The 72,089-nt window shown below is 34.4% G+C and overlaps 2 protein-coding genes and 2 long non-coding RNA genes across 5 annotated transcripts; 2 read left to right on the top strand and 2 right to left on the bottom strand.

The window, feature by feature from the left end:
- Positions 1-10,095: 10,095 nt before the first annotated feature.
- On the top strand, positions 10,096-11,426 carry LOC120086905 (uncharacterized). Its single transcript, XR_016531684.1, has 2 exons — positions 10,096-10,409; positions 10,685-11,426. It is a non-coding gene; the product is annotated as an uncharacterized LOC120086905 (long non-coding RNA).
- A 2,594-nt stretch (positions 11,427-14,020) lies between these two features.
- TAF5 (TBP-associated factor 5) lies at positions 14,021-25,001 on the top strand. The gene is made up of 19 exons (XM_039041420.2): positions 14,021-14,344; positions 16,056-16,137; positions 16,228-16,306; positions 16,394-16,491; positions 16,586-16,642; positions 16,800-16,887; positions 16,991-17,100; positions 17,458-17,565; positions 17,718-17,869; positions 18,202-18,312; positions 18,397-18,466; positions 18,547-18,586; positions 19,125-19,289; positions 19,375-19,451; positions 23,428-23,544; positions 24,019-24,284; positions 24,384-24,479; positions 24,563-24,638; positions 24,725-25,001. The coding sequence occupies exons 1-19, from the start codon at positions 14,175-14,177 to the stop codon at positions 24,785-24,787; spliced, it is 2,025 nt and encodes a 674-aa protein (XP_038897348.1). The 5' UTR covers positions 14,021-14,174; the 3' UTR covers positions 24,788-25,001.
- A 797-nt stretch (positions 25,002-25,798) lies between these two features.
- Positions 25,799-28,982, bottom strand: LOC120085456 (uncharacterized). Of its 2 annotated transcripts, XR_016532246.1 has the most exons (3): positions 28,842-28,982; positions 28,346-28,463; positions 25,799-26,334 (listed from the first exon to the last, which is right to left on the bottom strand). It is a non-coding gene; the product is annotated as an uncharacterized LOC120085456 (long non-coding RNA). The 2 variants fall into 2 exon arrangements; XR_005483944.2 differs by lacking the exon at positions 28,842-28,982 and having other exon boundaries at positions 28,346-28,698.
- A 14,100-nt stretch (positions 28,983-43,082) lies between these two features.
- Positions 43,083-46,540, bottom strand: LOC120085454 (DOMON domain-containing protein / dopamine beta-monooxygenase N-terminal domain-containing protein). The gene has a single exon (XM_039041417.2). The coding sequence runs from the start codon at positions 46,223-46,225 to the stop codon at positions 43,526-43,528; it is 2,700 nt and encodes an 899-aa protein (XP_038897345.1). The 5' UTR covers positions 46,226-46,540; the 3' UTR covers positions 43,083-43,525.
- Between the last annotated feature and the right edge of the window lie 25,549 nt (positions 46,541-72,089).

Here is a 72,089-nt window from a genome sequence, read left to right as displayed (position 1 = left end):
TCATGATAAATTTAATTATAATATATCAATATACCTTGATAAATTATGTTACTTTCCATTGTTTATTGTAAATAACTTCTAGTTTTAACATAGAAGGTTAATTGAGTTAACTAAATTGAACATAACTTGATGTTAATTGACACTGTTTATTCTCGTGAGATCATAAACTCAAATCTTCATTGATTATACTAAAAAAGAAAAGTTAGTTGAACCGTACAACTACTTGAAAACAAAGTTGCTTACCTAATTGCATAGGTCATCTATATTGTAAATCCCAAACACTTTTCCATCATCTTTGTGAGTTAGGTAGAGATTCGCCTTTTTGTATCTACTCTAAAAATTTCCTTAACATACACCGTATTAATTAGGATTTTATCAAACAACTTGATATCAATAAAACTTCCTAAAATATAAGAATATGGACAATATGTTTGTAATATAAATTTAAAAAAGAAATCATTTTAAATGGTAAAATTATTGAAAATATTTACAAGATATAGTAAAATTTTAGAGCTATCAATGATAGATACTGATAAACACGAATAGAAAATATGATTATTATTATTTAGAGTATAAAAAATGACTTAATCAAGAGGATAAAAATAAAAATGATGGAGTTCTGAAAAGGTTTCCAACTCAACTACTTTAATTAACCACATAAAGACTAAGGAAATTGATAAAACCATATTTTCTATCATATGAATCTCAATAATTAGGGTTTTGAAGTTAATTAGAATATGGTCCCATAAAAACGGATATTTTTTTGGTTGGCCATAAGAACCTAGCCACGCAACCTATAAAGGGCAAATGCAATTGACCTTTTAACCAATACTTTTACACCACAACTCTTTTTTGCTTTGTAATGGTTGGTGATTAAGCCTCCATTTGTTTCAAGCCACGTAGCACAACCCTAATTTTACTTTTAAAAAAATATTTTAACAAATAATAATAAATAAATGTGATCCTCGGAGAATAATGTACTTTCGAATATATCCCTAATTAATGGGGTTCCATCCAAGAAAATAAATCTCCATCTCCAATTCCCTATCCCCTCACTTTCTGATGATTTTTATTAGGGTTTTGTATGTTTATATAAAATAAAAATATATGAAAAAAATATATAGCAAAATGTCAACATACAGTGACATTTTATTATATTTGTAAAGATTTCGATTCATTTTACTATATCTAAAAAAAAAAATTTATACCATTGAGTTTTTGAGATATTATATCCATTCAAATTCTAGACTCTCAAAATTGAATCGATTTACACTCATCATGATTTATGACTATTTACTTGATGTTATTTAAATCAATTCAAAATGACTTAAATAAAATTCTATTTCTCCCAAGATTCTAACAATTTAATAAGAAAAACTTATTAAATTTAATTTTTCTAAATAATTATTGGAAGAAAAAAAGAAAAAAAAATGAAAAATCGTTTATATTGACTAAGCCAATAAATATAATTGAATATTAATAATTGAAGTTTTATGTTAATTGAATATGTTCATGTTGTTATTAAATAACAGTTTCATTTTCTATTTTTGAATGAGTTAATTTGTTGACTATTTATTTAATTGTTGAAGATTTTGCGATCATAATCAAATAATTAAAAATAAAAACGAAAACTACTCCTTGTAATTTTCAAAATTTTGTTAAACTTTCAAAAGTGAAAATTTATTTATTTATTTTTTAAAAAAACAGTACTCCGCACATAAATCCTTGCTTTTATTTGTTATTACTATTTTATTTAAGAAAATCGTTACTATTATTTATTTAGTCTGAGTGCTAAAGCACGTATGTGCGTGGCTCCACGAATAGCATGGAAGAACTATATGACAGCGCTATTCTTTGGATTTTGTTCCCCGTTGAGATGCAGAAAATAATTAGGTTAAATTAATAAAATTTACTAATTTAGTTAGATTCTAATTATAAATGTGATGTTTTATCGAATTACAAAAATTAAAATTGAACTTTTCTTTTTAGTTATAGGGACTAAATTTGTAATTTAATCTGATAATTAATGCACATACACATAAATCTAGGACAAACTGTAAAAACCAATCTTAAAATATGATAAAAGTTGAAATTACACCCTCGGATCTTCAATTATAAGAATCAATCTCTCAAACTTACAATACTTAGTAGAAATTAGACCCTCAAATAAAAAAAAAACAAAACATTCAAACTTATATACTGATTACAGTTTCTACAAGTCCAATGATCTAATTTAACATTTACAAAAGTTGTTTTAAAATATAATTATAACTATCCCATATTATAGAAGCATTTTTTTGTAATTTTTGAATACAATGATTACGAAGATATGAGAGATCAACTTGAACAAAACTTATTTTTACGAGTGGTTTTTGCAACTTGCTCTGGAAATCACGTATGGGCTTAAGAAAATTTTATTTTGGTAGAACGTGTCAACGTGGCATCCAATTAAAATTCGATTGGCCAAGGTTGTTGATTTTCATGGGCAAAGGTATTGACTTGAGTGCCACGTCACTGTCACCATTACCAATAATTCATTTAAGTTACAATGACATCTTTTTCAATTGCTTTCGACCCATATAGCACCCCACGTTGCCTTTCCAATTGTAGATAGAAATATTTTGTTGGTATATATTTAGATTGTGGATTATGTTGAAGTCCGAGTTTTTGTTTGATATATATTGCTTGCTTATTTTAAATTTATAAATAGGTTAACTTCTAAGAGTTAAGTAATCAATGTTACGTAAGACTCACACCTATAATATATGGATAAAGGAGAATTGATCCACATATAGCTTCTCGAATTTATGAAAGGATGTTTTTTTCTTCTTTCTTACTATCAAGAAATGGAAGAAATTGTCCAAAAAAAAATGAGCGTAGTTGATATAGTAGCTGTACAATCAACTTCGAAGTTAAAAGTTCGATTACCTCCACCCTATATAGTGTTAAAGAAAGGAATAATAATAATAATAATATATTAAGTTTGACAGCAAGTGAACATATGAAGATTCAAACATTTTGTGGCCAAATAACCTAAATAAGTTAAGCTATGCTAAAGTTGACTAAAACATACAGTTACGACAGCAGTGAAGAGATAAGAAAGGTAGAGAGGAGATTGACCACCGGATAACGAAAAAAGGGAGATGAATTTTTCTTCCCTTTTCTTTTCTATTTCAATAATGGTTTTCCTTTTTCTATCTGTCTTTTGTACAGTGAATGTTTTCTATATATATGCAATTGTGTATATAGTAAAAGACAAAAGAATGAAATCGAATTACAAATCAAATCTGTCCTTTTTGCAGGTGCAGGAGACCGTTGTACCAAAATTTGTTATGGAGAGAGATGATCCACGGTGGCAATGACATCAGCTCCCATGTGGCACTTTGTCACCTGCTGATGAGGTTGATTTTTCATCCTCGTCATCCCCCCCCCCCCCCCCCAAAGCGAGAGGGTAATTCTGTTAGTCCGAGCTTGCTTCGAAGGTATGAAAAGGGAGAGCCTTGGTTAGGTAGTCAGCGAGCTGCTCTGTAGAAGGAACATAGCAGACATGAAGTTAGTCATGAAGAACAAGGTCCCAAATGAAGTGCACATCGATCTCGATGTGCTTAGTCCGTGCGTGGGAGACTGGATTTGCGGCTAAGGCACTTGCACCCATGTTGTCACACCAAAGAACAGGAATGCCAATTGGAGGGAAGCCAATTTCAGTTAGTAGGTTTCACACCCATATGATCCCTGTGGTAGCGTGGGCGAGAGCTCTGTACTCAAACTCGGTGCTGGATCGGGTCACAGTTATTTATTTCTTAGAGGACAAGGAAATGAGAGTGGAACAAAGATAAATGCAGTAGGCAACGGTTGATTTTCAATCATCAAGGCTTGAAGCCCAGTCGACATTAGAATAGGCTGTAATATTGAGGTGTGGATCAAAGTTGATGGTGAGGCCAAAATGAAGAGTCCCAGCTAGGTACCTAAGGACACGTTTAACAGCTGACCAGTGAACATCAGTGGGATCTTTGAGAAACTGACTTAGTTTATTGACAATAAAGGCTATGTCGAGTCGAGTGTTGGTGAGGTACTGAAGAGCACCAACTGTGTTTCGGTGGAGAAATGGGTCACTTAGAGGTGTGCCTATTCTCAATGACAGTAAGGTACCAGGGACAGTAAGAATCGAGCAGGGTTTCATGTGTTGAAGGTTGAGCTTGGTTAGAAGATCAGTGATCTATTGGGCCTGATGTAGATGAAGACCAGAGGATGTGTAGTTTATTTGAACACCAAGGAAGTGACTGAGCTTGTCGAGGTCTTTAAGAGAGAATTGTTTGTTGAATTATGAAATAAGGTGATCAATGTAGGCTGGATCACTTCTAGTAAGTATCAGATCGTCCACATATACAAAACAGCATGGTAATGGTGGATGAGGTGCACATATAGTAGAGAGAAGTGTCAAAAGAACTTACTGTGAACTCGGATCGATAGAGGAAAGCTTTGAGTTCATCATTCCAAGCTCGAGAAGCCTACTTAAGGTTGTAGATAGCTCTGTTGAGCTTGCAGATGTAGTGAAGGTAATACTTGCTTTCAAATCTGGGGGGTTGAGACATGTACACTGTTTCCTTCAGCGTGCAGTTAAGAAAGGCATTATTGAAATTTATTTGGCGAAGTGGCCAGTGCTTGGATATCGCCAATGTGAGGACAATTCTGATGGTGGACGCCTTAACAACATGGTTGAATGTATCGAAATGATCAAAGTCAGGGTGTTTGTGAAAGCCCTTGGCGACAAGGCGTGCTTTGTATCTCTGAACAGTTCCTTGAGCATCTCGCTTTAAGCGGTAAACCCACTTGCATCCGACAACAATGTGATCAGGGGTAGGCGGTACTAGTGTCCAAGTGTTGGTACGTTGCAGGGCATCAAGTTCTTCAACCATTTCTGCCCTCCATTGTGGAATTGGAAGAGCTTGAGTGATAGAACTAGGTTCAATCCGAGTGAGGTCAGTATTTAGCTCAACAACCCAAGCTTTTGGCTTGAAGACACCAGCCTTCCCTCTGGTGATCATTGGAGTGCTTATTAAAGGTTGGACAGTAGGTTGTAAGGGTTGTTGTGGGGAAGGTAGTGGGGAGTTAATCTAAGGTGAGGATATAGTGGGACCGGGAGGTGAATGTGAGAGCTGAGGTGATGATATTGGAGGAGGGTCTAAGAGAGGTAGGTGAGAACTGAAGTGTGGAGTTGATGGACTCGACATTGGATCAGGTAAGGTTTGGAGGGACTGAGGCTGGTCAGGAGGGTTGGTTCTTGGTAAGTGGTGGTTTGAGGGCAGGTGAACAGGAGGTTAGGGAAACCAGATGGTGATTGGTGGAGCTGAATTGGAGGAGATTGAAGGCTGAATGTTGGCAAAGCCGGTTTGAAAAAGGAATTCTTCTTCATTAAATATTACATGGCGGGATATGATTATTTTCCCATCATTAGTGAGGCAGCGGTAACCTTTGTGTATTGGTGAGGGACCAAGGTAGACACATTTTTTTGCTATGAAAGGCAAATTTGTGAGTCTGATACAGTCAAGATGAGGATAACACACATAGCCAAAGACCCTGATAGAGGACAAATCCAATTTGCTGCCAAGTAAGGCTTCCAGTGGGCTGATGTCTTGAAGAATACGAGAAGGAAATGAGTTAATAAGTAGAACGGAAGTTTGAAAGGCATACCACCACAGATGTAGGGGCATCTTAGCTTGGGCTAAAAGTGTTAGACCCGTTTCAACAATGTGACGATGTTTACGCTCAGACGACCATTCTGAGCTGATGTATACGGGCAGGAAACTCTTATTTGAATTCCCAACCGATTACACATGTGAGTAATGGCTTTGTACTCACCCCCTCCATTCATTTGTAATGTGCGAAGTGTTTTGTTAAACTGAGTACAAACGAAAGCCTGAAAGCTTTGGAAGGCAGCAATAGTATCACTTTTCTGTTTTAAGGGATATAACCAAGTGAATCTGCTGAAGTCATCTACGAATAATACATAATATCCATAACCATCAGCTGATGGCATTGGGGTAGGCCCCTGGAGGTCAGTGTGAACCAAATCGAAAGATGTTTTTGAATGAGATAAAGAGTCAGAGAAGGGTAAGTTATGGGACTTTCCAAATTGACAAGCTTCACAAAAACACTTCTCATTATCAGTGATTTTCAAATTACATCCACTAATTAGTTTTGACAAAATTCTAGGGGATGGGTGGCCAAGCCGCCTGTGGAGAAGTAACTTGGAGATAGTCGTGCTGGTTATGAATGCAGATAGAGGAGAAGACATATTGGACCGAGTAGTCAAGCTAGCACCTGATGAACTTGAGGCAGGGAGTGCATTATTTATCGACTGGTTGGCAGTGTCCAATTGGTAGAGTCCATCTTTAAGTCGGCCTTTCAGAAGTGCTACCCTCGATTCATTGTCCTTAACCATATAGAAATCAGTATGAAATTCAACCACAATGTTATTATCCTTGGCTAGTTTGGACGCACTGACTAAATTTTTAGCGATATCAGGTACATAGAGTATATTGAGGAGGGACATATTTGAATGTCCATAACGAGATATAGTGAGGGGAGTACCATTACCAACCATGACTTTATCAGTACCTGTGTAAGTGGAAGAGAAGTGGGGGAAGGTAGGGTTTCTAGTTACATGAGTGGAAGCACCGCTGTCGACATACCAGTTGGGGTCAGCGGCTGTTTCAAGGGAGGCAACAGCCGAGTGCGTGAGTAAGGCAGAGGTGTTATGTTCTTAGTTTCTGCTTGATAGGAGTTGGGTAGATTCAGCACGGGTGTGTGTTTGTCGAGGGTTGTTAAACTCCTTGTTGTACCTGAAGTAGCAAATATCAGTGGTATGACCAAGTTTTCTGCAGATTTGACAAGTAGGCCTGGTTGTTGAAGCACTATTCCGGCAGCCACGTCCCCTGTTACGACCTCCTCCGCCCCTAAAGTTTGAAGGCTGAGTGTTTCCATATGAGTTGCGATAAGCATTCGCTGAAATGTTGGGATTATTTTGCACAACATTAATTGAAGGTCAGCTGGGCAAGAGAGAAACATTTTCCATTCCAGTGATCCCGGTTTTGATTGCAAGCTGATACTCAAGCCTTTTCTCATATGATAGTAAATCAGACTGAAGATCAGACCATCGAGTTGTCCCTTTTCTTTGTACTGCTACTACCACCGGGTTATATTCCTTATCAAGCCCAGACAATACTTGTGATATAAGATCAAGTGAGGAGACTGGTGAACCTGAAAGAGCAAGACCATCAACATATTGTTTCATTATGGTTAGGTATTCACTCATTTTCAGTGCGCCTTTGCGGGTCTGTTGGAACATCCTTTTGAAATAATCCATCTCAGCCCTTAATTGAACCCCAACTAATTCTTGAATAACTTCCCGTAGATCTTTAGCAGTTTGGTAACCCATTACTTGTGTAGCAATTTCCTGATTCATTGAGTTGTAGAGCCATCCTAAAAGGAGCTGATCGACGGCTATCCAAGCATTATAGGTTGGATTCGGTTGCAGCTCAACATCTGACATCGTAGCATTAGTTGGATCGACACTCGAGCTTTCACCGGAGTGCTTACTGGTATGTTTGATGATGAAGCGATTAGGACAGGGGTTTCAGTTAGATAGCCTTCCAATCGGTAGCTTCTGAGTATCGGCCAAGCAAGGTTTTGTCAGAGTAGGAAGTTTGACCTATCCATTTTTAATGGATGTCACATGATTAAGTAGTTAGTTTAATGGTGGTCCTGTGATGTTGCCATTGTTGACAGCTCCAGGGAAGATGGCAGATGAGGTAGCTGATGTATTCACCATTGTAGGCTATTTTTACCGTAGGCTCTGATACCAAGTTACGATAGAAGTGAAGAGATAAGAAAGGCAGAAAGAAGATTGACCACCGGATGACGAAAAGAGGGAGATGAATTTTTCTTCCCTTTTCTTTTCTATTTCAATAATGGTTTTCCTTTTTCTATCTGTCTTTTATACAGTGAATGTTTTCTATATATATGCAATTGTGTATATAGTAAAAGACAAAAGAATGAAATCGAATTACAAATCAAATCTTTCCTTTTTGCATATGCGTTGTACCGGAATTTGTTAGGGAGAGAGAAGATCCACGGTGACAATGCCATCAACTCCCATGTAGCGCTTTGTCACCGCTGATGAGGCTGATTTTTCATCCTTGTCATATACCCTCTACTTTTTTTTTAGCCTACAAGATTGAGAACTTCTAAATTTTTATCTAATAAGTTTTGAAACTTTAAAATGTGCTTAACTTTTTAAACTTTCGATTTTATTATATATAATAGGATTTTGAATTTAAGGAAATGTATAACGAGCCATAATTATATTAGTCTTTTAATTTCAATTACGTGTGCAATAGATCTTGTGATACATTAGACTTCTTTTTTTTTTTTTTTTTTTTTGTGTACAAACCATCTAGATGCAAAATTGAAATGTCCCTCATATTATTTAATAGGTTCATAAGTTTAAAACTGCCAACATGCTAGAGATAAAATTAAAATTTCTAAGCATATTAATTTTTAAAATTTAGGAACCTACTAGACGTGAAATTGAAAGATTAGGAACCTATAACTGTTAGTTTTTTTTTTAATATTCAATAATTGATTAAACAAATTCCTTAAAAGTCTAAAGACTTAGCTTATAATTTTAATCTTCATTTTGTTGTTGTTGTTGTTTTTTTTTAATCTTCATTTAGTGTGAAGAGAGCTCGAAAATGACTAATTTACCTTTTATTTGGATAAATTCAAACATTACCCTCGTACTATATACTAGGTTTTATAAACACTCATATTAATTCAAAAGTTATAATATTATCATTGATCTTTTATAAACATTTCAAAGTTACTATTGGAATAGAAATTCACTAAAGTGTTGAATGAAAATGAGAACTTGAAACGTAAGTCGTATTTGAGTCTCAATTTTGGTAAGTTACTACCACACATTTCCAAGTCCCAAAGCTTGTGGGGTACTTTTTGTAGATCAACCATTTTATGCCAATTTGGTAAAAATGTTGGTCCTGTTAGATAATTATTTTGTTTTTTTGTTTTAGTTTTTGTTTTGTTTTTTAAAATTAAGCCTATTTCATCAACATTTCTTACAACGATTTGTATTTTTCTTAAGTATAATAGTTGAATTCTTAGCCAAATTCCAAAAACAAAAACAACATTTTGAAAACTACTTTTTTTAGTTATCAAAATTTGACCTGATTTTTTCTTCTTCTAAATAGTAGATAATAAATGAAGAAATTTGGAGGTGGAAGTAGTATCCATAAACTTAATTTTCAAAAACAAAAATAACAACAACAACAAAATGGTCACCAAACGAGACCTTAATTTTAAGTTTTTGGTTTTTAAAAAATTAAGCCTATAAATATTATTTTATAGCCAAATTTTTACTAGTAGTTTAAAAAATCAAGCCAAATTTTGAAAGCTATAAAAATAACTTTTAAAATATTGTTTTTGTTTTTGGAATTTGGCTAAGATTTCAACAGTTGTGTTTAAGAAAGATACAAATTATTGTAATAAATGGAGAGAAAATAGGTTTAATTTTTCAAAAACAAAAAATAATTATCAAACGGAGTCTTAATTTTTATTATTTGCAATATTTTCCTAGGGATTTCTACATAAAAGACCTTAAGATTTGGTACATATTACGTTAATGTCTTGAACATTTCATTTTTACTAAAAAAAAACTATTGGCTTCCCTATCTTCACTAATATCATTGGCTATTTATAATTCAGCCCCCACCTATATTATATTATATATATATATACTTATCTATGTATTTCTCCCTCCTCTATGCATATTTCTCTCCCTCATGCATATACTCCCTTCCCCATAATTCACACTCATTTCTAGGGGTGAGCATATTAGACCGAAAAACCGACAAGACCGACCTAAACCGACCGAAATATGGTCGGCTGGAAATCTGAACATAACAGTCGAAGGTCGGTTTCGGTTTTCGAATCGAGTAAACAGTTGGTCAAGCGTAACCCGACCCGACCAAAATATTAAAAAAATGTATATAAAATATATATTATTCTTCAATCTTCCGCACGGCGCACCCGCACAAGGAGTTAGGGTTTTGACTGAGACTCGATTTTTCTTCCGCACCCCAAGCCGCCGTTCCTTCCGATTTTCTTCCACTGTTCCACACCTCGCTCCATCGTGATTCGCCTTCGTTCCACTTCGTAGTTCCAGGCTTCCAGCCGGCAGCCGGCAGTCGTAGTTCGTCTTCGTTCCACATCATTCCACTTCCAGCCGACAATCGTAGTTCGTATATTCCAGCCGCAGTTCGTCTTCGTTCTTTCTTCGTAGTTTCAGCCGCATATCTAGAGCCTCCATTCTTTCTTCGTAGTTCCAGCCGTAGGTCAGTATATTCGTAGCTTGATATCTTCCATTCCAGCTGTTTTAATGCATTGTAGAGTGTAGATTCTAGCCGTTTCAATGGAAATTAGTTTGATTTATGGATGTGGTGGGTAATGATTGACTGATTGTAATGTATTGTAAATGAAAATTAGTTTGAAAATAACGGATATGGAGTTTGAAAACAATGGAAATTAGTTTGACTTTGATTTATAGATATGTGGGTAGTGATTGACTTAACAATCTTGCTGAGTTTTTGTAAAGCTGAAATCCTTTAAGTTTTTTTGAATTGTGTGATACTGACGACGCCTGTCATGTTGTGGTTCAACTACATGGATTCAATGGATATGGAGTTTGATGGAACTGCAACTGATGCTTCAAAAAATGAACGAGATGTAGAAGAAACGGTTACCAATACAAATATCGTTGATGTTGATTCAACAAATAAGACATCAGATGTTCCAAATCCACCAAAAAGAAGGAAGGTGGTGAAAAAATCCATAGTTTGGGATCATTTTGAGAGGCTAAAAAGTGATCCTAAAGACCCTCATGCTCAATGTAAGTACAAAGAATCTATGCATGTCATTCCAAACGTAATGGTACTGGGACTATGAAGAATCATTTGGAAAATTGTAAAAAATACCCTTACCAGAAAAAGAGAGATCCAACCCAAATGACATTATCTTTCAAAACTAAAGCCAAAAACAATGTTGGGGATAATAAGTCACAACTTGTATGTGAGTCATATAGTTTAGAGAGTTTTCGGGAAGTGTTGGTTTGAAATGGTAATTGTTGGCGAATTGCCATTCAAATTTGTGGAGGGTAAAGGATTTAAGAAATTTGTCATGTACATTCAACATAGATTTGTTGTTCCATTTGAGTCGGCTTTTAGTACAAGAGGACATGTTGTTGATTCATCACGTTGTTCATTGGCTCCAAAATAGTGGAGGCTCTCATTTGTACTCAAAATTGGCTAAATTCTGGTCCAATAGATCTTGAAGTTCAACATTACATGGAAAAAGCTTCATTATTTCAAGAAGGTATTTATTCATCATTTATATTTTGTAGTTGTAACTTGTTAGATTAAAATCTTAATGAGGTTGTCTTTCTTTTCTTAATCTTAATTATATAGAATTCAAAGCGGTTATGGACAATGAAAAAGACATTCAAGACCTTCTAGATTTTGTAAAATTGTCCGTTAACGATTAAGCATTTATCATTTGATTTTATTATAATTTGGTTGTATTTGGCAATTGACTTTATGTTTTATTGTAATTGGATTGTATTCGATAATTGACTTTATGTTGTAATTTCTAGTTTGATTGTATTGTATGTGAGTGTGACTATGTGTCATGTGACATTTCTATTTCTGACGTACACTCTCGACTCTCATATTAATTTTGTTTTCAATTATATATGTAATATGTATTAAAGGTTCTTTAAGCAATTAAGTGAAGCGAGTAGTAACACAATCCCAAACAATGGACATGTTAATTGTTAAATATTAAAGGTTGTCAAATCAAATCATATCAATATCTTATTTTTATACCTCTAGGCTAGCTTTATTCCATAAGTATTAAAATAATAAAATGTGAAATAGTATCCTGAATTTTAACTCATAATCACAAATTAAAAGAGAAAACTAAACATGATTGATAAGGAAGTTAATAAATAGTTGATTATTTTTAATTAAAAAATTGCTATTTATAACGATAATGATTTATAATTAAATATAACTTCTACCTAATAGCAATTTTTCTTAGAATTTTAATAAATAAATATAATTTCTTTTAAAGGAAGAAAAAAAAGCTAAAAAAAAAGTCAATAAAAAAAAAATCAAAAAAAAAAAAACCCTAACCCGAAAAAACTGACCGACCAGTCGGCCGTGTTTTCGTTTAGTCGCCGGTTGGGACCGGTTTGGAAGGTCAGTTCGGGGTCGGTCTGATCGGAAAACCAACCCCTACCGACTGATGATCACCCCTACTAATTTATTCCTTTTCTCTCTCTTTTTTCCTTCCTCCTCTCCCTATTTTCTCCTTTCAGTGATGTGAGTTGTAGGCGGTAGACGATAGCGTAGGGTGAATTGATGGCTCGACACAAGGTGACACGAAAAATTTGGGACGAATGATGGTGCGAACAGCGTGGGGCGAATCGACGATGACAGGTTGAGCATATTCGATCGACGACATGACGGGGTGAGCAAATCCGATTGACGATGATGGGGTGAGCAAATCCGATTGACGATGATGGGGAGAGAGATCCGTGGCGGCCATGGTTGAAGAAGAAGAGATGAAGATTGAGGGTTATGTATTATAAACCCACATATGAAGATGAACTTTATTTTTTTTTATATTTTTTATATATACTGTGATATATATGTACTTTTTTTTTAGCTGTTGTAGGAAATTTGAGATATACTGTGGTGTATGTATTCGTTTATTTGATATGAAAAAGTTTTTTTTATTTTTTTATTTAGATTTATTGTATTATGATATATATATATATATTGTGGTGTAATGAAATTTATGAAAACTTCATATACTGTAGTATATTTCATATATTGTTTTTATATTGTGATTTATGTCAAGCATTGAGTCAATCTCTAATTTATAAACAGTAGTATATTTCATATATTGGTTATAATATTTTCAAATACCTAACAAAATGTTATAAGATATATTTAAAATAATCATGAATCCGTCAAAATATTCTAAGGTATATTTAAAATAACCATTAATCCGTAAAAAAAAAACCAATAAATTGATATGTACACATAAACAACGAAATATATTATATGTACAGGTGAACAAACAATGAAATGTTTCACATAATAACAAAATTCAACATGAAAAACAAAATAGAAAGTAAATCATATTAAATATCATTTTCTCTCTCCAAATGTAAATGGAAAAAAAATATATCAAATGCATTTTATTTCTACAATCGAAAAAGGGGAAAAAATTATAATAAATACATTTCTCTTTCCATAATAAATGCATTATATGATCATTTATGTAGACATTAAATTTATATACTATGGTATATTTCATATATTGGTTAGAATATTTTCAAATTCATATCAAAATGTTCTGAGGTATATTTTAAATAACCATGAATATGCAGAAAAAAGCGTGAAACCAATGAAAATAGAAATTTTTTTTCATTAAATGTATTTTCTCTCTCCAGTTAAATTAAATAAAAGAAAAAATCTCAACAAATAAATACATTTTCTCTCTCTATTTGAAAATATGAAAAAAAAATCATATTAAATGAATATTTTCTCTACACAATAAATACAGTTTCTTTCTCCATCATTAAAAAAGTTTTGAAAATAAAGAAATATATATAAAAATCGAAATAAAAATAATAAAAAGGATAAATTTGTCCAAAAATAATATTAAAAGCATTTCTTGAAAAAACATTTTTGAAATATAGGTCTAAACATAGTTTTTTATATAAAAATTGCTATTTCCATAAGGTCCTTACGGACCACTCATCGGGGGCTTAATTGGGCCCAAAGAAAATTCAACAATCACTACATGGCGGTAGAATGGGTCACTCACGGCATAAGTCTATTGGGCTAATAGTTATTTGGAGGCCCATAATTAAACACCTGGCTCAGGCCAGTCCAGTTACAGTTCTCTTCTCTCCCTGTTTCGACTGAGAGAGAGAGAGAGAGTTCGAGCTGTGGAAAAGTGCGGGAAGGGGAAAATTGAGAGAGAGTTGGCAATTTTGTGGAGCGAGAAGGTGAATTGCCGAAGGTTGCAGAATGGATGAAGAACAGATAGCGAATTTTGTGTCAGCGTACTTGAAGAAGAAGGGTTTCAAGGAAACGGAACAAGCTTTTCAGGAAGAGCTACGTCAGAACAAGACTAATTCCTCCTCTTCGTCTTCTTCCATTGACATCGACTTCGCTAAGCACTTACTTGCCTTTTCCGAGTACTTTCTTTACCCTTATAATTCACATCGATTCCCGACTTTAATTTGCATTCAGTCATCACATAAACCTTAGTTTCCTATTTTTTACGTTGAGAAATTAAAGAGTTTTAATTGTTTTTTTGGGACATATGGTGGTAAACTAGAAATTCAGCGAGTGGGTTTGTTGTAGGAGGAATTGAATTTAAATTCTTTTGATTATAACGACTAGATTTGTACCCTAGCTGATGTAAATCCCTTGAGAGCTACTTGCTTGAATATGCTGATCGTATATTGTGGCAGCGTATTCTCATTTGACATTTACTTTTCCGGAGGATTAGGTGCTTATCAGAAACCACTTCATTTACAAGCGAATTTTCAAATAATTTACCAGTCTCTAACATCTTACATTTGGATTCTTTCCTGCCAAAAGCTATTATGGCATTAGTACACGACACTTTCTTCTTTCCTATGGAACGATAACCCCGCTAGAAATTGTTCCATACAACTTACTGAGGAATTGTGAAAATCCCATTCCAACTTACAACATTGTTAAAAAGAAAGTTCCAGAAAATATTGCTGAAGTAATAATGAAATAATAGATAGGCCTAATTCTCTTCTCCAGTCTTATAGAAGATACACTATATTGGGAGAGAGCTCCATTAGGGATACCCTTTTTGAGTTCTTTCTGCTATATTCGAATCTCTCTGTTGCATAGGCCTAACATTTTTTTCTTTTTTGTTTATTTTTGATTTTATTTATGAGAAACAGTGAATCCCTCCTTTTATAGAAAATATGAAATACAAAAGGGCAACAAACCATGCCAAAGAATTAGAGTAAAGATTGTTCGTATGTGGACCCTTAGGATGTACTAACTACTAAATCTTCCATTAAGGAACAAACTGTCGGGGATTTTGAAGGATCAAGTGCCAAAGCCAAGAATTGCTATTACTCAATAAAACAGAAGAGATTAAATGAGTAAGACTTTCCCATTCTAGAATTTCTTCATCATTTAAATTCCGACTAAGACCCAAAACCAGGCTCCATATTCGGAATTTCCATACTTGAGCATCCATTGAACGAGTAGATAAGTGATAGAGCCGCAGATTGGTTAAAACAAGAGAGCCACCTGCAAGCCAAGAATCACGCCAAAAGATGTCTTCAACCCACTACTCTAATCATTCTCTGCATAGTTTGCCAACAAGGTCAATGGTACCATGAATAAAGTTTCATTTCAAAGAGACTTTGAAGAGCTCCTATCAAAAAAAAAAAAAAAAAAAGAGAGAGAGAGAGAGAGAGACTTTGTAGAGCCACTCAAAATGGGGTCATATTGCACTTCTAAGAACTTCTAAGAGCTTATTCATTTCTTCCTTCTTAAAGGGACTTTGAAGAGCCACTCAAAATGGGATCAAATTGCACTTCAAAGAACTTATTCATTTCTTCCTTCTTTGAGGGATCATTCTCTTTGTTTGAATTTCATCCGGCAATTACAATTCAGCCACCTTATTTTAAAATAGAACCTTTCTACACACACACTCATTATGCACGCACTCGTATATGTAACAAGTAGAAATTCTCTTCATGATCTCTCTTTCCTTTTGGCTTTGGGAGGATAGCACAGTGTCATGGTTGCCACCCTCATTCTTGTCTATTTATTTCTTTTATTAACATATTGTACTTTACTAAGCAGAAGTAGTTATATATTTTTTTTGCTCTTTGATGTTTTCTTTTCCAGAGTAGAGAATATTCCAGCCAGATACCTCGAAGGATATAGCAAGCTTAGGTCCTGGGCTTACAACTCCCTAGATTTGTACAAGGTAAGTAGTCGTTTAATTTCTTCCTTGAAATTACGATTTATTTTAACTTTTTTCTTCCTGTAATGAGAACTTTAATCCTTGCATTTTCAGCATGAGTTGCTTCGTGTGCTTTATCCTGTGTTTATCCATTGTTTCATGGATCTTGTGGCTAAAGGACATATTCAAGAAGGTTTGCAAAATAATCTCTCTCATGAAAGTCTCATGTGATGGGGGTAAATATAATTAAATTTGTATTATTTTGCTTGATATCTGCCAGCTCGAACCTTTTTCAATAGGTTCCGTGAAGACCATGAAATGATGCACCTACGAGATCTACAAAAATTAGAAGGTGTACTATCTCCCTCTCATTTGGAGGTTTGTTGTTAACCAATAATGACTTTTTTATGTTCCTGTCATTGCTTGATGAAGCCGGTACTGGTTCTGACATTATGATTATAATATATTCTAGGAGATGGAATTTGCTCATTCTCTTAGGCAGAGCAAAGTCAACATAAAAATATGCCAGGTAATTCCTTGGCTATCAATCATTATTTTGTAACATGTCCATGATTATCATGCGTTGGCATGAGTTATCTTTGGTCATTTTAGATCTCTCATGAATGGATCTGAACTAATCAATCTATATTTTCTAAAAGGTTTTATTTTTCAATTATGTTGTTTAGTACTCCTATGAGATGCTACTTCAATATCTTCATAAGACCCAAACCACAGTGATACTTGGGATTATCAATGAACGCATCAACTTCCAAGGTCTTTTGCCTTTTCATACTTGCTTCACATTGTTAAGTTCTTATGCAAGCTCCAGGTGCTTTTTACCTTCTGACTTTAGTACAAGCTTTGTCTGGTTTTGCAGTTTTCCCTGGTCAACCTAGCTCAATATCTGACGATGCTGAACTTGTGACACTCACGGGAAGCACCCAGGACACTGCCAATCAGATAAATAAAAAAGAAGTTCAATGGGGGGTGCGTTGGCAGAAGTACCAACTTAGCCTATACATTCTGATTTTCATGATGATTATTATTTTGCTTGGTTGTCGCTTTTATTATTATTATTATTTTGTTGATAGGCTTTGACATCTTTGCTCTTTTTTTTTTTTATTATTATTATTATTTTTTTGGATTTGAAATATAGAAAGTTATTCTTCAATTTTCTCTAAAACAAGAAAAAATTATTTCAAAATTTAAATAACGGTAACATTCTGTTTGTTCTGTTTATGGGTTTCTCCCTTCTTCCTTTCTATCATTCGAATTTTTACTGTTTTGACATCTTTTTAATTTCAAATTCCTTAATTGTTATATTTAAATTTATGCTGGCAATAGTTACTTGAAGATTCCTTAGAAGAACGCTTGGAGAAAGCTGCTGGTTTGCTTTCAGATTCTGAAAAGGCTGAGGGAGAAATCAAGGATGGTGATGTAGATGAGAATAAGGTACCTGTGGTGATCCTGCATTTCTTATCTTTAGTTGATATACTCTCTTTTATCTGTAGTTATCATTAAATTGTTACTATTTTCTAAATCTGCATTGCATTATTGTTTATTGTCCACTCTCATGAGTTACATGTCCTCATTTGCTTGTTTAGAAAAGAAGTACTGAGGGAGGAAAGCAAGGTGCTTCAATTAAAAAGGTCAAGAAGGACAAGACTGCCGGTGCAACTGGGAAACCTCTGAGGGCTGAAGCTAATTCTGCATCTATGGCACCACGAGTGAAGCCCGAGCTTGCTTTACCCATAATGTACTTTCTTGAATCCTGTATTTTGTTTTCTGCTGCAGTTATACTCTTAGCTAGGTGATTTTTGTCCTACTACAGCCACCCTGCTCCTCCTTGTATGGCTCAGTGATGCAATCATCCAGGAGAATGATGTACTGAATTTTATCTTTTTATATGCCAGCTTGTGTTAGATGTTATGAGTTTTGTTCATGATCTATTTTTGCATTAATACTCACAAAGAGAGGGGGGGTGGGGAGGAGAGGGGAAGATGTAAGACCAGTTCTTTGATGAAAATGAGTAATCAGTACCAGTATTAGTTTGTCTTGCTGTTGATTTGTTGTGTTGATTACTTTCAGTTCAACAGAGGTGGAACAATCTATTCTCGAAGACTTGAGGAACCGCGTGCAGTTGAGTTCTGTAGCTCTGCCATCAGTCAGCTTTTATACCTTCATTAATACACGCAACGGGTATCCATCAATTTTTTTCTGTTTCTGTTAACAGTTTCTTCAGTCTCAATGCGCTTGCACTTGATATCATTGATTCTGATGTAGTTTGAACTGTTCATCAATATCACATGATGGAGCTTTAGTTGCCGGTGGATTTTCAGACTCCTCTTTGAAGGTAAGTCTTCTTTCTTAGTAACTTAGGATGGCCTAATTATTGTTTGCTCACCTAAAAAATCTTGGTGGGTTTTTCTGCAGGTATGGGACATGGCAAAGCTGGGACAACAAGCTGGCAATAGTAAGTCTGTTGAATAAGTTGAGCTATCATGGGATGCTTTTTCTATTTCTGGCTTTTAGTTTGTAATATACTACTGTTAGTATGGTAGGTTTCCATGTGTACTCTTTATATAGAGGAATATCAGTTTAACATACTGTTACATATAATTCGTGTGTCCTCTGTAAAGGAATACCAGTAGAGATTTTCTGGTTCTTGATAATATGATAAACTGAAGCTGTATAAAATTCTATAGTGCTTCTGGTGTATGGTTTATCCTCCACCCGTTCCTTAATTCTTGAAGAATTTCTTATATCCTACTTCAGGAGAATTGATTAATCGTTTCAATGTACCAAGTTGAGTTAAGTTCACCAGCTATTTATCATTCCTCTTTTCCAGATTTCATTATCAATTAGAAAAGCTTGTTTTCTCTTGCTATCACACTAATCTTGATTTTTTTTTTTTTTTTTTTTTTTTTTTTTTTTTTTTTAAATAAATAAAGTTTCTTTTACTCAGATATTTTGGGAAGGAAATTTGACTTTCATTATCACGTCTATATCAGCTGTTTTACAGGATGAAAATGATATGTCTACTAGTGATCCAGTGACAGGGCATACAAGTGGGAAGAGGTCTTATACATTATTTCAAGGTCATTCTGGGCCTGTTCACGCTGCCACTTTCAGTCCCATCGGGGACTTTGTTCTTTCATCCTCTGCTGACACAACTAGTATGATCATACTGGGCCTTCTGTTTTCTTTTAAGCTTGGTTATATTCTTTCGTGAGATCATGAATATTTCTCTTATCGCCGCAGTTCGATTATGGAGCACAAAACTAAATGCCAATCTAGTTTGCTACAAAGGCCACAATTACCCAGTATGGGATGTTCAGGTAAATATTTTATATCAGATATCTATGGTTACGGTGTAGGTTAACTGGTATGTAGGTTACCTGTATTAGTTAGAATTTGTTAAAGTGCCAACTATGGGGTGAGGAGGTTGTTAGCTGCGAGCTAGAGTGTTAAAAATTGAGGGGAGCGATGGTGAGGTTGGCTGACAATTTTCTGGTGCTCTTTCATTATATGGTCCCATCACTGTTGGTCTTCACTCATAACTTTGTTATGCAACAACCTTTGTGGTAGCGTGTTAGGATCCCTCCTAACAAGAACAAACTCAAGAATACAACGAACAAACAAGAAAATTGAAAGATAGAATTATATTGCAATATCTTGAAGAAATTACTATATACCTCAACACATTTTAGAGGGCTGAGAAATCCTCTCCCAAATTTCCAATTAGGAAATCCTCACATAAAATTCTTCATACCTTATTCCAATCACTCTCCTTCTATTTATAGTAAAAATACCTAACCAACTTCTTATCTAATTACTCATATGCCCCTTCTAATCAACCTACTAATATTCTACTAACAACCCCATACATCTCTAACTAGATCTCTTATACTACTCGCCCCTTGAAAACACACCTTGTCCTCAAGGTGTGGGTTACAAAAGCGCAATCACAAAAACATGCAGCAGCTTTCTCCAGCCTTCAATTTCCATTTAGATTCGGCCCATTAAGTAGCCTATCCCCCCACATTCTCCCGTTGGCCCAATCCTTAGCTCAACCCCACAAAATCCTAAGGGGGCGTTTGGGGCAAGGACTATTCTAAAGACTATAATAACCACCTATTGCTATAGTAAATACTATTTTGTATTCCCCAATTAGCTACAATCTAACAATATTTCAAAACTTCCATTTGCTATAGTATTTACTATTTGCTACAGTTTTTACTATTTTATATTCATCATTTTTTTTATTTTTCGCTATAGTGTTTATTATTTCTTTCTAAAACTAAGATAGTCTACACCTCAAACACATATTATTATAACCTAAACTAAAATAATCTAACCCCAAACACAAACTATTATAATCCAACCTAATAACCTAAGACTATAATAACCAACTCCTTGTCCCAAATGCCCCCTAATAGTCTGTCCTCCTTCCTTCCTAGCTTCTTGCATGTGTCTGCCCCTCCTCCTGATGAATATTGTTCCTCTGTAATAGAAGGAAATAAATGGGCCTGTAATCCCAACCCAAAAACCCTCACGAAGATTAGGGTGGTATGTTTTCCAACAACCGATCCCACAATCTAACACTTCACGTGGGTGGATTTTTTTCCCCTCCTCTTTACGAAATTGACATCTTCTCCACACCCTCTTCTCTTTCCATGGACGTTCGTCTCCCTCTGCAATTTCCGTCACATCCTTCGTGAAGACTCCTCACCTTCTTTGCGTCTTCACTGTCACCTGCATTCCGATGTCCTCCATTGGCTTAACTGATTTCTCTTTATGAAACTTGCATCCGCGCCTTTCCGGAAACTTCATCACCAACCCAACTAGTGTTCTTGTTTCTTCTTTCATCTGAACTCCCGTTTGTTCGTTGAATAATACTCCCTCCATCGTTTCTTCGACCATCTTAGCTCTTTGTCTTCTCCTCAGTAATGTTTTTCTCCTACTCTCTGATGCTTCTACCTTTCTTGATTGGCGTTTCCACTTCCCTCAAGTCCTTGTCTCCGACCATCTCACACTTTGCTGTCAGCTAGACACAAATGATCAGGTTTTTCTTCTTTGCCGGTTGCTCCATCTTCGAGTCAACATTCTTTTTCTCGTTTTCTCCTCTTATGTGAAGCCCACCATTACATCCCTTCTTTTCTTTTGCTTCCATCAATGACATCTTCTTGCCCTTCCTAAGGGTTTCATTGGATTTGCCTTCTTGGTGTAGATTTCCTCTCAATGGAGCATGTTGGAACAGACACCCTACCTTCTTCATTGATGCCTTTCAACATTTGAGAAGATCCTTCCATAGACAAGCCTTCAATTGTAAGCTCACTATAGGTTTCAAATTCGGCTCCCGTTACCAGCTTTTCCTGTTTTTCTTCACTTGAAGGTTTGATTCTCTGAATTTCAACATTCAATAGCTTCAAACGTTGAAGAATGGACTATATCATTTCTTTGGTCTCAGCCTTGCCTCTGTCGATATCATCCAACCTTTCTTGCATTGTTTTTTGAACCATTTTCTTTTCTTCTCCTTGGTTTTCTTGCAACTTTTCCTGAATTTCTCTTTCAAATCTTTCACATTTGTATTCTCCCATCCATTTCTGCATTTGCTCCCATGTCCATGGAGTTCCTCCTCTCTCTGCTGCCTCATGTTTGCGATGTTCAGTCCATTTACGCAACCGCTCTCATGTCCATGGTTATTCTTCTCCCATTGCCAAACAAAATAAAACAATATTTAAGAAAGAACAACTATGATACTAATTTGTTAAGATCCCTCCTAACAAGATCAAACTCAAGAATACAACGAAGAAACAAGAAAACTCAAAAATAGAATTATATTGCAATATCATGAAGAAATTATAATATACCTCAGCACATTCTAGAGAGTTGAGAAATCCTCTCCCAAATTCGCAATTAGGAAATCCTCACATAAAATTCTTCATACCTTTCGTCAACCCCTCTCCTATTTATGGTAAAAATACCTAACCAACTTTATATCTAATTACTCATATGCCCCTTCTAATCACCCTACTAATATTCTACTAACAACCCATATATCTCTAACGAGGTCTCTTACATAGCGTCATATACCGGAGACGCAGTGTGAGATGCTGTTCATTATCCTACACAAAATTGTAATTATTTAATCCTCACCATCCTTTGATGTAGAACATTTCAAGTGGTTAGTTGATGATCTGGAACAAAGTTTCTTTGCCCTTAGAGGGGAAAAAAATTAAGCAATTCGTAATAGAGGGAAAATCACGAGGATTGGATAAAATCTGACTAATTAAAGGCTCATGCAGATGATAATACAGTGCAAGGGGTTCTCACCCTCACTACACCTATTTCCTTGGGAAAGAATAGTAGAAGGTATGTCTAGCAATAATATGTTTAGCGTTCTTGAGTTTGAGCTCATGTCCTAAAACAATGCTTCTACACATACTTACTGTTAAATAATGTGAAATTTATTTGCCTTCATCCATAAGCTTAGGCTTTTGGGTCATTCGTGATCTAAGATGGTATCAAAGCAGGTTGGTTTAGAAGGTCCTATGTTCAAACCCCTGTAGTGTTATTTTCTCCCTGATTAATATTGATATCCACTTGTCGGGTCTTCTTCATATTTTAAGTCCACAAGTGAGGGGGTGTTAGATGATATGAAATTTATTTTGCCTTCACGCATAAGCTTAAGTGTTTGGGTGAATCGGTGGTTTAAGACCTACAACTTTCGATGATACTTGCATTTCGACTTCTTTTTCAAGTATTTAAAGGGGAAAAAAACCCCAAAAGACTAGGTGAAAGGTCACGAGCAAAGAAACACAGATGCAGGCAAGACACTATGGCACATAATTTTTCTAGATGATTAAGACATGGACAAAGCAAGGATATTTTCATTAAATATACATGAGATGAAGGGAGACTAAGAGATTGATTATCTTGGTTCGATATTGTGATCTTGAATGTCATTTACTTTGGTTGGGTTAGTACATAGTTTATTACTGGGGTGAAAACCGTACCTAAAAAGAGTTATATCTTGTTACCTATTCCTTCACACGTTGTTCCTGTTTGTTCATGGTGTTGTACCTGTACTTCTAATGTCATCACTTCTCGTTTTTGTTATTTGTTTTCCAATTCTTGTTTCTTAATTTCTTATAGGTAGAGAGGTTGCTTAGTTTCTCTTTTTCTCAAGCTTCAATAGACTTCTCTGTTCATACTTGATTTAATCTTTATGTGGCAGTTGGACTTTTCTACTTTTAGATGTATTGTGCAATGTGAAAAGATTTCATCGTTACACTTGATTTCCTGGTGCAGTTTAGTCCAGTTGGACATTATTTTGCTAGTTGCTCACACGATCGAACTGCAAGGATCTGGTCTATGGACAGAATTCAACCGTTAAGGATCATGGCAGGACATCTATCTGATGTGGATGTGAGCAGTTTATTGTTTATTCCTTCTCTGATCTTTTATTGCTTTGACTCTTTCATGGTTTAATCTATTTGGAGCTCCTCTTTTATTGGCTGGACGACGCTTTATGCGATTGGTACCTTTGGTGGTATTCTTGTTTTATGGCGTGCTTTTGACTTTATTGTTACTGTTGTTATCCAGGGACATTTTACTGTTTCTATTCAGGTTACTATGGCTGATGGTTTTTCATTTTGGCTTTCTACTGTTTATGGTCCCCCCCCCCCCACCCACCTCCCCAACTGGAGCTATCTGCATTATCGTTCCCTTTCCCTTCAACAATGGAAGTTACACTGATTTCCGTAGTTTAAAACCTTATCTTCAACAAATTAATATATAAGTGTTTGCTTGAAGCCTTGATTATTATTTTTTTTATTTTGTCGCTTGATCTTAGCGTTTCTGGTACAATATAATTCATAATAAATTTCACGACATCTTCAGTGTGTTCAATGGCATGCCAACTGCAACTACATCGCAACTGGTTCGAGTGACAAAACTGTTAGATTGTGGGATGTCCAGAATGGGGAATGTGTTCGAATTTTCATTGGTCACAGGAGCATGATTCTGTCGTTGGCAATGTCACCTGATGGTCGGTTTATGGCATCTGGTGATGAAGACGGTACAATTATGATGTGGGACCTATCAACGGGTCGTTGTGTTACACCTTTGATTGGGCACACATCATGTGTTTGGACTCTTGCTTTCAGGTGCATAAAAGAGAATTTCGACCCCACCCCCACATCGCTTCCTTCTTTTGGGTTTAGATGACGTAAATAATCCTCCAATATTGATGTTCTCCATTTCAGTTGTGAGGGCTCTCTCCTTGCCTCTGGCTCTGCCGATTGCACAGTGAAGTTATGGGACGTAACTTCGAGCACGAAACCACCGAGAACAGATGAAAAGTGAGTTCTCCCTAAAATAGTTTAAGATGTTTCAGTTCAAGATTTGACGTTTTCATATTAAATGTTTCTGTTCTCATTATCAGCAAAAGTGGAACTGCCAATAGACTTAGATCTTTGAAGACTCTACCAACCAAGTCGACTCCAGTTTACAGTTTGCGGGTACAGATGGACTGAACTTTTTTATTTTTGAACTTATTCTATACATAACATTACTCTATATGATTTTATTTCTTTTTCTTATTCAGTTCTCTCGGAGGAATCTCTTATTTGCAGCTGGGGCTCTCTCAAAAAGTGCATCAACTGCTTAACACTCCTGTAATATTTTGTAATCCTTGTTTAATACAATTGTCTTGATAAAATTTTCTTGTAGTTTTCCATTTATAGGCTATTTATTAGTGTATTATTTCCAGCCAAACTTCTTGTGCAAAAGAAAGTGTTGACATTATCTTATCCATGCAAGAATCATTCTGTTCATTTGGAATTTTGAAGTGAAATGACTCGGTACTTGCAGGGCTTACCTCACCTCAAATGATTGTAATTGTAGATGAGAATAAAGATTAGAAAATTTGCAGCAAAAAAGAAGTTTGAGATTAGGAATAGTGTAAAAGGATATGGAACTGTTTGTTCAATTGGCTATTTGAAAGGGGGAAAAAGGACAAGAAAAATAAGTACAGATAAGAAAGTGTCAAACTTTCACTGTTACTCAGGGCAGTGTGAACAGGCTGATAAAGGTATTACACTATTATACCTGAATCAAAGTCATCTTTGTTTACTTTCTGCCATTTCAGTTTCAAACTGTACTATATTTTTTCATGTCTTATTCTTCATTTACAATTCATGAAAAGAAAGGAAAATGTACATGGAAGCTCATCAAGAACAGTAGATTCTGACTTGGTAGAGGCAGACTAAGAAATGACTCATGTTAACTGTTTATCAGATTATTTGATGCAGCTTTCTACTTTTTTTGCACAGTTTTTTCCCTTTAGTGTTAGGATGCCATTCTATTTATGACCATTTTCATTCATTATATCATATGTTTACACAACTTATTCTCAGCTTCAAACTTTGCTCCCATTGATTGTGTATACAGCATTAGCATTTCATTCATGCTTTTAATATCTGAATAGTTTAGCAAGAATCTATATGAGATTACATGTTCTTCCATTGTTTTCTCGGTTCTTGGGTTCCCTCCTTGGCAGGCCGCAGCATATCATTCATTCAACCAACAGTCAGCCAGTTACACATTGTGTTACTACACATGAAGAAAATCCTTTGTACCAATATATATATCCAACCTAAATTCTCAAAATGAAGCACTGTTGACTGGAAATTGTTGTTTTTGGATTGATAACTGATGTACCATGGGTTGTTACAATCACTTTGACATTATCTAAGTCAGATGCTAATATGTTTCATTTTATGATCATTACAGAATCCATAAAAGTTGGCAAGTGGCCAAGGAAGTTGGCTTACATTTTATGATCTATTTCTGCTTCCTTGTATCTCAAAGTAGAGAACTTCTATTCCTTTCAAAGTATATGCCAATAAGCCTAAATAAAGTACGTGAAAGACGCTCAATGTACAAATTGCATTACCCATTGGCAGCATCAGCCAACTCTTTCTTTCTTTCTTTCTTTTTTTTATTACCTGAAGCCAAGCTTTTTGTACATGAATGCTCTCAACCCAATGCCCTGCATTAGAAGAGACATCAGATCATTGCCCCTTCGGAATATTTATTCGTTGGATGTGTTTTCGTCATATGATTCCACCGTCGTCGACACAGGGAGGGGCTTCGAGCTCCATCCATTACTCAGAGATGGAAACCTTTTTATCCTTTTGCTCATCTAGTATAAGTCTGGATCAAGAAAAGGTAATCAGAGATGTGATGTTAGATCAATATTTTGTAAATTTGGCAGCTCTCAACCTCTTTGCAAGCTGCAGCTAGCCAAATAATCCAAGTGTATTAATATATATTTTTATTTGCATACAACATGTACAGGTGGGAGAATCGAACCTCCGATCTCTTTGCCAAGAGTTTATATATCTTAATCAATTGAACAAGACTCAGGTTAACGAATTACAAGATGCTTAACCACAAAAAATTAAAATTTATATTTGGATAAGTTATGCAATCTATAGTTGAACGAACTAGTATTTATCTTTAAATGGGGATAAAACACACTCAAGGGTGATTTTAGCTCTTCAATCACTTCCTTTGAAGATCAACGAATAATCATCCGTCATTTTGAAAATTTTCCAATCTCTCTCTCTCGTTTTTTGGACTTTGTTCACGAGCTATCTCTAGCATTTTTGTATTTTGTTTTTATCAATGGAATCTTTTGGTTCTAGGGTGGGATGAGGATGCTAAGAGTGTGTCAACCTAATTAAGATACTCAGGTGCGTCTATTGATCCCTCCCTCTTGTTTACGGTTAAAAAAAAAATCCCCAATCTCTCCACTTGTCACATAAACATACAACACAAGAATGCATGCAAAAGGAAAGGAGGATAATAAAATAATAAATAAAGAATTATCTTTTTTCATTGACATATATAGCGACTAATTATCTAATATGCATTCATAATTCGAGAAGCATGCTTCAACAATATATGAATTAACTGCCAATCATTCGGTAAAATATAGTTGAAACATTAAGAAACAAAATTTAGTTGAAAAGGAACTCAAACAGGTGCAATATAATACATAAACAGAAGTTTAGTATCATATGTCAATTTACATATACATTAGAAAAATTAGCATCTTCTAATAAACAACATAGTTACAAAATCACCAACCATTGAAGAAATTCACAAAAGATCTTTCTATAATTGATTTTTCTAGTGATAAAAATTATGAAATAAACATTTTGATAAATCTCAATAGCTCAAGAAATGTTATTAAATACTCAAAGAAGTATCTCTTAAGGAACTTTCCCATCCAAAGATTAACTGCTCAAAAAAGCTAAGAGTGAAGTTTTGAGAATCATTTAAACCAAATATATAAGATCACAAAAAAGTACTGGAAGCTTAGTAAAATTAAAAACATCTTGAAATTGATATCACCAATCAAATATATTGATACTAATATATGAATTCAATGTAAAAGCTGCAACAAATTAATGTCTTGCAAATTACTTGACATTTTATCTTAAACATTGTTAAAATGAAAAACCACCTAATTTATATTAAAAAAAACATTCATCAATATGAATAAGATGGATATTGCACATTTGATAAAGTTGATAGTTCATTATTTTCCATTGAGAGAGTAGACTTATCACATACCCCGGACTCACACAAGCTGCTTGGAGAGACGATAATTAAGTATAGTCTATACCGCAAATGCCAATCTCTCGTAGCTACATACCTAATTATGTTTCCTAGCTAAGTGACTATCATGATTATAATGACTAATATAGAGTCTATTTGGATTGATTTTTAAACGCAAATATCCAAATATGTCTAGATTTATTAGATAATTGATGGTTATTCGAGTTCGACGTGTATGAAAGTCGATCTCCAAGCGTGATTTACATATGAAATTAATTAAAACGAGAATGATAAACAAGGAAATGAAGTTAAGTGATCCAACGAAACAACTATAAACAATTAAACAAAGAAAGATGGACATTATTATTATTACATCAAATTTTAAAGTATGAGAATACCAAAACCAGGAGATATACATGTATATAAACAAGTCAATGAAGTAATAATTGAACTTCAAAATTATTAAGTAAATAGAAAAAAAAAGATCCAATAATATATTAACTTTTGTCACTGCATTTGACGTACGACTGTTCTTAAAACGAAGGACACCATATCTTCAAACAAAATTAAATAAATATATATTTTTTTAAAAAATTACCTGTTTCCTTGTTGATAAAAAATCTGAATAATCTTGTGCTTTTCTTTTGTAGATCTTCCTCCATTGATTTCTGTTTTGGAGCTCAAAAACAAAGGAAGAAGAAAGAAGGCAAACAAATCTACAAATTTATGAGTCAAATCTACAAATGAATCACTCAATTTATTTAACAATGACAATTAATGGCAATAACAAAAAAAATTTAAAAATACCCCTTTAATAAAATAAGAAGAAAAAAGGGGGATTTGTTTTTTCTTTTCCTTTTCTAGAGAATTCCAATGAGCAAAAAAGACCTGGATTTAGGTTTCCACTTTGAGGCAAAATATATATATATATATATATATATATATATATATATTGCTTAAAAATTGAAAGAAGTGAAAACCCATCTCAATTTTTTCTCCAATGAACCATAATATTTGAAGAAAAAATTAAGAAAATAATTAAAAAATTAAAAAAAAAAAAAACAGTGAGAGGGAGAAGGGGAGAGAGAGAGAACCTGGAAGAGAGAAGAGGTGAAAATTGAAGTATAACTGGAGAGATGAACAATAAGAATGTGAAATTACACAATAAAATCATCAAAATTAAGCAGAAACTTCATTATAAAACAAAGAACAAAATATAGACCAAAGAAAAAAAAAGATTGAGAATTTAGGGAGAAAAGAGAAAAAAAAAAAAAAAAAAGGAAAGGAATTAGCAATGGAAGCTGACAGAAAGAGAAGTGAGCACACAAGAGCAATGGCATATTATTATACCAAAAGCCTCTGTGTGCTCACTCTCTTCTGTCAACTTCTAATTTTACAAACACCATTCCCCATTATTATTATTCAACAACAAAACAAGCAAAAAAAAATTAACTATGGAAAAATAAAGGAGGGATTTTGGCAAAATGGGTCAAATCAAATCAGAAATTTCTGGTAACCCAGATAAGGAAAAATGCCAAAAAAGCAAAAATTCTCATAATTCTAACATACCCTTATGGAAGTTTTTAATTAATTAGGGTTTAGGGTAAAGAGAAAAAAAAAACAAAAAAAAGCAAACTTTTTTTTTCCTTTTGGGGGGTTGGGTTTTCTCTGTCTTCATTAATCACTTACTTTTGCTTGTTCGTCTGATGAAGCAGATAAAACAGTAGTGGCTATAAAAAAAATGGTCATTGGAAAAACAGAAACAGAAGAAGAAGAAGAAGAAGAAGAATATAGAGAAAAACACCCAAAAATGGAAAGTTTTTGAGATGAGAGAAAAAAAGTACAGTGGGGGAGAGGGAAAAAATTTAAAAAGGAAAAAAAAATTGTGATTTTTAAGATGATGATGATGATGAAAGCTTCTTCATTTTGAGAAAAGCTTTGAGCTTTGGCCATCTTATCAATCACACTGTGTGTTTTGATGTGTTGGGTTTTTTTCTTTTTCTTTTTTTTTTTTTTCTTCTTAGAGAAGAAGAAGAAGACAGATACTAAGCCTCTTTCCTTCTATCTTCCTTCCCATGTTGTTTTTTCAAACCATTAAATCAACAAATTACAAGAGAGAGAAAAGTTGAAAGCTTTCTAAAAGATGTGGTTGGATCATGCATTTAACGGTGTGTTTTTTTTTTTTTTTTTTTTTTTTAAAAAAAAACCATTTGTCATGAATCTCCGACTAACCACCATTAAAAATTTTAGGACAAATTCTAAAAATCGCCCCTAGAGTATGGTGGTTGATGTAATTACGCATTCAAATTTTCAACTGTAAAATTTTAAGTGTTAAAATTGGACCATCGAACTTATAATAATTGTTGAAGTTGAAACTACAAATGATAAAAATTGAGCCTTTAAATTTTACAAATATGTAATTTTCGAGGTCCAATTTGGCAAATTTTAATACTTATATAAGTTTGAGGACACAATTTTTAAATCAAGAGTTTTAAGAATATAATTGCAACTACCACTATAGTTTACGGGTGGTTTTTACGATTTGCCCAAAATTTTACCATTGTTTATCTTTTGGAAAAAATATACTTTTTAAAATATATATATATATATAAGCATAACTTAACAATAATTAGCACGTCAGAAATACAAACCTCCACTTGTGATTGTGTGAAGTATTTAGAAGGCATTTGACACACTAAGTTGGTTAGTGTTAACTATTTTAATCTAGGTTATAATAGTCTATGTTTTAGTTTGAATAGGAAATAATTACACCGTAATAAAATGAATTTAAAATATTAATCATGTAGTTAATTGCATGTAATGATGGTTAGAAACACTAATTATAACCAAATAGTTACTAAATGAGATTTTATTGATTGAAATATTCGATCTTTCTTACTCATCGAGTCAATAAAACTATGTTTTTTTTATTGAAAGGTCATGGGAAGAAATTGTGGTAGTTTCGTTGAATAATTTTGGTATGATATGAAGAGAGGCACGTGTGGGAGAGATTGAGATGAATATGGACCGTTGATGGGAGAGGGGGAAGTGGAGGAGGAATCCCTACCGTTGGATGGCTGTACCATAATGAGTTTTTATGTCTTGTTGGAAATTGGGCTTGATGGGACTGCGTCAAGAGAGGAGACATTTTTTTTTTTTTAATTATTTTTTAAAAAATCCATTTGTTTTGGTTGTATTTTGTTGGTGCTTTGTGTGTGTGTGGATGAAATGGATTGGCTTAACTTTCATTTTCCTGACAAGAAATTGTGATGCTCATTGCCTCCTTCCATTAAAATAGAGAGAGAGAAAAGCAAGTGTGGGAATTTAGTGATGGAGGAGAGAGAGACCACAAAAATTTCAAGTATTACATTAGTGATATACCATCTTTTCATTCCATTTTTGACACATCGTTCTTTTATGAGAGTTGCAATCGACGTAACGTTCTTAGGGTTAATAGCTATAGTAAAATCTCTTGAAAGAGAGCTAAGTCTAAATTTTACTATATCTACAATTTTCTTTATATATGTGCCATATCTGTTAATATTTTAAGCATAATTTGTTATATTTGCAATTACCTCTTATTTTATCTGATAGGTCTTACATCATTCTTAAATACTTTCTATAACAATAAAGAATAATGAATATAGACAATATAGATAATATCTCTCGGATTAAAGGAAAAATAAAAAAGAAATAATAGGGATGGGGACCAATCTTTGTTTTGGTAATGTTAAAAGCAAGGCCACTTTTGTTGTGATGAATAAAGAAATGAAAGAGAGAAGAGAGGAGAGGAGAGAAAAAAAGAGAGAGGTTTAATTGAATGTGTTTGTAATGGCTATATCTATGGCTAAGGGTTCCTCTCTCCCACCTTCTCTTACCCTTTCCAACCTTTAAAGGTTACACCTTTGCCTTTGCCTTTGCCTTTGCCTTTGCCTTTGCCTTGTTATAATTAATAAAAAGGAAAAATTTCTAGGAAACAAATTAGAACATCATATTATGTTGAATGAGAGTGAAAGAGGGAGGGGAGGGGGAGACCCACCCTTATTAATTCCCATTGTGTCCCACTTTTATTTTATTATTGTTATTATTATTATTATTTTTTGGCTAAGGGGGACTCTAGTCTAGTTTTGGTTGCTCATGCATGGACCACTTCTTTAATACTCAATTCAATTTATACACCTTCAAATTAAATTTCTATCTCTCCCTCTAAAATCCTCTCTCTCTCATGTGTCGAGTGTGGGTTTGCCTGATAAAAAAAAACATCGTAATCAGAATCACGTGATAATGAAGAAAAGTTACAGTATTATTATATAATGTACAATAGTTTTCTTACTAATCTCGTTTATATTTAGTCTTATTGTCGTCTATCACTATGGACATTTCTAAACTTTTTTCTTATCAAATTCCTTTTAATTCAAAATAGTATTAAAACGTTTTAGTAGTATTGAAAATACACGTTCAAATTAATAGTGTATTTAAAGTGAAAAGATAGAAAGGATATGATAAAAGATTGGTTTCCCCTTTTCTTAAGGAGTTAGCTTTATAATTATTATTGAGTTTGTTTGGAGATGGTTCTTCTAAGTTCCCCATCAAATCCAATATAATAACCGATCGCACAAGGAAAAGAACTATAATATTTATGTGCTTTGGAGGTGACAATTTTTTAATTTATATTTAACATGATGCTTCAAAAATCACTAGGGAAAAGAGTGGGGTTTATTACGTATATCTTTTTTCATGTAAACGATGTTGATCGACCAAATGTATATAAGAGGTAAAACGAGAGATAGATAAGGTCTAAGTGCAAGCATACACTATCAGTGAAATAATAAATTTGAGAGTATTCCATGAATTGAATCTCATGAGACTAGAATCAATTCTAAAGTTATTAAGACTATGAACCAATGTGACCGAGGGTAACCAAGTTGTGATTTAGATAATAAGTAGGCAAATGTTTATTTAGTCGAAAATAGTAAGTAAGAATGGATGAACATAGGTGTAACAATGTTTTAACCATGAGGTGTTATGCCTTGACAATGTGGCTGCAACATACCAGAACAGTGAACTACTCATGGACAAAAATCATTTTCTATTTGGTCTTGTGTCAAGTTCCTTTAAGAATTCTAAGCAATTAATGCCAATATTTCTATAGTTAGTTGGATTTTAGATTAATTTACATTCAAGTTCGTTTTCCTATATAAATAAGTATGTATATTAATTCAACCCAAAGAAATCATAGATTTGATCAAATATCCCAACCTTATAACGCACACCATAAAAAAGCTAGGTTCATTGTGAAAGATATTTATCTTAAAAGAGAGAAGTATTTTGATCGACATGAGTGAGTTAAATTAAAATGAAAAAACATGAGAAATTGATTTTGAGTAATAATATTTTTGTTGCTACATTTTATGTCAACCTGAGCATAACTTAGACTATGTTTGGTAATCATTTTGGTTTATGAAAATTAATCCTCTCAATTTTTTATAATGTTTGCATTTTTCTTTAGTAAAAAAGTTGAATTCTTAACCCAATTTAAAAAACAAAAACAAAAAATTTTAAAACTACTTTTTCCAGTTTTCAAAACTTGGCTTGACTTTTTGAAAACATTAGTAAAAAGTAGATAACAAATAAAAAAATTCAGAGTTGCAGAACTAACATTTATAGGCATAATTTAAAAAAACCAAAAACAAAATCCAAATGAATACCAAAGAGACCTAGTAATTACGATATCCATACATCTTAAGCCATAGATTTGAATTTCTACCCAAGTATTTATGTTGTAATATTCTTTTTAAAAACCCTAAAGTTGTTCCAAATTATTACTAAACATAGACATGAAGCTCCCAAAAATGGAGGAAAACATATTATTGTTAGGAAAACATAGTAATGGTGATCAAAATTTGTGTTTGTACCATTGCTAGACAAGCCAAACAAATTAGAAAAGAGAGATATTTTTTTTTTTTTTTTTTTTTCATTTTTTCAATTTTCTTTTTCTTGGGGTAATATAAAAAATGATTTAAGATTTTAATTATATTTTGTGGCCTCCATGGCCATGGGATCCTTTGTCTAGGAATCTTCACAAGTGGGAAGAGAAATCAATTGGATGGGCAAACCCCATGTGAAAATGTGTCGGATATCATATTGATGCCTCCAAAACCATAAACCTTAACATTTTATTTATTTTTTAATTTTTTAATTTTAATTTTTCTTTGGAATCTTTAAGGATGTTCCTTAATTTGCACCAATCCATTAGGGAATGATCCTTTAATTCGATCTCTAAGAATACGAAATTTTGTTACTAATTATAACCAAATCTAAACAATTAATGAAATCTATACTAAATTTCATTAAAAGTTAATTAGGAAAAGGAGAAGAAATCAATGTTGTCGTGTTAGTTTTATGTTCATTGCACTCAATCTCCACTTCTCAACAAAAACCCTTTTCTAAGCTTTATAATGCTCTCCTTCTCCTTCGATTAAATCGAAACAAGATAATTGTTCCTCTCGTAAATTAATATGAACTGTCTACGACATTATATTTTATTTAACCATTTTGATGTAAATTTCATGTTTTTCAATTAAGGGTGTTTTGGTCATTTTACTATGTTCTAAGATGGCACATTAAGGTTTTCATCGGAAGACTATTAAAATCTTGTCGTTGTTTTGATCTGATTACAAATGAATTGAATTTTGGCTTTTGTGCTTCTTTCAAGTTTAGCTAGAAGAATTTCTTGAATTTTGCAATTTATACGAGGGAACGATTCATTAATTACATAGAAAGAGGTACATTAACAAGTTAATCTGAACATAACTAAGTGGATAAAGACAATAGTTACAACTATCTCAAATATCGATGATTGGATTCTCCACCATGAAATTGTTGTATTAAAAAAAGTCGAAATAGATCCAAATATTTTTCTTTCATGGGACAATATATTTGAACATATGGATTTTTAGTGAATCATTGAGTTGATAGATCTTAAATGTATAATGTTATTTAGTTGGGGTATTTAATTTGAAAAAAAAAAAAGACATATACTTATACATAAAAAAGGTCAGAGTGTTATCATATATGATACGTAGTCAATGTCAAGAATCAATAAACTTGACATACCACCAATGTGAAGTGTATTATCTTTCTTGACACAAAAATTGTATCAAGAAACATTTGTCTTGACGTTTTTTCGGAGTCAAGGTATTATACTATACTTGACATTCGAATACTCAATTTTTTATAAGTGTCAAGTATATCCTTTACTTGACATTGAAAAAAAGTCAAGTAATCCAATTTATGTAATAATGATAAAATGTAGTGTTAAATAGCTTGTTTCACAACAGACCTATCTTTTCTTAATATAGAATATGTGAAAATTAAACGAGTTGCTGCTGCATAGAAAATATATTCATTAAAAATGTTTGGCCGGCTAACATGGTGACCTACCTTCATCCCAATATAAATATAATCTAATGTTTGTTAATAAGAAGAACTTTATTGTAAATTTTTAGAAAGAAAATTTGGTACAAAAATAAATATTAAACTATTGTTTTTTCAGAATAATTTAAGGAGTACCCAATAAATATATGTGGAAGAAAGCACATACAATCATTATATTAAACAAACTTTTATGCAAATCATATTGACTTTTGAAAAATAAATAAATAAATAAATAATCAACAAACTGAATTTAGACCATATACAAGACCATATACCCTCCTTTCATGATCCTTGTAATGGTTGTATTAAATTATAAATAAAGTACATTTTTTCTTTAAAAAAAAAAGGATCAATATAAAAGTCATTTCTACATTAAAATAATGAGATGAATTAGCAAGGATTAATCTCTCAACTGAGAGTTTATCACTTCAAAACAAAAGTGTTTTAGAGTGATTTCACGACACTCTTAAAACTAATTTTGACGAAATAAAAATTATAGAAAGGTGAAATCACATATTAAATTAAGGTTTGAGTAACTAAAAGTATATTTCGGAGTGATTTTGAACTTGATAAAAATGATTTTAACCATTTCAAAATTCCTCTCAGACTTGCATTAAGAAATAAAAAATCATTTCTTCTTTGACAAATCATATATTTATCCACTAAAGGATACGTTATAAATTTGGAGTGTTTTTAGATATGACCAATAACACATTTCCATCAAAGTTGTCATATTTGAAAGAAAATGTAAAAGTACTCTTAGAAGTCAAAAGAACATAAAATAAAAAGTGCTTTTTAATCCAAGTACTTGATCAGCAAAAACTTCAAATACACTTAAAAAAAAGATTAAACTCCAAAATAATTTGTTAGAATGCTTGTAATTAAAAGATTTTTGCTGGGAATACTGACCCTAAATATACCCTAAGTTGAATACACACTGCCACATCTAAGTTTTCAATTAAAAGTTTCAGATTTTTTATGTATTAAAATATTTAGATTATATATATGTTTAGTCCATAATATTTGAGTATTTTTTTCCCCAATTCAATTCTTACGGTTAAAAGACAACCAGTTTAGTCTAGGAAGATTTTTCTGTTTAGCTTATTACTAAATGTTAAAATCCATTGATAATACTCACAATACTTAAAATCTATTTGGGAGGTTGGAACGTAATGAGATGTAATTCCAAACTCACATTTGGACTAAGGGCTTTGGGTCCGGTTCGTAATCCCTATTACATTCCTTCTACCGTTTATATCCCAACTCTCTTTTCAATCATTTTCATGCTTCACGATCTCATTCCAACATCAATTTTAGCATTTCATTTTAGTAATTTTGATTACATTAGAATCTCTTAAACATACCCTTAATTAATTAGTAAAAATTTAGGGGGGAAATGTCATCTAAAAGAAGAAAACTCAAATTTCTTAGCCCTCTTTTTGTAGACTAGACTTGGTAAGCCTAAGTGAATTAAGTAGGCTCATAATTCTTTTAAATGACTTTTTTCCTTTCTAAATTTGTGTAATTCATAAAGTATTATGCTACATCTATAATAAAAAGATGAAAAATATCAGTATCAAATATCAATATTGAGATTTCAAATTTACAAATATATCGATAAAATACGGACAAAAGTGATAGAACGAAAATAAATGGTACTAATGAACAAAAACAAGCATGTATATGAATCAAGATTGATTCAGATGATATAGGAATGGTCAATGTTATGCCCTGATGGAGATGGAAAAACAAAAATGTACAATGTATAGTAGATTGTACATGGCATGATGGTGTGGTGATATATATATATATAAATATATATATATATCTCATTTCACAGCCCAAAAAAGTACAGTGTCAAACTCCAAAAAAGGGGTTTTAATCAATCAATCATAGCAACCACTTTTTTACCTTCTTCCCAAACCCTATCTTTCACCTCCTTTCTCTCTCTTAATGCTATGTGACATCAACTTGCACCAAGCAGCAACCTTTGACCAAACCTGTCAACTCCTACAATATTAACTTTTTATAAAAGTTTTAATTATAACAAATACCAAATCAACTTTGTCATTTCTTTCTATATATTTTTTCAAATGTAGAAAAAATCTTATGTTATTTTCAAAAAGGGTCAATAATATTACTAGTCACCTTTCATAAATGTTTTCAAGGTTGACATTGGACACTAGAAATATAATTACAATATTAGATAAAAGATTCGAACGTGTCTTAGTTACTATCACGCTGTTTCACGGCATAGTCATCACGTCAAATTTTTGTCTAACATTTTTAAGAATCATTTCTACTAGAAAGACAATTTTAAAGCGTTTATGAAAGATCAAGATATGCTACTTTTGGAAGAATATAAGCATTTTTTAAACAATGTGCAAACTTAAAGGGTTTTTTTTTTTTTTTTTTTGTAATGATCTAGTCTAGGAACATTTAGGACAACGGGTGAAGTTGTTTGGTCGTATGATCGACAGTGTAATGAATTAACAAATTATGGAATTAATGTTTAATATATCATAGGACCCATATAGCGAGTTTTATTCCACCTCTAATCTCTTTGTATGGTTTGTTATTCATATATTCTAACCATATGAAGATATCAATCATTTTAGTTTAATAGTGATAAAGAAACTGAAAAAGACCATAATTTTTTGATATTTACACTGTCATGTCAACCATAGTTACCATTTAATTAATCAAGTTAATACATTTATAAAAGCATATAGAAAAGAGATGAATGGAAGTATATAAAACCAAAGTGTATTCATGAAAAGTTGGGTTCTATTTATTATTATTGTTGTTATTTATTTTTTCTGAGTGATGCAAAAGGAAAATAAGGAAGTAGTGATGAGAGTGATGTGGGAATCTTAAATTGAAAGGCACAAAGACAACCACATGGTCTCCAAACAAGTACTTTGAACTTTGAATTCAAGTGGGGAGCAAAGAATTTGTAGCACTAAGGATTGTGGGGTGTCCTATTTTAAGTATTAAAGCTGCTCTCCACATCTTATTTATAACCCTTTTGGTAGAGGCAAAATGGATTATTGCATCTTCATTGAATGGTGGTTGCTTTTTATTATTAAACTAACTTAATCTTCATTCACCCTTTCCAAGCCATGATCTCACTTTAATTACAAAATTATATGTACTATAGACATTTTTGTTGTTGGATTTGATACATTTTTTACCACTTGATTTATTACAGGGTTGAATAACCTAATTTTGAGTGTTTTTAAGGATGAATTTGGTAGGGTTTGTTCTACCTTTTTACTTTTATTACTTCTTCAAGCTGTTTAGAATTTATCCAAACATATTTGAAAGTTAGATCTAAAATTAACTTACTAAAAACACTTCAATAGTGTTCTTAAACACTTAAAAAACTATTCCAAACAAGTTGTAAGCTAATCCCTCCCTAACAAAATAATGATAATAATAATAATAATAATAAATAACAAAAATGTGTGCTTTTACATTATCTTATTATCTATTTTTTTTTCTTATATCGATGGGTATTCGGGGTCACACACCACGACTAATTTCACAGGACAATCCATCTGATCCTACTGCATTTTGGTGTTAAGGAAATTCGTAGTAGGTGATCACCATGGATTGAATTTAGAATGAGTTTTATTATCTTATTTTTCAAAATTGTAAAATCAAAGTTGGACCACCAAAAAATTTAGGGGGCCATACGTCTGAAAAAGGTGTAGAACAAAGGATTCCTAGTCACTCGATCTTTCACAACAAAAACAAAAAATAAGGAAAATAATGATGAAATAAGCTTACACTAACCATCCAACTAAAACCTTTTTAATACCAAAGAAATAAATGGCCATATTGGTTTAGTGGAGCAACAAGGACACCAAATTCTAAAGAAACCACCACAATAAAAAGCAATAGTTGTTGTGCCATTTATTTAGCCAAATCGTGGGGCATTTCAATTGTCAATTTAGTACAAACATTCAAAGTCAACGACAAAATATTTATTAAAGAAATACTAATCAATAATCATTTATTATTAATTTATGGAAGTGTTGCGAGCACATAGAGATATAGGCAGAGGAAGCCTAAAAAAGTTGATACAGTGACCAAGATCTGTTAGCTGCAATTGACAAAATGACTCGTATGGAATTTTTTTGAGTTTGGCCACAGAAACAAATGTCTCGAGATAATCGATATCGTAGGTTTCTGTGAAACATTTTGCCACAAGACGTTTTGATAGAGCCATCAACTTTGTGATTAAGAAGACCGACCTTCTTTCCTTCCTTTTCCTATAACACAACCATTTCTTCACTCTCCTTTGGACATTATTTTCATGGGCTAAGCCCAAATAATGTCCCTTCATCCAAGCTAGTCCTTTCCCTTTCAAAAATTGTTCAAATTATTTATTTATTTTAGACGGAAGATGAAAAGATTTGAATCTTTGATCTTCGAAGAAGGAATATATTTACATTTTGACAAATGTTGTTCTATTTGCTATTATATTTTAATTCTAAACACCTTTTAGATTATAAAATAATTAAATGTTTCATACTTCTAGAAGTCATTGTAAATATGTTAATGCTCTACTCTATATAATATCTACTTGACCCAGGCAAATACTCTAAATCCTTAAGCACTTTAAAGTGCTCATGACTACTTCAAAAGACACTTTCATTGTGTACTCACAACATACATCATACCTAAGAGTGAGCATGATAAAATTACCTTTATGTAGTTTCTTTAGGGGGAGAGCTTCTTAATTAAGTCAAACCACTTGGGCTTTAAATATCTTCTGAAATTCTCATAATTACTTTTGATTACATAACCAAACTCTGAAATTTCTCAAGTGCTAAAGAAAAGTACTCTTTATTGTACCAAAAGTCAACCCTAATTCACCAAGGTCCATTTACTAACAATTACTCATATGATAATTTCCATCAAAAGCAGAAAAGCCAGCCAGGTTACTTAATCAAGATTCTAACTTTAGATTTTTTTTAATCATCTCAGCTTGTCTTCTTTAGTCCACAATTGAAAATGTTTCGTGTAATTGTCTATTTACATTCGGGGTTTCCCCTATTTCATTAGAGATTTAAATTTTGAACCTTTGACCTTTTAGTCGATGAAATATCAGTTAAGTTAGGTCTAAATTGACTATAGAGAAATAAAAAGAAAGAAAAAGAAAAAAAGAAAAAAGAACAATGAAGGTAGCAAACACGGCACTTCTTTCTGTAAAATTTTCTCCCCCAAAAAATTAGAGGCCAAATCATTTCAAGAGAAAATACAACCATGTTCATAAACCATACCCACGAATTAATTTGAGTAATTCAGTTCTGAAGCCTTTCTCTACGAAATCTAAAGAAAGCCAACAATAACATAAACATTGTCTTAAGTCTGAGTGCAATCTCTTCCTCTTTTTCTTTTTTTATCCTCGCTAAATTATAACCAATATCCTTGAACTTTGTCATTTGTTTAAAGAATATTCCTAATACTTTTAAAAGTTGTAATATTATTCCCAATTTTCATAAATGTTACAAACTTCCCTTGGAATAAAAATCCTTTGGAATTTCACATAGAAATTGAGAGTTAATACTGTGGCGATGACCTAAAACAATGCTAGTGATCCAAATTTTCGTTCTAGGCCACTGTCACACCATTTCACGTCTCAATATCTACCCAAAATTTTGAAAAATTTATACTCGAAGTATTAGGAGTAATATTGCAAATTTTAAAAGTACAACAACTATTTGATAAGACAATCTATAGCCTGGGTACATCTCTTGTGAATTAGCTCTCTTACACTAAATGCCACTGCCAATAAGTTGTAGAGACAGTTGATGAACCTTTATGAGTGAAATGATCTCTCATTCGAAGTTCTAAATTATGTATTTATGTTTGAAGTTCTAAATTGCAAAATGACGGGATATTCTAGTATTAATTGGGAGCAAAAAAATTGCTCTCAAAACCAAGGTCGTCATTGATGATTGGGTGATAGTAATTACAGCCATAAACAAAAATAATGGTTTTAAACGAAGGACCAACATTTATGGTATCCTGCGTCATAAAGAAAGAAAAGACCTCTGAGGGGAAATGAAAGATCTCTATGGCTATTGATGAGATGGGTCTTGCTTTCTTGGTGTATTGGAGAAGATTTTTCATGCAACAAGGTGGCTTTTTGAAAAATCTAATGGGAAGAGAAGGAAGGGACCATGAAGAATTTATGAATTGATGAATTAATCGAAGTTTCCCTCGAGCCAGGTACAACATAAGGGTGTGGTTTCTCAGAAAGGAAACATGACTTTTTATTGAGTAAATGAAAAGAGGCTAATGCTCAAAATACAAGGAAATAATATAAAACAAGAACTTGCCAAATACACTTAGAACAATAACATAGGACAATACGAGATAATTAAACTGGAGAAATAAATACATTTTCGACCGAGACCTGTTGTCTAGAGAGTAAAGAGATAAAAGACACGAGGGTTCTCAAAAAACTAAGAATAGAGCTCAACTACTCCCCTGTTGTGCTTGAAACAGGTAATAATATCAACTTGGGGATGCCTATTTCTAGAAATTGAGAACTTCTGGCTGGACAGTAAGGCAAGGAAATCCGATCCCAAAAACTAGCCTACTGTTGTTAATACAGAAATGATAATTCGGAATTTAGAGAAAAGGATTGTGCATGTATTTAAGAAATCAAAACAAAAACCATGCATAACCATAATATTTTGTGTTGCTTTTCTAAAGCCAAAAGAGAAACACTTGGATCTCACTTACCATCTACTTTGCACACCAGTTAGACAAAGGTTTTGACTTTTCCATTGCCAAATTTCACTTTTCCGCGCAGATAAGATCATCCTTCAGCAAGAATACAACACGTTTCACAGTCCGATATCTTATCAGTAATCAATATCATTTAGGAGGCTAACCTATAGAAGGATGGAAAAGAAATTCAACAGTTATCATTACAAAATCTACACGAACAAATTCAAAGTTGAAAAGGAACTATACATCACACGAGAGAACGCTTGCACTTTTTCGACAAGCTTGACTTGCACCTTCTTCAACAGACAAATAAATGGCCTAAAAAATCATATAAAAATATAACAATGGGCCAATGGCCATATATGACAGAATAATATCACCTCTTCCACCAAATGTGACACTGTCAAGTGTCAAAAGAAAACATGAGAACCATTTCAAACAAAGATTCTATTAGGTCAAGTTTCCACTAGATACCTGTCAATTTGAAGTTCAAAAGTCCCGGGAATAACACTTGGAGAAGTATTGCAGCCACAGTCATCAAATGTGCCTGACAATTTTATCGTTCCAATAAAAATTATTTTGCTCACTTAAAAGTTCTCTAATTCAATCATTCAAACAAACATAGAACTTGCTAGTTAGAGTAAACTTGAGAGGTTTAGGACGTGATGCACTATTTCTTTTCTTTTGAATAAGAAACAATTTCAATGAGGAATGAAATATCCAACAGATGCACAAAAATTCCTATGATAGGGAATACAAAAGATGTGTCCAATTAGCAACAAGAAAATCTATGCTAGTTAGAATAACCTTGAGAGGTTTAGGACGTGATGCACTATAGAGTGCAGTTAGAAGAGAATCAATCATCTATTGTTTCAGCTTGAGTGCACTCACATCATTAAGAATAAACAATGAACCACATCCATCGAAACATACTTCAACACTAAAGATTATCACTTGAGAGTTTTTAAATGAACATTTTTCTTACCAAATATGATTTGAAATTGAAGAATTAAGGTGGTGTTTTCTGTTAGCCAAAAATAGTTCTAAAATCTTTTGGGGAAAAAAAACCAAAATCGTTAATTGCAAATATACCTTGCGTATGGGGGAATTAAACATAAAGATAAGGAAGAACTAGGAGCTGCACTGGATTTGACAAACGTTAATTGCAAATATCTTCACTGCAAGTGTATCGGTGATAGTCTCATATATACAACCAATATCGCTTTCATTTCGTTTAATGAAACTTTCTGCTTCTCAAGCCCATAGTGGACACACCTATAAACCTCCTAACTGTGTAGCTGAAACATGACAAAATTTGCCAGCGTTATTATCATTTCTGACAAAAAACAAACAGTAGAAATTATCATTTTCAAATGTGTAGAGGTGTCCTGTTGTACTCCAAAATAAGTAAGGAGACAATGATCTTAGGCAGAGTAAATGGGGCAATGTCTGGGCAAGTAACAAACCCCTTCATGTTCTCAGTGAACGCTTCAAGAACAAAACCCAAAGCAGCTATCTCCGTTTTGCAAAAATCAAAGCTGGTTAATGGACCAACTCCATATAAAAAAGAATAGGTTTAAAGAAGAAATTTTTATCTTCTTAAAGGTTCTAACTGAACTTCCATAGTTCCTGAAGGATGAGATTCTTTTCCTTCAATTGAAATAGTCGGACCCAAAAGATCAACAGAATCGTCATCGTTACCAAGCACCCAATTGCTTCTTCCAATTGTTCTGTCCCTCCTCCGCTGCCTCTCCCGGTATTCCAAATAAATAGCCATCAATGCCATGATCATAAACCAACTAATTAGAGCCCAAATAAGGCCATGGACGTTTTCACTGTCGTATCGATCACCTAGATGCTTCATTCCAGTGAACTGTGCTGCAATACCAACAACAATCGCACATCTGCCTACAATGACATGTGAATACTCCCATAAAATCCTTTTGGGGGAAACCACTTCCCCATTGGCTGGTTTGGCCGGTCTGAAGTATGCATTTACTGACTGCATACATCCCAAAAGAATAGCAGCAATCCCGAACTTAACATGTACTGAGCTGACATAAAAACCCCGAAGCTCGGCAACAGCAAAAAGAAGGCCAAGTAGGACAATTGACAAACCTGAATACTGCAAGTAAACGTGAATCTGAAACCAACCATCACCCTTCACATGTTTCAAGTATCTAGCAGCCAATATCCCACCAGGTAACAAAATACCCCAAGCAAGGAACATCATGAAACCATGAACAGCTAATACTGGTTGTAAATCCTGTTCGGCCTCTGCAGAACCACGCATAAGCAGCACCCGCATAGGCCTACTGCTTCGAGAAGAATGCATATTTCTGTCGCTTAAATGTTCATCCACCCATGTAGCACCCATTGCCCATACAACCTTAAGTGGAGTGGTGGGATCAATTATATTTTTACACTCTGGTCCTTGACCTTGAGTACATGATGGTTTCAAGGGACGGGTAAACTCCAGAGTAATGATACCATTTTCTGATTTGCACCTCACAAAAGTCAAATTCTCTTTTGTTGGATGTACATTTAAAGCTTCCCTTCCATCGATCCAATAGGTACTCACCCTACCTTTGCCAGTTTCATCCATCCAACCCACATAAGCATAGCTATTAATCATTCCACTTCCAAATCCAATAGCAAGATAACCACTCTTTTTCTCACCACGAGCTGCAATAGTTATCGAATCCTCTGACAGCGTCCAAAAAAATGTAACTTGCTGATCATCCAAAAGAACACTGTTGTTATACATGTCTGACAAACCACCATCAACAACCTGCACTTTCCAACCCATTTTTGGTTGGTAAATTGAGTGGTAAAAAACTTGGTCAGGAGTATTCCTATCAGGTTGCCAAGTTAATTCCATGGGGCTGGCTTGTACTCCTTCAGCTTCGGGTCCTCCTGCATAAATAGTCTCAGACATGTTCCTCAATGTTGCATTTCCACCAAGCAGGTCAGAAGTAATGTAGAGTGCAACATCATGTCCAGCTTGTATTGAGAACTTCACTGGCACTCCCCTCTCAACTCTCAGTAAAGGAGCCTCCTTCTTATTGATGTAGAGAACTTTTGCAGGGTTGGGTGGATTTGGATAATACAAAGCCGGACCACTAGTTACAACAAGAGGAGCATTTGCATCTGCTATTACAACATCTTGATCCTCATTGTCTTCTGCATCAAGCGGACCCAAGCAATCATTCACATGCTCTGAAACATTAAGAACCAGATGCCCATAAGTCCCACCATGATTTTGAGGAAGATAAAATGGCCTAATTGCATCAGGTGGTTTCATTGGCCCCACGGCCCAAATAACAGTCATATTTTCAGTGTGATTAATTGGCATATCATACTTCTTATCAATTGTAACCAGTGGCCTTCGATACCGAAGGAACGACACCCCATCTCTCCTGTGCCCATAAATCAACTTAGTATTGTTCACCAAACCAACAGGGTCTGAACCTTCAAAAATTGTATCTGGACAAACACCATGCACTGTACCATCCTTATTCATCATACACTCGCTGAGCTTTGTGATGTAGAAATCATCCACAAGCGGCACTCCATCCTCCTTGAACCCCATCACAGCAACATCCGCCCCAATCATGAGATTCGAACTCTCGTTCTGATTTGACCACCCAAATGCCATGTAGTTTGTCATCGGTATCGCTGCCTCCAGCCCAATGTCAATCAACTTATCCTTGGTATTCAATGTCCATCTAAGCCTGTAGTTATCAGCCAAAACTTTGCAATTCTCAAACGTGGTGGGCTCAACAGAAATCGGACCCATCTCTTCCCCTGAATTCCCACCTTCCGACGGAGATGGAGCCATGTTGGGACTACCCGCGGATCCATTATCCGGTCTCTGTAGTATAACATGTCCAAAATCCGACGCAGCAGGAAGGTCCCAGGCGGCGATAACATGGATCTGATCCCATTTAACATTCTTCTTCAAACGCACAACGAAGGAAGCGTTTTTGTAGGTCTCATTAAGCTTTTGATCAGACACAACAAACCCGGACGTTAAATTAGTAAAATCAAGAGCGATCGCACCCCACCAGTGCACATCGGTACCAGAAAGCATATCAAAATTCGAAACCCTAAAAGAGCAATCATCAATTATCCTAAAGGAACCTCTAAGTTGGTGCTGTACCATTTTAAATTCAGACTCGAAATCGACGAGAGGACTGGTTTTGGAACAACCAGATCCAGCATCCGCATAGTTACAAAGAACCGAACATAATAAGATAAAACACCCAACGAAAATGGGTGTGTGATGCATTAGGACGAGATTGGGATCCAAATCACCGCTCTCTCTATCTCGCTAGGATCAGAAACACCACCGGAATCTAGACTCTAAAATGTTTATCGAAGTTGTAAAATGAAATGAACCGAAATTGTACTATTACCAGAGATCTTGGCCGGTGGTTATTGGAGTCCCGATCGGAAATCGAATTGACAAATTGGAAGAACTCAACAACGGAATCGACGGTTTCAGGACTGGGCCTGGGACGGCTTTTTGCTGGACAGGTTGATTTGGTTAGTGCGTGAAGCAATAGGACTGGGCCTGGGACGGCTTTTTGCTGGACAGGTTGATTTGGTTAGTGCGTGAAGCAATGGCGAGATCGTGGACATGTCAAAGATTTGATATTTGTTGGTTAATTTTCAAATTTGGCATGTTCTATCGATTTTAACTCAAATTTGCACTTTTGATTAAGGTTCATTATATTAAAATGGATACAATTGGTCATCTTTAAAATTTAAATAGTTTAATTAAGAATTATTTTGGTTCTATACTTTTAACATTTTTTACTTTCAAAATATTAATTTCAAACCTTGTTATTTTGGTTCTTTAATTTTTTAAAAAAGTGAAAATTTTGATCTCTTAAAAATTGAAGTAAAAATGACAATATGAATACATGGACCAAAATAAATTAAACTAAAACAACAATGACCAAAATAGTATTTAAACTAATTTAAGTTGATGAAATTAAAAGTTTAGAATTATAACCGATATAAGTCTAAGTTTATTGTAAAAAAAATGAAATTTCCCTTGTTAATTACTACAATTACTATTATTATTACATTTTCTATGAAGAGATATTGATATTTTTTAATGAACTATTAATTTAACTTCAGTCAAACCGAACACAGCTCAATTGGTATGTGAGTTTATTGATAACCACGAAGTTTGTGGTAAGAATTTACTACCCCTAATTGTACTCTAAAAAAACTTAAATGCCTCAATTTTATATAACAAGTATAATACGTGGGAGTATGGATATGAACCTTCAATCTCATATGAATGCCATTTGTCTTGTTTTGATTTTTTTTACAATATGTGGGGTGGGGATTTAACCTTATATCGTGAAGGATGACTTCTCGCTCCTCATTTCATTATCATCCATGTGAAATTTCTCATTTAATTTTATAGGGAAAGTAAACTTAAATAACTATCCTATAAAAATTTTAATTAAATAGTTAAATTTGTCACTTCTTTTTCTATACGGTGATTCCACATGAACAATTTGAATTTAAAAAATTATTCAAAGTTTCTCTTAGATGAAAATAGTTACATATCAAATTACTCATATATATAATCTAAATTTAAATATTCAATTCAAACATATTCATTATTTAACCATTAAAAAATAAAATTGAAAATTTAAATATAATATTTATATAATAATAACAAGAACAACAACATACCAATAAATTAGGAATGTTTTTAAATATAGAAAATTGTAGGAAATATTTCTAAACATAGCAAAATATCATTGTCTATGGGTGATATAATGTGATAGATAGGGATGGCAATGAGGCCGGGACAGGGCAGGGATGCACTCCCCATCCTTGTCCTTGTGGAGATTTTTAATCCTCTTCCATTCTCCATTTTGAGGGATTGGGGTCGGAGTCGAGAATCCCGTTCTGAGACTCGAATCCTTCCGCTTTTTATTTTATTATTTTTATTAATTATTTTTATTATCTAAAATTAATGAAATTTATTCTTTACATTGAAATTGTAAATTTTAGGTAATAAATTAGTATTATTGTTACATATATTTGTTTAAATTAATAACTAAAATATATTTTAATACTTTTATTATAAATTTAATTAAAATAAAATTTATTTTATATATATATATATCGGGGACCCAATTTAAATCCCCAATTTGACCTCGTACCCGATCTGGTCAGAGAATTTTGTTATCCCTAATGATAGACACTGATAGACATTAATCTGTGTGTCGATAGACATTGATAAGTAGACAGTGATAAACACTTATCAATGTCTATAACTGATAGACAGTGACATTTTGCTAAATTTGAAAATATTTCTAGCAATTTTGTCATTTAAAACAATTACACAAAAAAAAATTATTATAAAAAATTTAGAAAAATACTTAGGTGCATCGACATTCTGGGTAGCACCTATCTTTATGCATTTCACCAAATTGCTCAATCATAATTAGACATATGAATTTTTCTTATTTACTTTATTTATTATTATTATTATTATTTTATAAATGATAAGAGTGGGATGCATAAACATAGGTGCATATTGAGATACACCCAATTATTATCCATAAATTTAAAAAGAGATAAACAGGTTGGGGGCAGGAACTAAAAAATGTTTTCATCGCTATTTAGCTTATGAAAATTTTCCCCACTCCCTCATTCATGTTAGTGACAGGTCCCTGCAAGGCCCAGTTCCTAAAAAAGAAATATATATATATATATATATATCTATCTAAGCGCATACATGAAGAAAAAAAAACAGAAATAAAATCTTGAGAAACTACTTTGCCCATTTCTTATAAATGTTTCTTAAAATTTCAAAATAAGAAACTAACATTGTTATTAAAAAGTATGATTATGAAAAAATGAAATACATATTGCTGATTAATAAACTATTGAACTCTTATTATGGTATTAGAGCAGGATTTTTGACTTAGCCCAATCGGCCCAGTCAACGCCTTCTACTGCCACCATCGATGGTCGTTGATCAGGCAACACCATCTTGCCCTTGCCGAACTGTGGGTAGATTTGATTGTGGTGCACTGTCTTACCTGTTTCATCTTCAGCCTTGCACTGTCGTGGAGACCTGACTCAATTCGTCCAAAGTCATCTAGATCCGAACGTTAACCTGCCCCCATCCATCGAATTGGTTTTCAGAGCTGCCAACGGACGTCGATCCGTCTAGAGTTTCCTGCTTGTCGACTTGCCCTGTCACATTTGCGGACCAACCGTCAACAATCTCTTACTTGTCCTAAAGCTAGGGTGTGAATGTACAATACAAATAAAGTATAAACATACAATAAACTAGGGCATACACTATACCCTAGTTATATCTCCCACTTGCCTTAGACAACATGTCGCATATCTCGTAGATCCAGACTTTCTAGATGATCCTTGAACACTTGAGCCGTGAGAACCTTTGTAAACAGATCAGCAACTTTGTGCTCTGAAGCAATCTTCATGACTATAATGTCACCTTGTTGCACAATCTCTTGAATCAAGTGATATTTTTGCTCAATGTGTTTGCCTCTTTTATGATTCCTAGATTCCTTAGAATTTGCCACAACATTACTGTTATCACAATAAAGTGTGATGGATAATGACATATTTGGAACAACCTCCAAATCAGTAAGGAAATTCTTTAGCTCCTTTTTAGCTGCTTCACAAGCAACTATGTATTCAGCTTCCATAGTGGAGTTCGAAATGCATCATTGCTTGATGTTTCGCCAAACTATAGCTCCTCCGTTCAGAATAAATACTGACCCTGATGTGGATTTTCTAGAATTCCTATCAGTCTGAAATTCAGAGTCCGTGTATCCTGTAAGGATTAAATCCTTAGCTCCATACACAGGCATATAGTCACCCGTTCTCTATAGATACTTGAGAATTGTTTTTATCGCTGTCTAGTGATCTAATCTTGGATTGAATTGATATCTATTGACAATCCCTGTTGCATAGCAAATGTCAAGTTTGATACATAACATTGCATACATAAGGCTGCCAATAGTCAATGCATAGGGAACTCGACTCATTTCCTCAACCTCTCGAGGAGCCTTAGGACACCATTCCTTAGACAAAATAATTCTATGCCTGAAAGTCATTCTTGGAACTGTGCATCGAATATCTGACAAGCATCTTGTCAATATATGATGTCTGAGATAAGGCTAGCATTTTGTTCTTACGATCCTTGATGATCTGGATCCCTAAAACAAACTGCGCCACTCCCAAATCTTTCGTTTGAAACTGGGCGACTAGCCATTTCTTTACATCTATTAGAAAACCTACATAATTCTCAATGAGTAGGATATCATCCACAAACAGTACGAAGAAAACTACCGAGCTATTGATGATTTTCTTATAAACACAAGGCTCATCAACATTCTGATCAAGGCCATAAGATTTGATCACATTATCAAATTTTATATTCCAAGATTGAAATGCTTGTTTAAGTCCATAAATGGACTGATTAAGCTTGCAAAATTTTTACTCTTGATCTTGTTTAATGAATCTCTCTAGTTGATTCATGTAGATGGTTTCTTCAAGATTACCATTAAAAAAGACAGTTTTGATATCCATTTTCCATATCTTATAGTCATAATATGTGGCTATGGACAAGAGAATTTGAATAGACTTTAACGTCGCAATAAATAAGAAATTTTCTTCATAGTTCACTCCCTCAACATGGGTATAACACTCTGCCACTAGTCTAGCTTTAAAGGTTTGTTCCTTTCCATCTATACCTCCTTTTCTCTTGTAGATCAAAACCTATAGGTTTTACTCTGTCAAGTTGATCTACAAGTTTCCAGACAGAATTGAAGTACATGGACTCCATTTTTTTATTCATGGTTTTAATCCATTCATCTTTGTCAACATCTTCTATTGTTTGCTCTTAAGACAATGGATCCTCAACACCATCATCAGATATGATGTTTTGGGCTTTTATTAAACTCATATAGTGTATAGGTGGGTTCATAACCCTCCCATTGCATCGAGGTAACCTCAACTCTTGAGATGGATGTGTTTGACTAGATGAACCAACATCAACAACCCTTGTTGATATACTTGCCTCTTCGACAACCCTTATTGAAATATCAGTAGTTTCATTAGAAATTTCACTTATAACTATTTTACTTCGTGGTTTTTGATCCCTCATGTGGTATTCTTTCAAATAAAAAGTGTTTGCCGATACAAACACTTTATTCTCGCTTGGATCAAAGAAGTATCCACCTCTTGTTTCCTTAGAATAGCCTACAAATAAGCATACTCTTGAACGAGGTTCCAACTCATAAAAGTAGTTTACGCCACTTCAGGATTTGGGGATGTCCAACTCTTTGGGATTTATCATTAACACATGAGTTGGACATCCCCAAATCCTGAAGTGGCGTAAACTACTTTTATGACCTCTCCATAACTCATAAGGTGTTTCAAAAACACTTTTTGAGGGAAGTTGTTCAAGATGTAGACAGTAGTCTCAACTACATATCCCCAAAACGAATCAGGAAGTTGAACATAGCTCATCATAGACCAAACCATGTCCAACAAGGGTCTATTTCTCTTTTTCGACACACAATTTTGCTAAGATGTACCAAGGGTTGAGAGTTGGGATGTAATTCTATGTTCTATCATATAGTTATGGAATCTTAAGTCCATATACTCTCCATCACGATCAGATCGTAGTGTTTATCTTTTTACCTAACAAGTTTTGAACCTCAATCTTGTACTCCTTGAACTTTTCAATTATTTCATACTTGTGTTGCATTAGGTATAGACACCCATATCTAGAATTGAAGGAATTGAATTCCCACGGAAGCGTGTGAACGTCTTGCATTTAGACATTCAATTTTTATGGAAACAAAAACAGTAAAAAAAAACATGCATTTGTAGGATAAACATTTAAACAAAATTATAAGCATGCTAAAAAAGAGAAAGAAGAGAAGAAATCAAAACTCACATTTGTTGAATCTTCAAGCTTTCCTCTTCCACTGTTACCAATGATCTCGAACTTCTCCAATTAAGAAGGACACCTCCAACAAAGTTGGGTTGCTATTCTTTAGGATTCCAAAAACTTGGAATAGTGGTTTCTAAGAACTTTTGAGGAAGAAAATGGTAAAGAATTTTTAGAGAGAAGGTAGAGGTTTGGAGGCTAGGTATTTTTGTGCGATAAAAAACCCTTCCCTAAATAGGCTATAAGGATATATTTATATGGAGAAGGGTTAACCCCTTCTCCAAGAATTTCTCTTTATATCCTTAGTGTTAATTAATTATATAACCCTTATTTAATTAATTGACACATTAATTAAATAACCATATATTAAATCCTATTTAGTATACATTTAATTAATTATTATAAATATCATATGTTTATACTAACCTCCAATCTCCATTATTTTTTAATCAATTAATTAATCATTACTTAATCAATTATATAACTATATTAGATCATATTTAATGTGGAGTTATTTAACATATAACTGTCACATATGTATATGTGTACATGTCTTTATGAATCCAATTCATATAAATATAATATTTGATTAATATAAAATTCCCTCAATTGATTTGAATAATTTAAATCATTCTTTATTACTATCCTTTAGTGAGCTAACAAATGAACCTTATGGACCTACAAATTAGAAGCTCCAATGATATGAGATTAATTGATTAAACTCATTTAATTCGATTAATCAATATTCATTAGCAACCGATCACTCCACTAAAGACCGATAGCTACATTCTTTGCACTACAGATATATTTCTATGTCCATAGATATAGCCAATCAACAGACCGATGACCCTTCAAAAATGCTCATAACTACAGCTAGGTCAAAATATTGTTTTACCCCTGCAGTTATATCTAACTCCTTAAGTATCATTGATTCCTCTAATAAACAAACAGTTTATAATCCAACTATAAACTAACACCTCTTGGGCCAGTGAGAGGTTGAGGTCTCATTGTTCAAGACTCGTAACTTGCTATTAAGGGAGCAATTTATCTACTTTCTCAAGGAATGAGAAGGAGTGAATTCTATCTTGTACAGTTTGTTCCCAAATCTCTAATCAGACAAATCTCGAAAATGGTAGGCATATTGAGTTGGCAATTATGGTCACTCTCACCCATACAGATCAAAGGACTGTCATCATAAACAAGAGTTCACAACTCACTCAGGATTAAGATCAAGTCTCCTATGGTCATCCTAATGAAATATTAGTTTCTTCAAATAATAGTTATAAAGAGAAACCAATTATTTCGTGGTCCGGTCTATGTCTAAACTCCTTTATATAGGATACCCTCATTCATATGTCTTTATATGAAACAATATGGTTCATATTATTTGTAACACTTAAATTGAAGGAAATTTTCGAAAAAGATCATTTGAGCGGAAGCAAAGATCGACCCAAATTCCATTTTTCATTGGATATAAGTTTTACAGTAAATAAGAACAAGATATGCATTTTCTTAAATTACAACATACTTTAAAACAAATATTTAGGATTTCAGAAACCTTTACCTTTAAAGAACCCTTTCTTCAAGACTCGTACAAGTCACGAACGGAACTTCTTCTCCACGTGGATCTCCTTCTTTAAGAATAGACACCACCACTTGAGAACCCTCTGTATTTTCTTGGGATAAAGAATTCAAGCAAGAGTTGTAGGCTTTGCTTGAATCCTTGGAAGAGAGAAAGAAAATGGAAAGGATGAGAGAGAAGAGAAGAACTTTCTTCTCTGTGAACTTTTTCTTGGAAAGAACTCTTCTCTCAGAGCCAATTGAGGAAGAAGATATAAAAAATCTCCAACCACTTTAATCACAACCCACATAAAAACATCGAAAGAACAAAGGGAGGGAGTTGTAACTCCTTCCCTTAATTAATTTCAATTAAATTAATATTAATAATATATATATATATATATATAATAACTACTTTATTATATATATACAATATATGTTATATCATATATAATATATAGTCTATAGTTTATATTGCATTAAATACAGCATAAACTATAGATTTTATTTTCTATCAACAATACATGACATTTAATATTAATCACATTTATATTAAATTCACTTATATGAATCTCATCCATATACTTGATATTGGATCATATCCAAAGATTTAATTCCTCTCAATATAAATCATATTTATATTTAATAACATGAATCTCATTCATATAATTGGTATTTGAATCATATTCAAATTCTTCTCATATTACCTTAAATTATAATGTATGAAATACATTATATTGATTATATCACATATAATTAATTCCCTCGATTAGTTTGAACACTTCAAATTAATTCAAAATTAATTCTCAATTAAATCCCTGTTGAGCAAAGGGGACTTTATGGACTTGTAGATTGAAGCTCCAACGGTACTCAGATAATTAATTAAACTCTTTAATTAAATTACCCAATATTTGTTAGTTGTCGGTCACTCCACTAAAGACCCACAGCTGCACTCTTCACACTACAGATAAGTTTCTGTATCTATTGGATATAACTAATCAACAGTGCGATGACCCTTTACAAATCGCTCGTAAGTACAGCTAGGCCAAAAGTACTGTTTTGCCCCTATAGTTACATCTAATTCCTTAAGTATCACTGACCCCTCTAATGAACAATAAGTCATAGTTCAACAATGACTAAGCCTCTATCGGGCCAGGAGAGGGTGTGGCCACTATGTTCAAGACCCGAATTAGCCCTTAAAGAAGCAATTTATCTACTTGCCCTTGCATCGGGAAAGGAGTAAATTCCTTCTTGTGTAGCTGTGTTCCCAACTCCCCAGTCGGATAAATTCCCAAAATGATAGGCTTGTTGAGTTGACAATCTAGCCACTCTCACCCATATAAATCAAAGAACCGCCTTCATGAGCAGGAGTTCACAACTCACTTAGGATTCAGGTCATGTCACCTATAGTCATCTTAGTGAAATGTAAGTATCTATTATTAACGGCGTTATATAAAGAGAATAATCATTTTGTGGTCCGTCTTATACAAATTCTTTGTATAGGATGCCCCCGCTCACATGTCTCCACATGAATGATCAGGATCAGATTATTTGTAGCACTTTATAACACTTGTAACACCTACAAAGTGGGCCGTATCCGTAGTGTCACCAGGATAAGGTACCCAGTCTTATCCATCTACTACAGATCATTTAGGTTATTATTTAAACAAGATTCACTTGTATGTTTCTACATACTTGTTTAAATTACATGAAATAACTTTGGGTCTTAGTTTATTAGATTGAGTATATGCTGATAAAATAACACTTATTTTATTAACAACAATATGTTTATACAAAGTTTACAAACTACGAGATTATGAAGAGATTTTAGGACACCAATCCCAACATACATTCCATGTAACAATTACAAAGTGAGTCGTATCCGTAGTGTTACTAGGATAAGGCACCAAACCTTTATCTATTTACTCCAGACCTTTTAGGTTATTACTTGAACATGAACCTCATGTTTTTCAACCACATATTGTTCTGAAAGAACTCTTATTCAAGAGTACCTACAAGCGAAAGTGGATCTTTCCAATTCATTGTGACAGAATTACCACATATACATTCAAACATACTAAAATGCATTCAAAATGTTAAAGAGATCGAGAGATCATGCCAGTTGAAGACTTCTTCTTCACAAAAAATCTAAAACCCAATCGTCTACCTCGAACAATCTCTACACGAACAGAAGAAAACGAAGATGACACCACCACTCAGAGCCCTCAGTATTCTTGGAATGAGAATCCAAAAGGTGGGCTTTGTTTGGATTTGGTAAAGGGAAAGAGGAAGAGAGATCGTATACAATGATCAAGCAAGTGGGAGATGAGCTCGTCTATCGTATAAACAAAATGCTTGATCGTTTAGGTGAAGTATATGATCGTGTAGGAAAAAGGTAAGCGATCAACTAAACGATTGTATAGGAAAAAGGTAAGCGATTGCCTATATGATTGTGTAGAAAAAACTAAGTGATCGTCTATACGATCGTTTAGTAAATATCGAGAGCTAAACGATCGCTTAGGAAAAAGTAAACGATCGTTTAGTAAAAAGCATGCGCGGGTGTAATCATTAAGCGATCGCTTAGCACTATCATATAAGTAAGCAATCGTGCATGCACTATCGTAGAGGCACAGATTTTCTAAGCAATGACACACTTCTTAACCCAATGTCCGTGCATCTCATGCTTGACACATCGTGAGCTATTTATGCATCTCAAAGTGATCTTTCAATTTACTCATCCGTTATTAAAACAGAAGAGACATCGTCTCATTTCCCTTTTAACCGTCCAATGAATGCGATCACATCATATTCACAACATATGAATTAATATCATATATTAATCATAGTATTTTTCCTCCACTAGATATAAATCATATTTATATCCAATTTCCTCTAAATTAATGTATCTCATACATAAAGTTAATTATATCATATATAATTAACTAGTTCAATTATATCATATATAATTAACTAGTTCAATTATATCATATATAATCGAACTCCCTCTAGTCAATTTGAATATTTCAAATTGACCCAAAAACTGACTCTCAACTTGTATCTAAGCTACCAAGGGGACTTTATGAACCTATGGCTCGAAGCTCCGACGGTACGTGAATAGCTAACTAAACTCTTTAGTCACGATATCCACCATCTATTAACTGCCAGACATTCCACTAAAGACCGACAATTGAACTCTTCTTGCCATAGATATATATCTATGTTCATTGGATATAACCAATTATCAGTACAATGACCCTTCACAGATGCTCGTAATTATAGTAGGCCAATTTACCGTTTTTCCCCTGTAGTTACATCTTACTCCTTAAGTACCACTAATCTCTCTAATGAACAATAGAACATAGTCTTATTATGTGTGAACACCTCTCGGGCCATGAGAAGGTGTGTGGCGCCACATCGTTCAAGCCTCGGGATCAACCCTTAAGAAAGCAATCTATCTACTTACCCTTGCTTCGGGGAAGGAGTGAACTCCATCTTGTGAAGCTGAGTTCCCAGCTCCCAAATTAGACAAATCCCCAAAGTGGTAGGTTTGAGTCGGCGCTCTGGCCACTCGTACCCATATAAATCAAAGAACCGCCTTCAATGGCAGGAGTTCCCTACTCACTCAGGATTGAGGTCATGTTACCTATGGTCATCCTAGTAAAGTGAAGTCTCAGTCATGAACGGAGTTATATGACGAGACATGAACTCTTTGAGGTCAGGTCTTATACAAACTCTTTGTATATGATGCCTCTGCTCGCATTCTACTACACGAATGATCAAGATCAGACCATCTGTGACAAATCACAACACTTGTAACAATTCCACAAAGCAGTCGCGCCCGTAGTGTTACCAAGATAAGGTTTCCCTTCTATATCCATATACTACAGACTATTTTGGTTGTTACTTAAGACATGATCCACTTGTATGTCACTACATGCATGCTTAAGTTACGTAAAGACAACTAGAGATATTAAGTTTATTGGTTTGTGATAAAATAAAAACATCTAAATGTGCAAAGTCAATAAGTGAAGTAAATATCATATATATTAAATATCACAAGTGTTCTTACAAAGTTGTTTACAAACTATAGGACATGAGACTTTAGGGCACAAACCCCAACAATCTCCCACTTGTCCTAAAGGGAAGTGGGGAGTACAAACAAACAGGTACAAAATAATAAACTAGGGCATAAAAACCCAGTGTAAACTCAAACATTGTAGCCGTGAGAGCCTTTGTAAATGGATCAGCAACATTTTGCTCCGAGGCGATCTTCGTGATCACGTCTCCTCTATGCACTATCTCGCGGATCAGATGATACTTTCGCTCTATGTGTTTGCCACGTCTGTGACTCCTGGGCTCCTTGGAGTTCGTCACAGTACCACTATTGTCACAATAAAGGGTGATGGGCGTAGACATATCTGGAACAACTTCCAGCTCTGTCAAAAACTTTCTGAGCCAGACGACCTCTTTAGCAGCTTCACAAGCCGCTACGTACTCGGCCTCCATCGTGGAGTCGGCAATGCACCCTTACTTAGTGCTTCATCACACTACAACTCCTCCGTTAAGAGTAAATACTGACCCTGAAGTGGACTTCCGAGAGTCCGTATCAGTCTGAAAGTTAGAATCTGTGTATCCAGTAAGGATCAAATCCCTAGACCTATATACGAGCATGTATTCCCTCATTCTTTGAAGATACTTGAGGATATTCTTAACTGCGATCTAGTGACCTTGGCCTGGATTAGACAGATACCTACTGACTATTCTCACAGCATAACAGATGTTTGGCCTAGTGTAGAGCATCCATACATTAAAATGCCAACGACAGATGCATATAAAATCCGTCTCATGTCCTCAACCTCTTGAGGCTTAGAACACATGTCCTTAGACAAAGTGACTCCATACCTGAATGGTAGTAGGCCTCTTTCGGAGTTCTGCATCGAGTATTTGAGCAAGATTTTGTCAATATACGATGCCTGAGATAGCGCTAGCACTTTGTTCTTATGATCTCGAAAGATCTGTATACCCAGGAAAAACAGAGCCTCCCCCACATCTTTCATTTGGAATTGGGTTGCTAGCCAGTTCTTAACTGCAGTCAGTAGACCTACATCATTCTCAATGAGTAGTACATCGTCTACATATAATACTAAGAAAGCTACTGAACTGTTGACTATCTTTTTGTAAACAAAAGGTTCATCAACGTTTTGGTCAAAGCCATACGATTTGATCACAACATCAAACCAAATATTCCAAGATCGAGACACCTGCTTCAGCTCATAAATAGACCGATTTAGTTTGCAAACTTTTTACTCTTGACCTTGGGCGATGAATCCTTCGGGTTGTACCATGTAAATGGTCTCCTCAAGATTGCCATTCAGAAAAGTCAACTTGACGTCCATTTGCCAAATCTCATAATTATAATAAGCTGTAATGGACAGGAGGATGCATATCGACTTTAACATGGCAACAGGTGAGAAAGTTTCCTCATAGTCGACTCCCTCCACTTGGATATAACCCTTTGCCACAAGTCGAGCCTTGAAGGTTTGCACCTTCCCATTAGCACCCCGTTTGCGTTTGTAGATCCATTTACAACCTATAGGTCTTACCCCATCAGGCTGATCTACAAGACCCCATACCGAGTTGAAGTACATTGACTCCATCTCGAGATTTATGGCTTTGACCCATTCATCCCGGTCAACATCCTCCATTGCCTTTTGATAGGACAACGAATCTTCAACGTCGCCATCTACCACCATAGCTAGGATTTCTATGAAACCCAGATAGGAATCAGGCAGGTTCATAACCCTCCCACTGCGTCGAGGTTCCTTGATGTGGAACCGACCTACCAGATGAACTATCATCAACAACTCTAGTTAATGAAGCAGGTTCTTCAACAACTCTTGTTGAAATTTCAGTATTTTTTTTGGAAAGCTCATTTAACACGACTTTACTACGTGGACTGTGCTCCCTGATATGATCTTCCTCCAGGAAAGTAGCGTTCGTGGAAACAAACACCTTGTTTTCGGAAGGATCATAAAAGTAACCTACTCGTGTAGCTGTGGAGTAGCCTACAAAGAGGCATAACCTCGATCGTGATTCCAACTTCTTGGGATTTGCCTCAAGCACATATGCTGAACAACCCCATATGCGGAAATGTCGTAAACTAGCTTTACGCCCGTTCCACAACTCCAGAGGTGTTCTCGCAACACTCTTAGAAGGAACACAGTCGAGAATGTATACAGCAGTCTCCACTGCGAAACCCCAAAACGAGTCTGGTAAGGAAGCGTAACTCATCATTGAATGAACCATGTCCAACAAGGTTCTATTTCTCCTCTCCGCTACACCATTTTGCTGAGGTGTACCCGGTGCTGAGAGTTGGGAAACGATTCCATGTTCTAATAAATAGTCCTGGAACTCAGAATCCAAAAAATCTCCACCTCGATCTGATCGAAGTGTTTTAATTCATCTATCCAAAGCATTCTCAACTTCACCCTTAAATAATTTAAACTTTTCAAAAGATTCAGACTTTCGTTGCATCAAATAGACATACCCATATCTCGAGTAATCATTAGTAAAACTGATAAAGTACTCATAGCCTCCTTGAGTTTGCACATTCATAGGACCACAAAGGTCAGAATGTACTAACTCTAGAGGCTCTTTGGCTCGATAACCTTTTCCAGTAAAAGGTCTTTTAGTCATCTTACCCTCAAGGCAAGATTTGCACACTGGTAAAGAATTTTCTTCTAACTTGCTTAGATGGTCATTCTTCACCAATCTCTCAATCCTATTGAGATTGATGTGCCCTAATCGAAGGTGCCAAAGTTTGACATTTTCTTTTGAAAAAACTCGTTGGCATTTAGATTGAGTGACGACAGGTTTAAACATCTCTATATTATGGAGAGAACTTAAGGCTAACGGTTTTAGCACATACAAGTTATTTTCCAGTTTAGCTGTACAAATTTCAACACCATCCTTATGAATAAACGCTTTATTCAATTTAAAAGAAAGAATGTAATTGCATTGTAACAGACACATTACAGAAATAAGGTTCCGTTATAGTTCAGGAACTACAAAGACATCTTTTAATATAAGAAACATATTCTGTAAAGTTAACTGGATGCCTCCCACTGCCACAGCAGAGACGACGTGTCCGGTGCCTACTCGTAACGTCATCTCACCAGCCTCTAGCTGTCGCGAGGACTTAATACCCTGAAAAGAAGAGCATATATGATTAGTGGCGCCCGAATCAATTATCCAAGTAGAATCATCATTCTCCACTAAACAAGTTTCTAACACAAGTAAATCACATTTACCTTTGTCTGCCATGGCTGCCTTCTTTTCCTTCAGATAACGAGGACAATTCCTCTTCTAGTGTCCGTCCTGGTTATAGTGGAAATATTTTCCTTCTTCAACCGGTGGTGGACGCTTCTTCTGGGCGACAGGTGGCGGGTTAGCAGGCGCATTCCCTTTCACTTTACCACCCTTCTTCTTCTTCCCCTTTCTAGAGTGAGAAGTTGAAGGTGTAAACTTTGGTCCCGAGGTCGAACCTCGATAGAACCTTTTAGAGGACGAGACAAAATTTGCCTCACCTACCTTTTTCTCCTTACTTTTCAGCAAAGATTGGTAAGTTTGCAACTCGTTGAGGAGAGTGGTAAGGGAATAGTCCACTTTGTTAAGAATCGTATTGCTAACAAAGTGGAGGAAGCTCTCCAGCAATGAGTGTAGGATAATGCTAATGTGACTGCCCTTATCAATTTTAGACCCATTCATCTCCGCCACGTTAAAGTGTGACCATCATATTCAGTACGTGTTCACCAACAGAGATGTCTTCCTCCATTTTGGAGCTGAAGATGTGTTTCAGAGCCTTATGCTTGAGCAGTCCAGACGACTGTCCGAACATTCCCCGTAGGGACTCCATGATCTCAAGCCTGAGACCATAGACTCATGTTTCTTGGCCAACACGTCACTAAGACTAGCCAAGATATAGGCTCGGGCCTTCTCGTTTGCCTATGTCCAAACACTTGTACGCCGCCTGAACATTTCGTGTAGCGTCTTGAGGTGAAATAGAAGGATATTCCTCCATAAAGACAAACTTTAGATCCTCGATGATGAGTATCGTCGTGAGCATATGTTTCCAACTTGAATAGTTTTGGCCATTCAGTTTTTCGGCACTAAGTAAACTAATAATGGCTACAGCCATTTAAAATCATTGCTGAAAAAACGAATAACCTTTTATAAGACTTTGTAAAAACCACATTTTTATCCAATTAGATTTAGCAAAACAGATTCCAAGTACCCTAAGTGATAAGACTTCTATTTTGCAATAATGCCCCAGCGAGGCAGGACAAACGACATCGGTGGAGATGTTCCTTCACTGGGATAAGACATTATCAACCATTAGGCAGAACCAACTCTTGGAACTAAACCTAATAGCCACCATTTGTTCGGTCCAGAACTGTTAACCCTTAACAATTCCACATAAGTGTAACCTCTCGTTTTTGGCCCTAGAGTCCCACCCTAATACGCCCGCCGTAGGAAAAAAGCAGATTAGAACAAGAGACTGGGTGACCTTATTCTCTTACAGGAGATCAACTAAAGAAACGCGCAAAACAATCATCCTATAGAGGGACACACCAGGGCGCCACGAGGCAATGCACAGAAACTTTATTCAATCTAACGAGTGTAGCACTTCCCGCTCCCACTTACTATGAACATTCTCTCCATCCACCTTGATATTGATCTACCCAAACACCATTCTTTAGAGGAACACTCCCAGAGTGTCACGAGACCAAGGATAGATCTCACGGTGTGAACTATGAGGGAGAAACATGAGAGGTGTAAATGAAGCATCAAATGCCCCAAGTACCTCCCACTGAATGTTCTACCCAGGGGTTTATTAACCTAGACAATCCAGCTACCAATTATAATCTAAGTCATTTATTAAGATTGTTCAAAAACAACTTTTGTCTTTGAAATAAAATAAGTCCAAGTAGTCACATCAAACTCTTTAATGGACTATCCTTAACTTGCATGCATGCATCAAATCTATCTAAATCACCTTTCCAGGTAGGTTTCCAGGTAGGGTTGTTCCGTTGCTGTCACCTTAAATACTCCAGCCTCGACAAAACCGCCTTAGACAAAAGGTATTTTATAGATAGATTTGCTACATATTAATCTTTTATTAATTATTTTAGTTCTAATTTCATTTTATAACCATTTATAAAATAAACAACTAAAACACACATGCCACATAACGAAATGTTTATAACGCTTATAAATATTATGTTAAATAAATAATGCATACATAAATATAACCCTTATATTATATGATGCATGGGCATGCACTTACGTAAATTAAATCATGTTTCACTAAATCATAACACTTATAATAAAGAGAATATGCATGACCAATGCATAACCTAAGGTGGGATTTATCTATATGTGCATACCATATGACATAAAAAAAAACATACATCACATGCATAAAACCATGGGTTAATGGACCAGGATGAACCAAAACAAAACTGAAATGAGAAAACTATCTATTTACATTATTCTTCTAAGCAAATTGGTTCACAAACGAACCGGGTCTTAAACCACCGGGTGAAGCTCTCATCGTTTAGTAAATGCCTTTAAGTAAACGATCGTGTAGCATACACTAGACGATAGCACAAGTGCTAAACGATCGCATAGACAACAATGAGGCCGCGAAGCCTGATCGCCTAGACGATCGCTTAGCACATGAAAAGTAAATGATTTACCATGCAATTACTCCGTGATCGTATAGTCAGTAACTAAGCGATGAGGCTTGCTGAGCTATACGATAGTCTAGTGCACACGCATGTTAAATGACAGCCGAGCATCCGATACTCAGCGATCGTCTACTTCATCGTCTATAGGACACAACCAACACTTGATTGTCTTCTTTCACGAAGAACAGCAACCCGTGCTTTGAACTTTATCACGAACGACTCAAGACTAAAACTAACTTTGAATTTACAAACTTGATAGTAATTAATTGTGCCAAAAAATGCAAGGCCTTTACAATTAGCTAGATAATTCAACAAATCGAGATTACATCCCAGAAAACTCCATTAATCCACACATCCACAAATGAATTAACAATTAAAACATAGAGTAAACATGTTGCACCCACCGTGAATGTAAATGCAATTATTTTGCAGCAATGAATTGGAATATCAAAAACCGAGTGCTTTGATACCAATTGAAGGAACTCTTATTCAAGAGTACCTACGAGCGGAAGCAGATCTTTCCAATTCATTGTGACAGAATTACCACATATACATTCAAACATACTAAAATGCATTCATAATGCTAAAAAGATCGAGAGATCATACCAGTTGAAGACTTCTTCTTCATAGCAAATCTAAAACCCAATCATTTACCTCGATAGAAGGAAATGGATATGACACCACCACTCAGAGCCCTCAGTATCTTGGAGTGAAAATCCAAAGGGTGGGCTTTGTTCATATTTGGTAGAGAGAAGGAAGAAGAGAGATCGTATACAACGATCAAGTAAGTGGGAGATGAGCTCATCTATCGTATAGACAAAAATGCTTGATCGTTTAGGTGAAGTATACGATTGTGTAGGAAAAAGGTAAGCGATCATCCAAACGATCGTGTAGGAAAAAGGTAAGCGATCATGTAGAAAAAAGGTAAGCGATCATCTAAACGATCGTGTAGAAAAAAACTATGCGATCATCTATACGATCATTTAGTAAATATCGGGAGCTAAACGATCGCTTAGGAAAAAGTAAACGATCGTTTAGTAAATAGCACATGTGGGTGTAATCGTTAGGCGATCACTTAGCACTATCGTATAAGTAAGCGATCGTGCAGGCACTATCGTATAGGCACAGATTTTCTAAGTGATGACACACTTTTTAACACAATGTCTGTGCATCTTATGCTTGACACATCGTGAGCTATTTATGCGTCTCAAAGTGATCTTTCAGCTTACTCATCTGTTATTAAAACCGAAGTGACGTCGTCCCGTTTCTCTTTTAATCGTCCAATGAATGTGATCACATCATATTCATAACATATGAATTAATATCATATATTAATCATAGTATTTTTCCTCCACTAGATATAAATCATATTTATATCCAATTTCCTCCAAATTAATGTATCTCATACATAAAGTTAATTATATCATATATAATTAACTAGTTCAATTATATCATATATAATCGAACTCCCTCTAGTCAATTTGAACATTTCAATCTAACCCAAAAACTGACTCTCAACTTGTATCCAAGCTACCAAGGGGATCTTATGGACCTATGGCTCGAAGCTCCAACGGTACGTGAATAGCTGACTAAACTCTTTAGTCACGATATCCACTATCTGTTAACTGTTAGGCATTCCACTAAAGATCGACAGTTGAACTCTTCTTGCCATAGATATATATCTATGTTCATTGGATATAACCAATCATCAGTACAGACCCTTCACAGATGCTCGTAATTACAGCAAGCCAATTTACCGTTTTGCCCATATAGTTACATCTTACTTCTTAAGTACCATTGATCCTTCTAATGAACAATACAACATAGTTCTACTATGTGTGAACACTTCTCGAGCCACGAGAAGGTGTGTGGTGCCATATTATTCAAGCCCCGGGATCAACCCTTAAGAGAGAAATCTATCTACTTACCCCTGTTTCGGTGAAGGAGTGAACTCCATCTTGTGAAGCTGAGTTCCCAGGTCCCAAATCAGACAACTCCCTAAAGTGGTAGGTTTGAGTCGGCGCTCTGGCCATTCGCACCCATACAAATCAAAGGACTGCCCTCAGTGGCAGGAGTTCCCAACTCACTCAAGATTGAGGTCATGTTACCTATGGTCATCCTAGTAAAGTGAAGTCTCAGTCATGAATGGAGTTATATGACGAGACATGAACACTTCGAGGTCAGGTCTTATACAAACTCTTTGTATAGGATGCCCCCGCTCGCATGTCCGCTACACAAATGACCAGGATCAGACCATTTGTGACAAGTCACAACACTTGTAACAATTCCACAAAGCGGGCCGCATCCGTAGTGTTACCAGGATAAGGTTTCCCTCATGTATCCATATACTACAGACTATTTTTGTTGTCACTTAAGACATGATTCACTTGTATGTCACTACATATATGCTTAAGTTACATAAAGACAACCAGAGATATTAAGTTTATTGGTTTTTGGTAAAACAAAAACATCTAAATGTGAAAAGTCAAGAAGTGAAGTAAATATCACGTATATTAAACATCACAAGTGTTCTTTCAAAGTTTTTTACAAACTACAGGACACGAGACCTTAGGGTACAAACCCCAACATGTTCAAGTGACATCATATAACCTTGGATATTAGTTTATTTGATTGAATTAATGTTTAAATGTCAAATAAAATACCTTTGATTTTATTAGATAAATAGTTATGTTAATAAAACTACAAACCACGAGATACACTAGATTTAGGACATTAATCCCAACAAGAATAATCATCTATGAAAGAGATGAAATATTCACACCCTCCTCTTGCTCTTACATTCTTTGGACCACATAGGTCTGAATGTATAAGCTACAAGGTCTTTTTAGCTCTATATTCTTTTATAGTAAAAGGTCGTTTTGTCATTTTGCCTTCGAAACATGACTCACATACATGTAAAGAGTTTCTTCTAAACCATTTAGAAGTCCACTTATCACTAACCTCTCAATCTTATTGAGATTAATGTGATCTAATCTTATATGCCAAATGTGGACATTTTCTTTAGGAGAAACTCTTGGTCTTCTTGCAGTGGTTTCCATTCTGAATGTTTTAGTATTTAGGAGAACCTTTGTAACTAACAACTTTAGTATATACACGTTAATTCTATTGAACCTAAGTCTATCTCCATTCCATTCTTAAAAATAAACACTTTATTTTCAGAGAAGGATAGATAATACTTTTGTTCAATTATACAAGAAATAGAAATTAAGTTCATCTTGATATTAGGAACTACATATATGTCATATAATAACATATGTCGTTTCTTGTCTAAAAATAACTTAAGCTTGCATGCGACAACAGCTGAAACGACCTCACCAATACCACTTCGAAGAGTCATCTCTCCAGCTACCAACTGTCTCCAGGAATTAAATCCTTGATAGGAAGAACATACGTGATTAGTAGCCACTAAATTAATTATCCAGACAAAATCATCATTCTCTACTAAGCACATCTCCAAGATAAGTAAATCAGATTTACCAGCATTGGATTTCTTCCTTTTCTAGAGAGTAGTGTGATCAACTTTATATCCTTTATCATAAACTCTAAGATTTATCTCAGGGACGAACCTCTTTGATTAACTTCACTAGAGTTGGCAACATTTGTCTTTTCTATTAGTCCATTGACATTCAATATGGATTGAAGTTTGTTTAAAGAGTTGGCATTACTTGTTTGTCAATATTAACCCCCTTCTGCTGGAATTGTGAGAACTTTTGCTCAAACAATTCCTACGTTGACTACATGATCTTAAGTGCAATGGCCATACTCTCAAACCTTTTGGATCAGACATCAAAATGCTCGCCAAAATTTGACCCAGGCCTTATTGTTGGCCTTCGTCCACCTTTTGTATACATAAAAAATACTTCGTGTTGCATTAGGGGTTGGGACTGGAGGACATTCCTCAGTCAAGACGAAGTCAAGGTCATTTTCCATGAAAATAGTTTTAATCGAATCTTTCCAAGTTGTATAATTAAATTCGGTCAAACAAGTAGAGACAAACGACGAAGGAATAAAATTTCACATTTTACTGAAATGAAACAAATTGATCTACATTAGATTTTAGCATCACTCTAAAATATCAATCAATTTTAGCATAAATTAAATGAACCCTATTTAATATCTAATTTCACAGTGACGTTTCAGTGATTTAGGACAAAAGCCACCGAAGGGTAGTTAATCGTCCATTCAATGAATTGAGACATTCTCAACCTGTCATTACACCAAAATAACTCTTATTCCTATAACAATTAGTCAACATTGATTTGGTCAAGAAATCATTAACTAGTTTAACAATTTCTCGTAAGTGTAACCCTTCATTTTAGACCCTAAAGCTCCACCCCAATGAGCTAACTTTTCTTAACCAATCAATAGAAATTTCTGAAGTTTTCCCTAATATTGACCTAATGCACAAATCATCCAAAGGGGGATGCTCCTAGGGCGCCTCGAGGCTGTACAAGAAGGTCTCATGATGCAAACCAATGAAGGAGACTGTAGGACATGTTGACACATATCTCTCTCCCACTTACTAAAAATCCTCTCTCCATTCACCTTGATATTGACTTATGCAAACACTATCCGAAGGGGGACGCTCCCAGGGCGCCCCAAGGCTAAGCATGAGTCTCATGGTGTGAATATTAAGGGAGAACGTGAGTGGAAAAATGACGTATCATATACATCCATTTCCTCCCACTAAGTATTTTAAAACCTAAGGTTTCTCAATTGGGTAAATTGGACTAATTAATTTAACTAAGTGATTGTTAACTTTAACCAAAGTAACTATTGCATTGGATAGTTTGACAATAATGATTCTTGTTTATTAAACACTTTAATAAACCTTAATCATTCATTGCATGCTTATAATATAATTATATAATTCATCTTCCAGGTCGATTTCCAAGTAAGAGTGTTCCGTTTTTGTCAGCTTAAAACTCCCAACGTTAGATAGAACCTTCCTTAGACAAAGGTATCTTATAGATAATTATATCATAAATTTAATATTTTATTCAATCCATTTTAATTTTATTAAACAGAACTAAAAGATTAAACTTATTTCTAATCATATTAGAAATATTGTAAACATAGATCTAAAAGTGAAATCAATTTAAAACCATTTTAAAACTTATTTAACTTATGTTTGCATGCAACTCCTTATTATAGATTTTAAATCTAATTTCATTTTAACTTATAACTATTATAAGGTTGAATGCAATAATTAAAACCTATTGCCATGTATCTAATGACATACCTTAAAAAAACATATAGCAATATTATTTTTCTAAAGTAATGTCATGTTTCATACAATCCCCATTTTTCATTACATACAATACATACTATTATATACTAAATTAATGAAAAAAAAAAAAAACATACATCCATACATGTTAACTATATATTATAATATTTATAATGTATGATGCATGGTAATGTCATTAATGTATGTGTTCATATATTATAACTCTTACATTATATGATGCATGAGCATGCTATAAATAATTTATGCAACTATATATTATAACGTTTATAATAAACACGACGCATGAATAATGTTTATCCTAAGGTAAAAATTTAACTATATGACATACAATATGTCATATAATTATATAGAATCATACATCACATCCACAATTAATTAAAATAGCAATTGTGGACTGAAATTGGCATACCCAACTTTGATTAAATTACTATAACACTTATAATAATTTAATTAACCAAAACTAAATTAATTATTACAAACAATAATTAATAAATTAAAGAATAAAAAATTGTTGCAAACTATTTTCCTTAGGGCTCGAATGCATGTCTCACAAACTTCCCAAATGCGCGTGCACGTCGTCGGAGCACAGCGGCGCTCTGGTCTAATTTCTCGAAGCGCCGCAGCGCTATGGCCAAAGCACAGGGGCACTTGGCGGAAAGTCGCACAGCGCGCGACACTCTATGAAGAACGCCGCTATGCTCCGCGCGGTTTTCCTCGAGTGCCGCTATGTCCGCGTGGTTTTCCCCGAGCGCCGCAATGCTGCGCAAGGGCGCAGTTGCGCTCTAGGCAATTGCCTTCTTCCGAATTCATCATAAATACTTCAATCTTCTCCAAAATGAAGCTAGAATCATGACCCGAACGACATGGACATGAATACGGACTCGATAACATGAATAAATGCCCTTAAAAACACAATGGGCCCTTACAAACTGAGGAAATTAAAGAAGAAAACAACCTAATATGCCAATTTCGTAAACATCCATAATGCAAACCAACAGAATATACATCAACCATGTAGATCTTAATGCACCCACCTTAAATCTAATTTTAATGTTCAGAAAATAAATCAAGAGACTAAACCTAGTGCTTTGATACCAATTGAAGGTTAGAAAAAACCCACACAGAAGCGTGATACGCAATCGTGTATCTCAATTAATTTTACAGAACATACATGAATCAGAGATGTGATGGAAATACGATATGATAAACATTCAATATCCTATAACATGCTTTTACAGACAAGATAAGAACAAAGGGGAAGTCGTACTTACCCTTGAAGTCACAATATCTTCACGACTTCCTCTTCTTGATCACGAACACTTCGAACTATATTCCTTCTTCCATAAACTCATGATCAAGACTTGGACACAACTAAGCAGAGACCTTTGTATTCTTTATAGGGCTAGGAAAATGCAAGTCTCTTCTTTGTGTACTCTGTACTCTGTCAGGAGAGTAATTGAGATGAGAAGAAAATGCAGGAGTGATCTTTGTGTACTCTGTCAGGAGTGAATGTTCTATGAAGAAGGAAAGGAAGATCAATTTTAAAACTCCCATTATCTTTCTGTCTATACACGATAAAGAAAAAAAAAAAAAGAAGAGAGAATTGGGGCAAGGGAATTACAATAACTCTCTCCCCAAATTTAGAATAATTTAAATTAATACATATATATATTAACTACTTTAATATGTATGTTTATTAAACTTTATGTTATATCAAATACAATACATAACCTATAGTTTATTAACCTTTTATTTAACTTATAGTATTTAATATGAATCAAAATCATATTAAATTTAACCTATAGTTTTTATATGAATCATATTCATATAATTAATATTTGAATCATATTCAAATATTTATTTTCTCTAAAATAAAACTTTATATTATAATGTATCACATACATTATATTAATTATATAAAATATAATTATTTTTTTTCAATTAATTTAAACTATTTAAATTAATCCAAAATTAATTCGATTATCAATAATCCTAGTTGAGCTACAGAGGAGACCTTATGGACCTATAGATTGAAGTTCCAATGATACTTGATTAATTAATTAAATAAACTCTTTAATTAAATTAATCAACCTCCATTAACTGTTGATCATTCCATTAAAGACCGACAGCTGCACTCTTCGCACTACAGTGTATTTCTGTGTTCATTGAATATAACCATCAATAGTGCATTAACCATTCACAAATTGCTCATAAGTATAACTAGACCAAAATTACAGTTTTGCCCTTATAATTATATCTAACTCTTTAAGTACCAATGATTCCTATAATGAACAATAAGTCATAGTTCAACTATGATCAAACCCTCTCGGGCCAAGAGAAGGTGTGGCACCATTGTTCAAGTCTTAGGGCATGAGTAAATTTCTTCTTGTGTAGTTGTGTTCCTAGCTCCTCAATTAGAAAAATCCCAAAATGGTAGGCATATTGAGTTGGTGAAACTGGCCGCTCTCACCCCATGAAAATCAAGAACCCCTTTCATAGGTAGGAGTTCACAACTCACTCATGATTTAGGTCAAGTCACCTATGGTCATTTTGGTGAAATGTAAGTCTCTTCTAGCAACGGTGTTATAAAGAGAGACCATTCATTTTGTGGTCCGGTCTTATACAAACTCTTTGTATAGGATACCCTCGCCCACATATCTCCACATGAATGATCAGGATTAGATCATTTGTAGCACTTTACAACACTTGTAACAACTAACAACTATGAAGCAAGTCGTATCTGTAGTGTCACTAGGATAAGGTACCCAACTTTATCCATCTACCACAGACCGTTCAGACTATCATTTATACATGATCCCCCTTTATGTCTCTACATACATATTTAAATTACATAAAATAACTTAGGATATTAGTTTATTGGATTGAGTATATGCTTATGAAATAACAATTTGTTTACAAAGTTTACAAACTATGAGAATACATGAGAGATTTAGGATATCAACCCCAACAAAAATACCCATTGGTTGCTTGTGGGTCTACAAGATCAAGACTCACTATGATAGTTCTATCGAACGATATAAGGCTCGGCTTATTGAAAGGATGTTCGTAAAAGTATGGCATCAATTATGAAGAGACATTTTCTCCTGTTGCACGGATGACATCTGTTCGAAGTCTCTTAGCAGTTACTGCTACCAAATAATGGCCTCTCCTTCAGATGGATGTCAATAATGCCTTTCTTAGTGGGGTTTTATCTGAAGAAGTATACATGTAACCAGCATTAGAAATTTCTCCTCCACCCTAAAAAGTGTGCCTTCTTCGTCGTGCATTGTATGGTTTGAAGCAGGCTCTGCGAGCTTGGTTTGTGACTTTCAATTCTACCATCGTTCAACTTGGGTATACTTCCAGTCCACATGACATGACACTCTTTACGCACAAAACGTCTCATGACATTGTTCTCCTTCTCCTGTATGTTGACGATATGATTATTACTGGGGATGACCCCCAGGTAATTTCTGATCTACAATGTTATATTGGAGAACACTTTGAGATGAAAGATTTAGGTTCACTTAGGTACTTTCCTGGTCTTGAGGTGTCAATACACTCTGTTGGTTATTTGTTGTCTTAAGCAAAATATGTCTTT

The sequence above is a fragment of the Benincasa hispida genome, chromosome 9, assembly GCF_027475165.1.
Source record: "Benincasa hispida cultivar pf3 chromosome 9, pf3_genome.v1.1, whole genome shotgun sequence".
Taxonomy (NCBI): domain Eukaryota; kingdom Viridiplantae; phylum Streptophyta; class Magnoliopsida; order Cucurbitales; family Cucurbitaceae; genus Benincasa; species Benincasa hispida.
This window is presented reverse-complemented; position numbering and strand designations above follow the sequence as displayed.

Excerpts from the sequence above, each read along its gene's own strand:
- TAF5 (XM_039041420.2), top strand. The coding sequence starts at position 14,175 with ATGGATGAAGAACAGATAGCGAATTTTGTGTCAGCGTACTTGAAGAAG. Across the intron at positions 17,870-18,201 it reads GAGCTTGCTTTACCCATAAT|TTCAACAGAGGTGGAACAAT; the intron begins GTACTTTCTTGA and ends GATTACTTTCAG. Across the intron at positions 18,587-19,124 it reads GGGACAACAAGCTGGCAATA|CTGTTTTACAGGATGAAAAT; the intron begins GTAAGTCTGTTG and ends CGTCTATATCAG.
- LOC120085454 (XM_039041417.2), bottom strand. The coding sequence starts at position 46,225 with ATGCATCACACACCCATTTTCGTTGGGTGTTTTATCTTATTATGTTCG.